Below are 57,209 nucleotides of genomic sequence, written 5' to 3'. Positions count from 1 at the left end.
AGTAATAAAACTTATACACTTTAAGAGATCATGCAACATCTATTTCAGTAAAATATGTTGTTGCTTGAATTCTTAGGCTGGGCAGAACGTTTGAATCAGAAGTCATATGGCTCAGGCATGTTTTATTTAGCCAACATAATGTTTTAAAATTTTTAGAATAAGTTACTAACATTTTAAAATGGGGAGATTTCACAAATAAATCTGGTTTCTGGCATCTTATTTTAATAATCTGGCAATATTGGGCCTCATTCCCACAAGGCAACAATCAGTTGGAGCTGAGTAGAGGCTCTTTTCAACACTTATAATCTTCCTGGCGCCTAAAAGCATCTGAATTTGCACCCAGTGGGACTGTTAAAGTGAGGACTCAAGTTCAGTGACCAACAAACACCAAGTTTTACCATTCACAATCTAACAGCATACTTCAACTTAACCATCTTCCTGGTAAAAATATTCATCTGTGAAAATGTGATTCCTCAAACACTGAATGCAGTTTCTGTAAAGGAAGAACCACAAGACAACTTTTCCAGTCTTCCAGCCTGCTGTATTTAGCAAACACTTCTGAGCATTTGCCAGAAGCTAGGTGGTTTAATCTATTAATATACAACCAAGCTTCCTGTGGCTGATGCTGAATGAAGTTATGGGTTTTAGGTAAAGCATATTCTCATTAGGAAAACAAAGCCGAAAACCCTCATCCAAGGTCCTCTTTTGCACTTACTGTACTGTCATAGCAGAAATGCTATGAAAGGAAGACTCCTTATTTATTTCGTTAGAACTAGACAAAAGAGTGCTTTCCACAGAGGGCAAGTCCTTTGCAAGCTCTCTCTCCTCCACAGCCTGAATGCTGGGAGCCCAGCCTACTTCCAGGTTGTTGGGCAGGGCAGGTGAAAGGGGTGAACTAGAGCCAGGCTGCTGAATGAAGGTGGCCTGTTGTCCTCCCTCACATATTAGAATGCTACCTATTACAGTATAAAAGCAGCGCCGGTCACAGGATACCAAACATATAATTCACAAAACTGCCGTTTGCAAAACACTTTCATCTCAATGTTCATCTTAGGTGCTTTTATTTTTAAATTTTTATGCCAGGATGGTTTCCTAGTTGTTGCTATTTCCTGCTGGGCTTCATTAATTAGCCTCTGTCACCTTTACCTCCGGCTGCAGTCTGGCTATGAGTTCTGTCTCCTTTATTCCTACCTGCAGCTTGAGTTAGTCCATCAAAAACATGTATGTGAGGGAGTTCCCTGGTGGTCCAGTGGTTAGGACTCAACGCTTTTACTGCCGTGGCCCAGGTTCAGTCCCTGGTGGGGGAGCTAAGATCCCACAAGCCGAGTGGCGTGGCCAAAAACAAACAAAAAATGTATGTCAAGGTGAAAATGCTGGGTGTCTGACACCACCATATCCTTGTGCAGAGGCCTCTGAAGGTGAAAATTCTGTCGTGGGCTTCTCATTGCGTCTTGAGCCGTTTCTGGTCACTGCTTCTCTAACACTGCAGACCTTTCCAGCACATCTGCCCTGGAGAGGCACCTGATCAGGTGAGGAGAGTCTTGGCCTAGAAATAAGGAGACCTGAATTCTAGTCCTTGTTTTACTACTGCCTTTCAGAGTGACCTAGGGAAAGTCATGGACCCTCTAAAAATTAGTAATTTGGACTAGATTAAGGCTCTTTGCTGCTGTCAACAGTTCTGATTCTGTCTGGTCAAGTCTGTTTCTGGGCTTTCATCTCCAAAAAGAGGCAACAGATATATATATACCTTCCTACCTTCTGTCAAAGCCTTGTGCCACCAGGCTGCTTACCAGAAGTGATGATAGCCTTCCTCCCAGGACACCCAGAGAGCAAATAATCCTCATCTGGGGAAAAGTCTGAATCCTGTGCCACACAGAGGAACTCAGTTGTTAGGAAGCAGCAACTGTGTAACATGCTCTGAATAGGCTCTTGGCAACAGAAAGGCTACCTCTGCCTCTCACTGGTCCCAGGCCTTGGACTGGCAGGGTAGCTTCCAGCACTGTGCTGGTCCCTATCAGCTCTCCCATATGTTGGCAGGATTCCCTATTCCTTATCTCTCAAGTCAGAACGGGAGTGTTTCCAAGACAGCTGTCGTCATTCACAGCAAAAAAAGCCACGACCTGACAGCAAAGCCAGGACCCTAAAAGGCCAATGCCAACCAAACACTAGGCTGAGGTCCAGGTGGGAGATTCCCAGCAACTGAAGGGAGCATCAGGAGGATTTTAAAAAGCCCCAGCCTGCTGAGTGCTGCAATCATTCGATGAGGGAATAAAATCCAAAGACACTTTTCTCTGGAGTTACTCCCAAGTTTATGTCTTCTAAGATGATAGGGAGTGGACAACAGTCTTCTTCTCTGCTTCAAATTTAAAGCCCAACAGTGTGCCTTTTTAACAGTTTTCTTATGTCTTTAGCACCATCACACTAATTCAGTAATAAGTGAGAGGTGCCTGGATTCTGAAAACCAAGCAGCAAATGGGAACTTCTCACCCTCGCCCTCAGATGCAGCTTTCCAAGGTTGGAAACTGCCTTTCTTCTTGGGTTAGCACAGCTCTGTGGAAATCTGGTACAAAGTTCATCACTGTCCAACAGGGTAAGTCAGTCCACAAACAAGGAGCCTCATTTAGGGACCTGAAAAATCCATTTCAAAGTAAGCAATCTATGAGTTGCTTCTACTGTCTAGTCAGCTCTCAAGTGACAAAATATAATACAGCCCTTACTTTGGTAAGACATGCAATTACAGAAGGTCACTATGGACTTCTAAAAGCTGACGTTCAAGTTTAATCAGACACATCACAGCCAACACCTCACAGATGACTGGATAGGATGGTTTTGTTTTTCTTCATGTCCTGAACAAACACTTCATAACACCAGATACCATATGCCCTCGGTAGAATAATACTAGCTAATATTAAGTGCTATTTACCAGTTGTGATTCTAAGTACTTTACATTTGATGTGGAGCTATTATTGCCATTTTACAGATGGGAAAACTGAGACATAGGTTAAATAACTTGCCTTAAGACCACACAGCTATTATGCATCAGAAGTATTTGAAGTCAGGCAGCTGAACTCTAAAGCTCATGCTTTCCTGAACTGCTGGTCAAGCTTTCAAATTATCAGCTTAAAGTCGGATCTGACTTACATTGACTCTTGGGCCACTGTTAAGTATGGAAAAGGTACTGGCTGGTAACTCAAACACTAGAAATCCCTGGCGTGGAGCACATGGAGCATATGCCTGTGTGGCACGGTTCCCCTGTGGCACTTGGCATCATGAGGTAGGGACAGGGTCTATCTTGGACAAAGGCAACCCTTAAGCAACCATATTGCTCATAAAATCATCAGGATGTTGAAGGAAAAGGCATGATCTAATCCCCAGCTGGATAGGTAGAGTTCCAGTCAGCTACTCCAGAGATGGGTAGTGAACAGATGCAGAGGCTCAGACCTGGACTGAGGCTTGAGTCCAAACCATATGCTAGAAGAGGTTTGGTGTAAGGCAATAAGAGGTAGGAACACTGACAAACTAGGAAGCATACGATGCTGAAGGCACTCTTAGAATTTTAAGTTTAAGCACCTAAGAGTGCTGGCTGGCCAAACATATCACACCTGTGGGTCAAAGTGGTCCATGGGCCAGAAATCTGTCACCCTTGGGCTAAAGGTGACTTTCAGACAACTATCTGTGGAAAAGAGGTGGTGAGCAAATTCATAAGAGAAAAGCCTGATCTACTAAAAATAGCAACTTGAAATTATATTAATTACATGGGATAATAGTGGATAAAGTACAGACTGAATTCAAATTATTCTGCTTTGAGAATCAGTTTACTCTTCTATAAAATGGGGCCAATGCCAACTGCTTCACAGGGCTGCTGAGAATAAAAAGAAATCAACTAAGCAAATAGCCTGGCACAGTCCTTAGTATATTAAGAAGGTAAATGTATTGGCCCACACATACTGTGGGAAGGCAGTGGTGAGTTTGGCCTAGGGGATGACTGAATCAATGGCTCTAGTGCATCCATCAGGCCTTCTCCACCTCTTGGCTTTGCTTTTGTGTTAGATTTATTCTCTTGAACTGACTTCTCTGCGTGGCAGTTCAGACCTTACGTCCTTACAGCTCTGTGACAAGAAAAGGGCTCCTTTTCCTACCTCCAGTATGAAAAATCCCCAGATAAGGACTCTGATTAGTCTGACTTGGCTTGAATGTCCATCCCTTAGGCCAGTGGTTCCCCAGATCAGCATGAGATATCAGGGAATTTGTTGGAAATGCAAATTATCAGTCCCCCCTCCCCCTGATGCAGGGGTGAGGCCGAACCACCTGAACAAGTCCTCCAAGTGCATCTGATGCACCTTGAAGCCTGAGAACCACTGCCTTGGAAAGGGAGTGAGGTACTACAATGGGTCTATCTTGGATTACATGCTCGGTTGGGAGTTATTACTAAAAAAGATGGGGTACTGGGCAGACAAAAACATGTATCCAATATGTCCTTTCTTTCAAAAGTTGACATACAGGAACTATGACCTGCCAACATTCTCAGGTGAAGGGGAGGATGAGGGCAGTACTGGTTAGAGACAAGGCTTATTAGAAAGCTGCCCATTCAGGAAGAGCTTTGCCTTTGTCCTTCTCCTTGCAACCCTCAACGATCTTTATAAGGCCCCGATTTTCCAATGGGAACCTCCTTGATGGTGGCTCCCACTCCATCAGAAATGCTCAGATTCCTTAGGGCTTCTCTTCTTCCCTGCTTTCTCCTTCCCTTCACTTAATAAATATCTGTTGAGCACCTAAATGTCCTGCTCTCATGAAAGTAAACAAATTAGAGCCATGGAGTAAATAAACAGGGGCTCTTGGTCCAGAGGGTAAGAAACCAGCCATCAAACAATCTGGGGAAGTGAACTACAGGATGGAACTACAAAAGATCTGAGACAGGAAAGAGCTTGCCATTTTAGAAAGCACACACAAAAAAGTCTAGAAAGTAGAGTACTATGAAAGGAGAGAGGCAAAAAGTCTGCTGTCTCCATTAAGAAGCTTGGATTTTATTCTCCGCACAATGGAAAGCAATTAAAAGTTCTAAGCAGATGAAAGACATCATCCAGTTTACTCAAAACTATTTTAACTGCTGTGTGAAGAATGTACTATACAGGGTTAAACATGGAAGCTGGGAGGCCAGTGCCATGCCAAAGGCCAACAGCACCAACTGCTTCTGCTTCATGAGAATTGCCATTAAAATACCTCCTCTTCCCTGCACCAGCTACCACACTTACGGGGGAAAAAAACCTTTCAATATGCTGCTAAGTGATAATCAGGCTCTAAGAGTCAATGTGAGTTGGCATTTCTTGTTCTTTACTCTTCATGAGAAATCAGCAACCCAGTTTATCAAAAATCCAAACCCATAAACATGATTTCTTACTTCAAAGGTATCTTCAATGCCATTAACGCAAAGTTTCAGAAATAAATAATCCTGAGAACAAGGCTTGCAAAAATGACCAACCTGACAACGCCATTAGCACCCATCTCACTACTGAAAAGAAGAATGGTTATTATTCCTCATATCAAAATAACATCATGGACAGTGATTGTCAAGGGCCATGAGGACAAATGGTTTGTGAAAAACAACTTCCCTTCACTGCATACCCTAAAATTGTAGCCATTAACTTACCTGTCTGCTTGAGTTCAGCTACCCTCATGGAAAGAAGATCATCATTCTGCACTAGCTCAAAGCCGAAGACTGGCTGTGATCCTGGAATTGGCAGAATGTAGCTTATCCCCATACCTCTGGTATGGATAGTGCTGGAAGCCAATCTGATAGCACAGTCCAGGCTTCCCAATTCACACAACACCTAAGACTTGCTTTTGGATCCTGAATGACTAGATTAACTATTATATGGCCCCCCAGAGAAAAGCTGGGCCCATCACTTGCTTAGCCAACCACATCTTCTCATAAGCATTCATCACTATGACCAGACTCTTGAAGTAAACCCTCAGTTACCTTTTTCAATTTCATTTTCTCAGCATGAAGAAATCTAGTCGATAAGCACTGCTGTTACACACTGATAAGAATGTATTCAAAGTAAACAGGCACTGCTCACCCTTTGATCACAATCAGTTTTAAATGCCTAAAATCTGTACCTTATTGATAATGCTGCTTCATTCATACGCAGAGAAAACCAAATTTGCTGTGGAAAGCATCCAAAGATGACTAAATCTTCCAGTGGACAGTTAGTTTTCTCAAAAAACAAAAATGTAAAAGGAAGTTAGTATCTCTTAAAGTTTCCATAAAAAATTTATGAAATGGTAGATGGTTTCAGTCTATCAGTAACATTAATTAGATGGATCCAGTTATTATCCTGGGCTAATGACCATTGCTTAGCGTGGTAAGGCAAACAAGAACAATGTGAACAATTAAGATGTGCAGATAAATCCAAACCCCTTTTGTAAAATTTTACTGAAGCCTCTAACAAAAATTTTATGGATCAGGAAATGGGTTGTAAAGGGATTCATCTGGATTTTCATCCATGCTAAAGAGCAAGGAAACAGCCAAAGGATAAATGGAAAAGCAAAGTCTGGATACTTGTATCAGGACAATCAATATCTGAATAAATAATCACCCAGCACTGCTGTTTTTAGAACCAGAGGCTCTCAGAAAAAGGATTACAAAGTATATTTAAATTAATATTCCCCAGGTACATGTGCCTCATCCATTTACTAACTTCTATATGTCATTTTAATATAAACGTTAATGTGTTACAATGTAACTCTTAGGAGCTTAAAAAAAAAAGATGTTATTTTTCTCTAGTTAAAAATAGTACTTTATGGGAAGAGAGAACTAACAAATAGTCCAGCTAACTTTCTCTAAATATATAAAATGCTTACTACATCTTTCAAACCACTCAGAAAAAGTACTGTTTTAAAGTGTTTTATATAATGTAATCAAGCATTTAGTTACTCCTCCCATTAAACCCTTATGTTTCACTTGAATTGCTACAAACTAAAGTCCTCTCTAAATCTGAATTATGAGCATTAAACCACTCACTGCCTAGCCATAAGCAAACACCTATTCTGACAATATAGAACTGAGAAAAAATTCTTTCAGAGACCACTTCTTGGTAGCTCTTAGGTAAATCACCTAACAGTGGGTCAATCAGTAATGACATTAAATGCAAAGATGGAAATTTTCATAGTTGGACATTTTTACTCCACACTTTTTAATTTAATAATGGCAAAATACTTAGAAAGTGGGACCAAGGGGGAAGAAATTATAAGGAATTCAGCTATGTCCTCAAAAGGAATAATATAATGCAGTCAGAATAAGACTGCACAGGATGCTGATGGCTCTCATGCCCATGCCTCACATGATGGGGACATCTGAACCAGGCCTGTGTCTTAGGGAAGTCTAGTTGAGTGTAAGACTAGAACAGAGGAGCTAGACAGGGTATAGAAGGAGGGGTTACAAACTATCTTCACTAACTTTTTCCATACCCAGTAAAAGAATAGATGATCTTTAAATTCAGGTGGTAAATTTAGTATTACTTCAGGAGATACTAACCTTTTCTCATGTCCAATTTCAAAATTAAAGGCTTAAAAAATTAGCTGATTAGCTCTGATGCGTTTAACATGCAAGTGTCATCAGCTGACTCTGAGAAACTGATTGCTAGCCAATGCCTTTGTAAGCAAACATGGCCACCAATTGCCTACATTTCCGAACTATGCCAAAGAAACTTACCTTCTTTCCTGTTTGCCATTTTCAGTCTCAGGACCACAGGCAGTTCTGCTTTGAACTCCTTTATTGTTATTCCTTTTTTAAAATGCATGCTTCCTTAAGAAGGAGCTTTGTTCACAGAAAATTTGTTACCTCAATGCTCACTATATTCTGTTTTATATTACATAGACAACCGAAAGTAGCTGGAGTCTTCTAATACCTGAGATGTCTTATAAAGAACACTCATAGCATTTAAAAGGTTTGTGTGAACCAAACTACAAGTATCTGAAAGTATTTCAAATTGTTCGGTTTACATTTAAAAGAGTAAGATTCTTTTATTTTTTCCTGGTCAGGCTTTCCAGACATCTCAAATCCTACAGCCTGAACATATCTTGCCCAAATCCAAATATGTTGTACCTATTATTTGGCTTAAGAAAATTTAGAAGCTATCAAGCTTCTAAATTTATGATTAGATAGTATTAAATGCCAAGCCATAAAAAATACTTCCCCAAAAGTATATATACCTAGAAATTTTTAAGTAATTAAATTTATACATGTGTGTTTTAAAGAAAGGATTAGAATATTCTTATGTAATCAATTCTAACTTTAGCCCTTTACAACTGTATTATAACTTTATTTAACTTGGTAAAAGCCAAAACTGATGGTTCTTAACATGGTATGTGGAGATCAAAATTAAAGAATACAAAATACCTTAAAAAAAAAAAAGCATTCAGCTCAATCCTGGTTCCTTCAATATTACTGCCAAACTTCTGTGAAAGAAGCCTTGTAATAAAGACTAACAGCAACATAGAAGATGATTAAAAAAAAAAAAAGTTCATTTACCAATTTTAACAATCTAGAAAAAAGGAAAGTGACTATAATACTTGATGACAGACATCATGTTTAAGTAGAAAACACAAAGATAAAAAAAGTAATACCGCTGAAAATATTGCACAACTTCAGGTGTTTCCTCCAAATTTGCTTTATGTAATTGGATATAAATTAATGAACAAAAACTTAAGCAAGATACATGTAACAATTTAACAGAACTTGATAATCTAATTTCTTTCAATTTTTCTCGAACTCATCATGGGGCTCATAAGAAAATTAACCAAAATGGATACTGCTACAGTTGAATGTCAAATCTTTAAGTGCTTATGACATACTAAATTCTTCTATAATGCAATTATGAAGAACCCTTCAAGAGACTTGTGTTTTGTATGTAGAAAAGTGTTAAAGTCAAATATTCAACTCAATATAAAATAAAAAGAAACATTTCTGATTTGTTGGGTTGAGATTGCTTCTCCTTTTGCTAATGAATGATTTTTTAGCTGTAATATTACTGAGTTGTACAAATATGTCACCTTCGAGTACATAAAGAAAAATAAACACATGCTAAATGGATAAAACATTACAACTACATCTTTACTAGACCATCTCTACCTCTAACACTTCAGAAGCTTAGAGATTCAGTGTTCTTATATTAACTGCAAGAAAAAGATAAAAGAGAAATTCCTTCTTTTTTGAGATCACAACTATGAAGTCATGTGGTTATACAAATTCTGCATTTGTGTGCAAAACATGAAACACATTTATCTTAATTCTCCCTGCTTAGAATTAATTGTCAGTCAACTAGCAGGACTGTCCTTCCAACAGAAACAGAGATGTGTTTTTATATAACTTCAGTAACCTCAGCACTACAATAAGAAGAGATGCAGTATCCTTTTGCTATGTTCAAGACAACAGGGAAGGAGGTCACAGGAAAGAATAAATCAAAATTGTTGCAACTGAGAAACTTTTCTCAGTTTAACCATGGTGCCACTTTCATTTTTACATAAGCATGGTGGCATAATTCAAGCTCAATAAATCAGAATTCTTAATATTTAAAATTTACCTTGACTTTTAATTATCACCATATTAACAACCAAAATAATTAGGTGAAACACATAAGAAAGGGTAATATTAAACCCCACTTTACTAGAGTTGGTTTCTTGACACATTAACTCATTTTTTTATAGAAAAGGGATAGTGCATCTCAGTTTGCTTACAAGCTAGGAGATCACTTTGAATTCTGCATTTCCTAACTGCAAACAGATATAGCACTTATAACAGGTTATAAATAAACTGGTTTTCAAGCATAGAGCCAGCCCCAACGATAATAATACACTATTTAAAAAGACCTAAGGCAATGAATTCCATTTCCAATGGAAAAAAAGAACTGTGCAAACAAGCTTAAAACTACTTTTTTTGTGCCAGTGTTATAAAATGTAGCTTTTAATAAAACCTTGACCCAAATGCCAGCAACTTGAGAAAAGAATTTGGGTGGGGGGAAGAAGAAAGTTATTTCATTTAGGAAAAACAACCACTATCTTTTTCCTAATCTTCAACAGACACAATTTAAACATATACAGCTGCTGTATAACACTTTACACAATTCCTATGTACTGGAGCAATAACAAGATCTAAATACAATTATATTTTTGAACACTGGGTCAAGGCTTTACATAAAAATACCTTCCTACTTTTCCCCCTAAGTTTCTAAAATATCACATACTTTTTTTCCCCAACATCTGCAGCCATTCAGGAATTCCTGCAGCCATGCAGGAATTTTTAGGAAACTTTTGTGCATGATCTTAATTCCTAATCCCTGGCTCTTTGGGCTCAGTGACAAAAGATCAAAACCACCAAAAATGATGGTTCACTTGAAGTCAGATGAGAGACCCTGGCTCAATTAGTCTCGTAGGATGAAAGCAGTGCTGCATCAACTGGCTCCATGCAGGAGGGGCACGTGAAGGATCTCATCAACCAGTCATCTATACAGTCCAGGTGATAGATGTGCATGCACGGCAGAAATCGAATTGGGTCCCCATAAACAAAGTCCATCATACAGATCACACACCTGTTGAGGGTGAGGGAGAGAAATAAGAAAGCATTTTTAGAGAAGTGATCCAGCTAGAATATTCTTTAAAATCCCCATTACAAAGACAGTGTTAATATGAACAGATGAAAATGGCTTGCCTGTCATCCTACCACCTAAGCATCCAGATTGAATTTTTTCTTAATAAGTGTTATACAGCCACAATCTCTTATTTCAGTCACCTGGGAATTTGAAGAGTTTGAGAGCAATCAACAGGGCAAAGAGAAAGGTATCACAGGGATCAAGTCCACTGCTAGAATTTTACTTGTAAAACAGCTATTACAGAAGAAACCTTAAGAAGAATGTGAAGCTTTAGTACGTAGGAAACCATGTTAGATTAATTTTATTTGAACTGCTTTTTTAGTGTAATCCCATATAGTTTTCACTATAATAAGTGTATGTAAATACAGAACCACTAATTTCAGCCTACTTACTGGGCTGCTACAGGCTAAAGTTCTCTTCAATAACCCCAGTTTCAAGCTCACTGCACTCATCTACAGGTTCAAGAAGCAACCCAATTCGGCAGTCAATATTCTAGATAGGTTACAATCTTAAGTACTAGCCCTAAATGGTGCTACAGCTCAAACAGCCAAACACAACATAGTAAATTACTTTATGTCTGTGTTGGTAACGACCATTCTCAACCTAAAAGGAGAATGGCTGTCCTCATTAGGGATTCTCAGACAATAATGAGCTCTGAGGACAAAATCTCCCTTATATTTAACTCATCAGGCTTAGTACAATTATTCTACAAGTTAAGAAATGGATAAGATTTTCCTCATATCACTAAAACCCTTAGCAAACCATTTTAATGGCTACATAACCTACCAAAGTATTCCTCTACTGTTATTTTTCACTAAATAAAACTATGGTGACTATCTTTATGCATAAAACTCTAGGGATTGAAGTGAGGCACATATTTTAGGATAGATCTCTAGAATTAACTGTTTCAAAGGATTTAGATCTAAAGGTCCTTGACATCCTGCCAAATGGCTTTCCCAACTGATTAGGCCACCAGCAATGCTGGTACTAGTTCACAGTTATTACACAGGTAAATCATTTTTAACTGACATTAACTGTCATCCAAATGGACAGAGGCAACATATAAAATGGTCAGAATTCACACCATCGTTTATTTCTTAGCTATTTTTATATGAAAATTCTTCTTAATTGCTACATCTAAACATTTCCTTTTAAGAAATGATTAAACATCTGACTTCCAAAATGCAGGAGAGTATTTTTAAAAATCAGATCTATGAAGATAGATCTTTGAAATATGTATAAATTAAAACTTACTCCCGGATCTTTTTTTCTGATCCATCTCTTCCAGGGTCATAAACTCCTTTAGGCAGATGCTGTATAAGGCCTATTCTTTGAGCTATCCTAATTTGTTCCTCTTCAGTCAGCTGAGTTGCTAGGCGAGTCTGGCTAGGTGTTGGATGATAGACCGGAACTGGAACTTGTTCCTAAATTTTTTTAAATGGAGAAAAGAATTATTTTTTAAAAATTTGTTTTTTGGGGTAGTGTTTTCCTTTTGTTTCTTCCTTTTTTGGCTGGGGGAGGGGGCCTTGGGGAGAAGGAGACTGGACAAGTATGCAGTAGCATGAGATTCTCTTTTACCCTGCCTTAACTTTAGCATATCTGACCTATGTTTAAAGGATACTGAAACACAGCTTTACAGAAAAACTGGAATGGAATGTTACTTCAAGTATTTCTACAGGAAAACCATATAACACAGACATATTCATTCCTGATACACAAAAAGATAAATCAATGTAACTAATTAATTAACCAAATGGACTGTATTCAATATTCTGTAGGCCACAATGGAGTTCTGTGGTCTCAGTATATCATTATTTACATTTGAATTGGCCATTGTAGATTCCTCTTATTTGCAAACTTATTCTTTCTTTCCTTACAGACAACAATCTTAAAATTAATTTATTATTTATTTGGAAAGACTGGACATTATTGCAATAAACTTCTGTAAAATTTCTTTTAGGCTTTTGGATACATATTTAGATATGATAATCCAGTGAGCCAAATAAGGCCACCTTCCTTCCAAATGGAATACATATCCAAGGATTCAACCAACCATGGACCATGCAGTACTGCAGTATGTATTTGTTGAAAAAAAAAATCTGTATATAAGTGGACCCGTGCAGTCCAAACCTGTGTTGTTCAAGGGTCAACTGTATTGCTTTTTTTTCCTACTCACATTTATGAGATAATTTTATTCACACTCTATACAGTCTTTCAACAGATACTTGAGTATCTATTATGTGCTAGGTGATGGGGAGTGCAGAGTAAACAAAATAAAGTTCCTAGATTGATGGAGAATGCTACTTTAGGTAAGATACTCAGAAAAAATCTCTCTGATGAGACATTTGGGAAGAGACCTCAATGAATACGAGGAAAACAGTGCATCTCTGACCTAATGATTTCATTGTGGCTAAAGCCATTTTTGAGCCACCTAATATGGTGTTTCAGACAACATCTCTACTGTATAAACTGAGCCATAACACTTTCAATCCATGTATGATGTTTTCATGGGAAAATTTACGTTAAATCACAACTACCTATTCACATTACATTACAAAATGTTATTTTCATTCATCCTGTAGGATCACTCATGATTTCTACAATTTAAGCACTCATTTACAATGACAGCCAACATTTGCAAGTATGAGATTATGCCTCCAGGAATAATTGCTAAATTTGTGTTAAGCTTTAAAAAAAAAATTCTGTGAAATAACCTCCATAAGCATTCAGAACTAGCATCAGTTGAAGCTGTTTTGAGCCAATGGCTTCTGGGGTTCAAAATAAAATAATTAAGAATGCACCCATAATTAGAGACTTCATAAGCTCAAGTATAAATATCCTTTTCAAAGAGAAATTTTAGGGGAAAGTCTCAGATACATATAAAGTAGGCTCAAATACTGAAATATCTAATTCAAGGAAAAAGGCACTTCACTACAATGTCTCTTAAAGATACCATTATGTACCTTTAAATTAGCCTTATTCTTATAAAACCCTTTTCTGACAGTAGTTATTATTGAGTTTCTTATCAAAGGCAGTTCAACTTAAGACTTTAAATATTTCTATTCTCTGAGATTCAGAACAAATCTGTAATTAAAGATCTCAAAACACAGTAAATTCTTTATCAAATAATTAAGATTACATTCTCTGGTAAAATGTCAGTAGTTCAAAGTTTCATGTTTTATGAATTTCCACATAAAATCATTAATGGTTACTTTCATACTTCTAGCTCATGACTTAGGAAATAATAACCAAGCATGTGAGTGCTTATCAGAACTATATTCTTCATCCAAATATTTATTTAGTTCATATTACATGCAAAGAAGATTTATTATTAAGTATGGTTCTTGAATCCAGATAACCTTGGGTTAAAGTCACTTCTCTGCCACTTAACAGAGTGACCGTGTTGAAGTGATTTAACCTATCTGGGTTACCCTACCTTATATGGCTGCTATAAGACTTAAATGAGAAAGATGGTGAACCTTGGAATGGCAGGAACTCAATAAATGGTAGCTATTATAACTATTAACACTGCATTCGAAGAGCTATGTTTATTACTGCAGTCCAATTAGCTGTTTCCTATGTTTCATGCTTGTCCATCTTACTGGCTTTGTTCTTGCTATCCCCTCTAGTATCCCCTGCAGGCCCCTTGGTCCAAATCCTACCTCGTCTAGCAGCTTGTTGACCTAAAGCTTTCCCCAATCCTCCTCCCTACCACCCAATATTGACAGACTCTGCCTCTAGCCTCAGCTTAATTACATAGGTGTCCACCTATAAAAGAATTAAGCCGATTATACAGAATACAGTAAAGCTTTCACAAGTGCAGTCATCAAGTGAGAAGAGACTGTCAATTCTTCTAGCTTTCAAAGAGGAAGTGAAGTACAAAACTGACTGCATTTCAGGACTTCCCTGGTGGTGCAGTGGTTAAGAATCCGCCTGCCAATGCAGGGGACATGGGTTCGAGCTCTGGTCTGGGAAGATCCCACATGCTGCGGAGCAACTAAGCCCATGCACCACAACTACTGAGCCTGTGCTCTAGAGCCTGAGAGCCACAACTACTGAGCCCGTGTGCCACAACTACTGAAGCCTGCACACCTAGAGCCCATGCTCCGCAACAAGAGAAGCCACTGCAATTAGAAGCCCGTGCACCGCAACGAAGAGTAGCCCCCGCTCACTGCAACTAGAGATAGCCCGTGCGCAGCGACAAAGACCCAATGCAGCCAAAAATTAATTAACTAATTAAAAACTGCATTTCTTTAGCACAGTATGAAAACTTTCTTTCAGCCCTATATATCTACACCACTGTGACTACAGGCAATTTTTTGCTTTATAAAAAGTTATTTTTTTAACCAATATTTCCTTTTAAACAAGTCTGTATATATACAAAAAATTTCAGTTTGTAGGTCAAACTCAGAGAATCTTTTATACACTAGAAAAATAACTTTGCTGACCAGGCTTTATAGTGCATATAAAAGTTACATGACCCTTCTGTTATTAAAGATCATAAAAATGGCTGTTTCACCTCTGGTTTAGAAATTCACCTCTTTTAAGGTTTTATACCTAGCAGGCTAACTTTCGATGCAGAAAAGTTTCATAGTTCAGAGTCAAAAAGGCTGTCCCTGCTCTGCTACTTATCAGTCATAAGACCTTGACCAAGTTATTTACTTAACCTCTATTAGACTCAGTTTCTCTATGTGTAAAGTACCAGGACTACTGTAAGAATTAAAAGAGACTTGTAACTGCTGTCCCAGTACAGCATGAGACACACATACAAAAGCTCATTAAATAAATGTTAGCTACTACAATATTATTCTGTCTCTACTAGTATGTGACTATAGAAAAGCATTGCAACGTTTAAGAAATGGACTGAATTTTCAATTTTGTATGTCAATTATAACTCAGTAAAGCTGAAAATGAAATAAAACAATTTTTTTTTTAAAAAGAAGAAATGGACTAGACTATGACAGAGGTAAGTAAAACTTGTCAAAAAAGAGTCTTAGAAATTCACTTAAGAACAACTCTCTCATTTTATAGGCCCAAGCTTACCTACAGTCACAAAATTACTGACAATGCTGGAATTAGAATTCTGGTCTCCCTTTTAAGCTGGTAATTTCCACTACATCATGCTTGGTTGCTGGATAGGAAGGAGATTCTCCAAGTTAAATGATTTGGACTTTGTCCATTTATATTACATTGAAATGACATTTTAAGAAAGCCATCAAAATAAAGAATTTCTAATAAAGTTATAAAGATTTTTCATCTGCAATAAAGGTTTCATAATTTCAACAACTTCTAAAATTTAAGAATTTCAAAGAACATCAAATCCATTTTGAAACTGCCCTGTAAAATATACTCTATTGCTGATAGAAAAATAGAATCCCACACCCCCACTCCTAGCTGGGGTACCTTCGCAGAATCCTAGGAATCAATAGAATACCGTTTTTAAAACACTATTTATGAATATGGGATTTTCAGTCTGAAAAATTAAATTATAAGATTTGAGTCTCTGATACTTCCTGTAGTAAGTTATTCTAACCCTCTGCTTTCTCTCAACATCAAATGACTCTGGTTTGCAGACTTGAAGCTAACTACTATTGCCCCTGGCTTTGGTCCTATCTTTGTGGCTTGTCTCTGAATACAAGAAACTCTTCGGCCTCTGTTGTAACCCCTGCCAGCTCAGATTTTCAACCCTTGAATTATGATTTCCAGTCTAGACTACCTTTCATTATTCTCAGTCCCAGACCAACTGACCAGTCTTGATGAGCCGCCATCCACATCAAGATATGACTCATACGGAAGTCGGTGAAACAATTAGTATAAGACTGTGGGTAATGAGGTACTCCTTAATCCCTGAACATACCTACTACAAACAAAAAGACCTATACTACAAACAAAAAGACTTTAACTGTCTCTAAGCATGTGCTTTTTAAGAGGCTAGATTTCTTTGGTCTTGTGGTTCACATAGGGGTACAGAGAACACAGAAAGCAGAACAGAAAAGGAAAGCTCTACCTTACAAAGAAGCATATTAATAGATAGAAAAACAAAACGCCTATCTCTTATTCACATTATGGATGTATTTTCTTCTTTGGTATTTTTGTTAAACGAAATAAACCCTCTAGATATTTTAAGTGATTCACCATTCTAATTTCAGTTTATATGCAACTTTTCAGAAACCCTCTACAGGGAAGAAAATGACTAAGAGCTCCTGATATTTTAAAGATAGCCTCACCCTTCTTACCACACACACCTAGTTTTAAGTCCCATCATACTTATTAAAAATGACCTTAAGTATGAATTGCTATTTAGTAACTAGAGATCCAATGGTATTTTCTAGGTGGCAAAATGTAAACTTGTTTCTCCTGTCAGCTAGAAGACACTGAATCGAAGATTGGATGGGGATATAAAAACAGCACTGTTTAAAAGATCTGAAAAAAAAAAAAAAAAAAAAAAAAAGATCTGGACTCTGGGACAGTTCTCAACATTCCCTAACTAATGGCTCACTGTGCCTAAACTCTTTGTGTGAACAGTGTGATTTATGCTGAACACCTGCTTTCCCTCTGGGAGTCTAGAATTTTGGTATATGTTAGGCAGTGGCTCAGTACTTTGGGCTTCCCTGGTAGATAACACTTCAAACATGTTGGCACAATTCAGTGCTGGAGAATTAAGCACATTCCATGTGACTCCACTAGGAGAGAACTCTTAGAAGCCTGTGTCTTTCCTATGGACCTTTGCATCTTTTCCCTTTACCAATTTTGATCTGCGATCTTTTGCAGTAATAAATCATAGCTGTGATTACAATTATATGCTAAGAACTATGAGTCCTCCAATGGAACTGAAGATCATTCTAGATAATGTTAAGAGTGATAGGGGGAACTCCCTGGCAGTCCAGTGGTTAGGGCTCTGCACTTCCACAGCAGGGGGCTCGGGTTTGGCACTTACCCACCTCCCCCACCCAAAAAAAGAGTGATGGATAGTGCCTGCATTGACTCCTTTGTTTTCAAGCAGTTTATTTGGTGATGTTCATTAGAAATGCTCCTTTGTGGACTTCCTTGGAGGTCCAGTGGTTAAGACTCCGCACTTCCACTGCAGAAGGCACGGGTTTGATCCCTGGTCGGGGAACTAAGATCCCGCATGCTGTGTGGCGTGGCCACAAAAAAAAAAAAAAAAAAAAAAAAAGAAATGCTCCTTTGTGAAAAATGTGTGTTTTGACAATGGCAGTTACACAGTACTTCTGTTTTATTCCTTTTTTCAAAGCAAGTTTGAAGGAACTAACATTTTGAACATTTATTATTTAGCACAGAGAAAAACACCTTTGACATAGAAGGGTTATATGCTGAATTGTGTCCCCCAAAATTCTTATGCTGAAATTCTAATCCCTAGAACCTCATGATGTGACGGTATTTGGAGTGTGTGACTATTTTTGTCCTGGTCTCTTCTCCTGCCCTATACTCTTCACCAAAACTATGTCCATGTTGACAGCTAAAACTACCACCTGGATATAAATGATTCACAAATTTATATTCCAGTCTAGATCTCGCTTTTAAACTCCAGGCTCTACTTTGACAGTTCTAATTTGATGTCCAAAAATGAACTCCCCTCCAAAACCTGGTCCTCTTCCCTATCTCAGTAAGTGACACAACCACCTTTCTAGTTCTGGAAGACAGAAACATCCTTGGTACCTCCCTTCCCTTTACCTTCCCATATTTAATACATCACCGGGTTCTAGTGAATTTATTTTCTATTGAAATGCTGATAGAATCTGTTCATTTCTTTCCATGTCTATTGCCAATACTCCAGTCTAAGTTCCCATTTCTTTCCTGGTGTACAATATTAGCTAGGAAAATCTCAATTTGTTTTCTACCCAGAAGTTACAGCAATCTGTCCAAAACAAATCCAACCCTATGCCCTCCTCAACATACTTTAAAACTCCTTCAATAGCTTCCCACTGCTCTTAGGATGAAGTCCAAAGTCCTTAATAAGACCTCCAAAGCCCTGCATAGTCTGGTTACCTACCTACCTACCACTCACCCTTCTCCTTCCTCATCTAACAACTCACTCACTGCTTTCTAGCCCCACTGGCCTTCTTTCAGATCTTTAAAGTAGCATGATCTCTCTTATGTGAAGTCATAGCACCTGCTGTATTCTCTGCATGAAACACTCTCCTCCACCATCACTCTGCTTAAATACCTTTTTTTTCTTCCTTCTGAGCTCAGTTCAACTTCCATTTTTCAGAAATCTTCCCTAACTAACCATTCTCCTCTATTATAGGCTCTTATATAACAAGTAACTTTCCTTCATAGCATTTGTCATATTTGTAATTTTATATTTAGTTACAGTAATTTAAATGTTGTCTTTCCCACCAGACTGTAAGATCAATGATAAGAATTGTGTCTGGTTTTGCTCCTTACTGAATGGATAGATGAATAAATGACCTACTAAAAATGTTATCTACTAATAGCTAAAAATAGTCACCCATTAACTTACTCCCGTGTTCCTTCTCATTTCAGTGTTTCTATACTTATTAAAGTTAGTATACATGCTATAATACTGGGATTACAGAGCTGTTTTTGCTTTGCTAAGTATATTCTTTAAGAATGACTGATAGGGGCTTCCCTGGTGGCGCAGTGGTTGAGAGTCCGCCTGCCGATGCAGGGGACACGGGTTCGTGCCCCGGTCTGGGAAGATCCCACATGCCGCGGAGCGGCTGGGCCCGTGAGCCATGGCCGCTGAGCCTGCGCATCCGGAGCCTGTGCTCGGCAACGGGAGAGGCCACAACAGTGAGAGGCCCGCGTACCACAAAAAGAAAAAAGAATGACTGATAATAATAGTATCTCCACCAATCCCTCCAAAAGTGAATCCTAAATACGATTTTGAAGACCTGTGGAAAATAACATTTACAAATTAATCATTTACAATGTACAAGGGCACTTCGTACAAAATGAATGGGTTTATGAAAATCTAAATCACCAATACAGTAAATTGCTAATTAATATAAATGCTGGCAACCTTCAAGGGTGGTTCAGTTGGCTGCCCTCACCTCTATCTACGTCTATGAATACGATTCACGAAGTATTTTGTCTCTGGGCTAAAAAGGTGATTGCGTGACTATTTTATTAGTGTATTCCTTCACCACTAGACTGTAAGCTTGATAAAGGTAGGGATTATGTCTGTTTTGCCCACCAATATATACTATTTACCTAGCACAGTATCTTTCACATAGTAGGGATTCAAACATTACTGGATAACTGAATGATTTAAATCAAAGCACTCATGTTCCTATAATCCATGTCATATATTCTTATCAGGATTTTATAAACATGCTATGAAAATTTTGCTAAGGATTTGGATTATGCCACAATAAAACCAAAAAGGAAAACCTGATATAAATTACAACCAACATTCCTTCTCCAAGTGATAACCTGGTTTGTTGCCTCTCTGAAATTTCAACCTATCTTTCTATCCCACAGTAACTTCAATTTGTCCAAAATCAAACTAATTATCTCCTTCTACTTCCACAATCCTTCTCAAGCTCAGAATTTCTATGCCCACTATCTAGGTTAATAATAGAAAAGTATAGTGGAAGGAACACAGACATATCATAGAATTTCATCCTCTGGCACTTATCAGGTATGTGACCATAGACAAGTTACTTAATACCTCTAAGCCTAAGGTTCCTCATCAGAAAAATGAATAGAATACCCATCTTAAAAGAACGTTGTAAGGAATAACTAAGAAAATGTACCAACCACGATAGGGGCTCAAATATCTGGGCCTTCCTATAATGACATCATTAGTCATCTGAAGTACACATCTCTTCCCCCTTTCCCTTTATCCCCAGCATCTACTTAAATGTCATATCTAACTACCATTTTCTCAATGTTGATAGGAGACATACATGTACCTGCCCTGTGAGTTTAAATTTTGAGAAAGAGGGAATTCACAGTAAGAGAAGCAGATATATTTCAAGTAAATTTAAACATTTTTTTCCTCTTTAATTCTCTACATCTTCATGCAAAAAACAACAAAAAACCCCAAAGAGAATCCAAGCAAAAGCATTTGCCTTAAAGAAAGGGAAAAATTTGAATTAAAATGTGCTAGGAAAAGAAATGCAGCATCACAGAAAGGGGTAGAATAGACAAGGAACAAAGGTTTACAAAATGTGCTGAGGCAGAGCAAAGAGCAAAGACAGGGTCAGTCACACAAAAAAGCAAGGTCTGACCTGATGAGGAAAATCTCTGAAGTGTTCCAATTGTTTGTTAATAAATAATGTATCATCTATAAAATGATGAATGTTGTGAAAAATAAAATGGGCCCGAATCTCAGAGTTTACAAGTCAAGAAAGAAACAGATCAAAGTGTGAACTTGTCTATCTGAAAGGCACTGCATTAAAAGTTGGACCCAGGTTAGGGAATATGATATAATTTCAGAAACTAAATAAAACAATGCAGTGGGGAAGTGCCTAAATAATGTGCTGAGGCTGGAAATAGTACAAGTCTGGTTTGTGGTGAAGGAAAAATAAAGTCACTGCCAAAGAATGCAGCTTGTCACCAAAAGCTGTATCCTTTCCTCCAGAAGAGTCAGCTCTTCTGATTTTCTCCTTACAGCCTTACAAACTGCTGCTGGCACCACCCCCTCCCCAGCTGCAGTTTCCTACTGGGAATGTTTTTTTCTGAATTTTGCCAGACTGAACCGTAAGGCCATAAAATGGAGGATTTGGAATAAATGATCTCAATGCATATTCTAACTCTGATGTTCAATGAATATTGAACAAAAACCCCCAAACCAAACAAACAAAACCCCAAAGATTAGCATTAATGAAATTCCTGAACCATAAAGGATAACAATTATACATATAGGGGAAAAAAGCCAGCATCCCATCAATGATACTGACAAATGCTATGTTTTATTTAATGAGATCAAACCGAAGTGATCTGCATGGAAAAAGAGCATTGCTTCCAGGGAGGCGTTCTGGCATTTATTTGTTTGCTTATTTTTTAAAGAAATGAAAAAGTTGGCTTCTTTTATTCATTACATAAATATTCACTGAGCACTTGTCATACAGGGTTATATACAGTATCCTAATTGGTGGAGACCTGGTAGGCATCATCACCATAGGCACTCAGAATTAGCAAGTCATAAACCCATCTAAAGGTCAAGACAACTGAAATCAAGGTCACATTTTTAGCCTAGGCACAAATTACAATATTTCTTGAATACTCAACCATATTTCAGATGCTGCTTTAGGCAAAGGAGATACAGTGGTGACCAAGACTGTCCTTACAAAGCCTAAATCCCCTACAGTAGGGGGATACAGAGATATAGCAAACAAGAGAAGATGATTACCTCACCCATGGCTCCCACTATCCCTAAATTGCCCATGACCTGGCAACTCCTGGGACAGGCATACATTCCAGTGGATCCATAGGCTAGTCAACATTTGATGACTTGCAACCTCCTGACTGGTTAAGAGAGGATGAATCAACAGACTGTCTTCTCTTAGAATTAGAATTGGAAAACTGAATTAACTGACCTGAAAGGTCATTGAGCAGCAAATACAAGATGTGTAAACTGAGGTTTGAGGAAATTGTTTGTATTAAAGACAGATTAGAAATGCTGAGTGAAGCAGACATTAGGAAAGCCCACAAATGAAAAATCCTGAAGCCTCTGGGTAAGAAAAATGGGAGAAAGTGGCTGCCTTGGTTCCTTGACAGCTGTCTGATTCTAATCCATGTGTATATCATTAAAATAAAGCATGTTTCCTCTGAGTTAATTTTGTCTAAAATAAGAGTCTCCTAAGCACCACCACTATTTTCTTTACTGAATGAGACCTAAATTAGACCACCTTTTCCTTCTCATCAAGCAAACTGGTTTCCAGAGGGGAAATGGTACCCACTTACTAACAAAGAATTGCTTACCAGTGGGTCAGATCTCCAGGGTAGTTGTGGGCCTAGAGATATCCCATCTGACTTAGTGCATGAGTTATTATTGGAACTACTTCTTTGCTACAGCCAAAACATACTGGAATTTTTCTCATTTAAGCATCCTATCTTTGAATTTTACCAGTTCAAAGAATAAGAATATACATTTCAATAACTATCTTTCATCCTTAAATGGAAGATTCAAATATATGACTACTTGAAAGCTAACAGTAATAAGCCCAAGGATTCTTTGCAAAACCAGAGTCAGAATATACACAGCCTTTAAGGAGTTAAAAGATGAAAGCTTAAAAAGGTGTTAATTCCAAAAAGAATATGTTTGTAGCAGCCAAGCTTTGTCTTTGGAGCTCAGGAAGTCTGTTATTGCATTTACTGTACTAAGTTCTCTAACAGATACCTTCCCCCCTCTTTCTAAGGGTTATTTTTTGAAGGGCTAACATCATCAAAAAAAAATTAATTCCCTCTGAAAACTGGTGAACTTCAGTTGTAAGAATTCTGCAAAACTTATTTTTTTAATTTTATTTTATTTTTGGCTGCATTGGGTCTTTGTTGCTATGTGTGGGTTTTCTCTAGTTGCGGCGAGCAAGGGCTACTCTTCGTTGTAGTGTGTGGGTCTCTCATTGTGGTGGCTTCTCTTGTTGGAGAAGAGAAGCTCTTCTCTTCTTGTGGAGCACGGGCTCTAGGCGCACAGGCTTCAGTCGTTGTGGCTCATGAGCTCTAGAGTGCAGGCTCAGTAGTTGTGGCACACGGGCTTAGTTGCTCTGCAGCATGTGGGATCCTTCTGGACCAGGGCTCGAACCCGTGTCCCCTGCATTTGCAGGCGGATTCTTTTTTTTTTTTTGCAGTACGCGGGCCTCTCACTGTTGTGGCCTCTCCCGTTGCGGAGCACAGGCTCCGGACGCGCAGGCTCAGCGGCCATGGCTCACGGGCCCAGCCGCTCCGCGGCATGTGGGATCTTCCCGGACCGGGGCACAAACCCGTGTCCCCTGCATCAGCAGGTGGACTCTCAACCACTGCGCCACCAGGGAAGCCCTGTCACTCCTTTTTAAAACTGGGATTTTTATCTTCACTGAGTTGTAAAGAGTTCTGTATATATCCTGAACATAAGTTCCTTATCAGATAGATGATTTGCAAATACTTTCTTGCATTCTATGGATTGTCTTTTCACTTTGCTGGTGTCCTTTGAAGCACAAGTTTTTAATTTCATGATGTCCACCTAATTTATTTTTTGGTCAGTTGTGCTTTTTGTATCATATCTAAGAAGGCTTTACCTAATCCAAGGTCAAGAAGACATCTATATTTAAGAGTTTCATAGTTTTAGCTCTTACTAAAACTATAGTATATGAACCATTGAGTTTATTTTTGTATATGGTGTGAAGAAGGGGTCCAACCTCATTCTTTGTGAATATGCAGGTGTCCCAGCACCAACTGTTGAAAATTGTTTTGAAAAGGCCTACATTTTAATGTGAGTTTTCCCAGAAGCCTAGTGAAATATTTCAGGGAGGAGGTTAAAGGAGTAAGGATTTTATAAGACTGCTTATTTTAAGCAAATGGTATCTCTTCAGGAGGTGTAAAAAAAAAAATTAGTCTGACCAATTATGTTTTCTATGTCCTCTAGTCAAATCAGCTGCTGAAGCTTCTACATAGCTGGTTCTTATTTTCTAATGGACTATGCATTCAATACCATATCCCTGGGACTTCGCTGGTGGTCCAGTGAGTAAAACTCCACGCTCCCAGTGCAGAGGACCTGGGTTCGATCCCTGGCCAGGGAACTAGATCCTACATGCATGCCGCAACTAAGAGTCCACACGCCGCAACTAAAGATCCTGCATGCCACAACTAAGACCTGGCACAGACTAAATAAGTAAATAAATAAATAAATATTTTTTTTAAAAAAAGCATGATCCATAAAAAAATACTGTTCAACCAGTCTTAATGAAAATTAAAAAAAATACCATATCCCTAATACTTGCCTTCTAATTGTTCATGTTGTTTCATGTAACATACCCAAACATAAAAAACAAAGAAAAATTATAATTGTCTTACAGTGATCCTCTTTAAGACACACACCTCAGATCTCAACATTGAGACTGTACTAAATAAATACTGAGATGCTGATACTTGTCCACTAGACTGCTCAGATTATGCTGAGTATCAGCACCTACAAGTCTTAAACTAGAAAATCAGGTTTAGTCTTTAGATTCTTCCTCAAGCTCAATTCCAGGGGTCAGGTCATCAGGATATCTCTAACTAGTAAGCAGAATATGGAATACAGAGTGCTTAAGTCCTTTTGCTAATGAACCTCAAAAAAAAAAAAAAAGGCTTCCCAATACAAATATAAGTAAAATGAAAGTTAAGATTACTAGAGAGATACTAATGTTCCCAAATGTAAAGTTGCCCTAAGCAAGGCTATCTACCCATCAGCCAGCTATTTATAACTTATTTTCAAACTGAAACTGTCAACACACTACTTTTTCATAAAAGCTCACCTGGTTCAATTTCTAGATGAGAAACACATCTCAACATCTCCTCTACCCCTACTACCATCAAGAATCAAGAAACTTATCCTGGAATATCAAGAAATAACCTGAATGTATAGGAGAGTAATATGGACTTAATAGATTTATAGATTTAATGGTTTTTAAAAATTGGAGCTTTCAAAACTACAGTAACATGAGAAAATGCTTGTAAAATGACACTGAGTAAAAACTAAAAGTATGCAAAAAATATTAGAGAGTAATATTATATATATTTTTAAATATTTGCATTTGGGAAAAAAGCATAAAACTCAGTACCCTTTAGGTAGTTATCACCCATTCCTCCTTTTCCCCAGCCTGTTTCTATGGACTTACCTATTCTAGATATTTCATATAAATAGAATCACAGACTACATTACATGACTTTTTTTGGTGTCTAGCTTCTTTCACTGAGCATTATATATTTGAGCTTCGTCCATGCTGTAGTATGTGTTAAGTCCAATTTTAAGATATAGTGAACCAGTCATACATAATTCTTTTGAGTTTCTTGCATGTAGGGTACTATCAGCTAAACAATATTTGGTTTCAACAATGCAACTTGGAGTGCAAAGGTATACAAATCAGTGGAAATTAACTTTTTTATACTTAAAATTGTAAAACTACAAAGAAAAAGGATTGTTAAATTTCACAATATCTTTTTAAAGTATACAAACCACTTCTAGTTTAGAATTATGTAATGAAATCCAATGATACACACTGTGTACCATAAGTCAGGAAAATATGGCTCAGTATGGTGTTACAAAATAGCTGTGTGACCCTGTCACACCCATTCAGTCAAATATCCAAGAGTATAGGACATCAAATGTTCTTAAATTTTTGTTCTTTATATTAAATAGCTGGCACTGAGGGATCACTGTTTAATAGGAGACCTGCCAGCAGTAGACAAGATATAATGAAGAAGGCAATGAAAGAAAGTAAGAACAGAAGTTTGAGACGATAGACGAGAGGTTGTTAATTGAGATCTGGGCTTAAGGGGGGTATATAAATTCCTTGAAATTGCATGCAAAATTCTGTGCATCTTCCCAGGAAGAGGACTTATGGTTTTCAGCTTCCTAAGAGTTATTAAATAACGAAAGGGTTAAGAGACACTTCTGTGAACTTGGACGGCTGCCACAGAAACAGAAAAACCAGTTGAAGGAATACAAGGAAACATTTCAAACAAAGAGATAAAAGAAATCTTGGTTTTTGACACCTGAACACCCAGTCCTTCAAGAAGCCATCTCACAAAACTGTAACCAAAAGTTAGCTGTCTCACTTCAAGCCTCCTCTAGCACCTGTCACCCGTATGACTTTGTACTGTTTCATGTTTGATCTTATACTTGGCCCATGGTACCTAACAGTGAGAGTGACCTCCCAGAAAGTTAACCCACGAAAGTTAACTGAAAAACTTATAACCACTTTCAGGTGCCTTAAGTCAGTGCAAACAAATTTATAATTTAGACTTAATGCATTTTTCTATTTTACGTTAAAATTACACATTCTATAACTAAAAAACAACAGTAGAAAACTGAAATTCTTTGGAAATTAGGCAGTAATGCCTTCTCATAGAGCTTCTGAACCCAAAACGCAGTATTTGCCCTAAAAAGGACTTCACTTCAGAAGGGCTTGCCCTTCACTTCAGATGGGCTAGATCTATTTAACCTTGAATGGAGGGTCCTAATTTGAGGCTACCAAAAAATAGTCTTAATTCTTCACTATCAAAAGATGATTTCTGAAAGTGACTTTTGACTGACAAACATGTAGTTTAAAGAGTTTTCCTGGCTATTGTCTCCAACTTTGGTCTAGTGACTCCCTTACCTGCATCTAGTTTATTGACCTGGCAAGAGTTCCCTAGATGTGGTATTTTAATTCCTGCTTATTTGAGCAAGTGAGTCTCCACACATCAGCTCTTTAACCTGAATATTAAAGTTCAGTCTGCTGGCCCAAAAATGGACCACCTAGCTCTCTGTATCCAGATCATTTGGACCACTTAACTTTTAGAGTCAAACATACAGTCCTGCTCACATGTGCACCTATCTCCAGTTAGTGTTTTCATCTTGTTAAAATAGAGGTACTATCAAAAAAATGGTAATGACCTAAATGTCCATCAAACAGGGAACTGATTAAATAACAGTACACACAATTAATACTATGCAGCCCTAGAGAAGAAAGAAGCTTTTTATGTACTGATAGGGAAACAGCTTCAAGATACAGTGTGGAAAAAAAAGCAACATGCAGAATTGTTCTGTACAGCGGGCTACTTTTTGTGTAAAGGGGTCAAGGAGGACTACTTGTATTTGTTTGCATGTGTATAAAATCTCTTGAAGGATATACAAAAAACATTAACTTTAGTTGCCTATTGGATGTGGAACTGAGTGGCTACAGAACAAATAAGATGTCTCATCCATACATTTCTAGAATTCGACCATATGAATATATTATTTAAAATCATTAAAAAATAAATTTAAAGATTGTTTTCTTTTGTGTAGGCCAACCCTACTACCTCTGTTTGGATTTCATGTGCTTCCACCTTCTCAGAAACCTTATACTACAGATTTTTGCTGCTCTCCATATTCAACTTCTTTTCACTGCATCCCTCCCATCAGCTTATAAACATAAGTCTTTCTCATTAAAACAAACTAATCCACCATCGATTCCACATCTAATTATTGCCCTATTCCTATACCCCTCCCCTGCTTCACAGCCGATCTTCTCCCAAAATAATCTGTTCTTGATGTTTCTATATCTCAATCTCCTGGAAAAATTCTTACCATACAATCCATTACTAAGTTCTGCTGTTTTTGTCTCTCAAATATCAATAGAATTCATCTATAACTCTTCATCTCTATTGCCAACACCCTAGCTAACAATATCTGCTAATGCAGTGGCTTCCTAAATAGTATATATACTCTTTGTTCTCAGAGTCCTTCTTTAAAAATACAAATCTAATTTAATTTACATAATACCCCCCTCCCAACCCCACCTAAAATCCTTCACTGGCTAGCTTTCCTCTGTTCTAGGATAAAGTCCAAAATCCTTAATAAAGATAATAAATGTAAAGAACCTGGCACAAGCATCTTAATGACTATTCCCAGGGTACAAACATGTACCCACTTCTCTAAAATGCTCTTTTTAGAGAGGCAAGTTTGAATTCCTAAGAGATTTTGTTTGAAATGTCAGACATAAAAAATATTTTAAATGTATTTCATAATCTTATCTTTTTGGTACAATTATCTTGGAGTCTTTTTCTGGACTGCAGGTCATGACCATTGTGGATTGTAAAATAAGTTTTAGAGGGTCAAAGCTAGGACTTTTTAGAAAATGAAATAGAATATACAGAATATATAATAGTAAGGGTCAACACTGTTTTATGAAACTTGTTTCCGTTTTTACAAACTGAAACATGGTATAAAATGTATTTTTTCTATTTTGAGTTGCCAAAAATATATCTGAACCCATGGTCTAAGCTATTTGAGATTATGATACTACTGTTTTCCTATGATTCAATTTTTTTCATCTATGACTAAGAAATTATACTTCAAGTTAACTTTCAATAGGTTTCAGAATTTCAGCCATTTTTAAATGGCTCTATTTCACACTACCTAATCTTAAATGAGGTCTGATAATTTACCTAACAGTGTTGCAACAGCAAAATTTAACTGAATACCTATACCACACACCTATCAGAACTCTGTGGCTCAAACCCCAAAGGCTTTGCGGTTTCTGGCAGCAGAGATATGAGCTCATTACCTGCAACTCAGAGACTGCCTCTCAGGGATTCTTAACCTTCTTTGCGGCATGGAAACCTTTACCAATCTGATGAAAAGTCATGGATTCTGTCTCAGATAGTGCTTTTGAATGGATACATAAGATTACCAAGGAAATTAGTTACACTGAAATACAGTTCTATTCTTGACCCTATAAGGATCTGTGGACCTAAGGGTAAGTATTTATCAATCTAAAGATTACACCGAGTTTAAAAATTTATATGTAAGAAGTCCTAGGTAACTAAAGCACATTTTAAGAAATACAAAGCATTTTGAGAAACAATATCTAGGAACATGAGAAAATTCCAGATAATGAAACACAGTGCAGGATGGGAGGTGTATGTGAAAAATGGAATATTGATAAGCTTACCTCAATATTAAGGAAGGTTTCTTCCCTTTCTCTATTTCTCTACACTCATGTATATATGGACTTCTGCTAAAATCAACTTTATTTACTTAAGCAAATTTCTGCAATGGAAACTCTAAAACTAATTTTTTGAACCTTAAAAAAAGTACAAGGTGCCCATATATACAAATCCCCAAACAGTTTATTCACAAACAAAAATGCTGCTCTACTCATAGGTACTACCTCTGGGCTCTCTTCTACTGGCAGCTGCTAGGAAATATGACAAGCCTAATTATCTGATTTTCCAATATGCAGAATACTAGAAGAGTTACTATAAGGGGAGCTGCATTAACAGCAGATGAAGAACCATCAGACAGTGGGAAGACAATGAGAAAAAAAATTATAAAATGCTGGTACAAGAATTAAAAGCAGAAGGACTTCCCTGGTGGTGCAGTGGATAAAACTCCACGCTCCCAATGCAGGGGCCCCAGGTTCGATCCCTGGGCAGGGAACTAGATCCTACATGCATGCCTCAACTAAGAGTTCACATGACACAACTAAGGAGCTTGAGTGCCACAACTAAGCAGCTGCTGAGCCACAACTATGGAACCTGAGAGCCAAAACTAAGGATCCGGCAAGCTGCAACTAAGACCTGGTGCAACCAAATAAATTAAAAAAAAAAAAAAAGAAAAGAAAAGAAAAAAGAATTAAAAGCAGAACAGATTTCATTCAGTAACACAAATATTCCTACATAATAAGACTCTGGGGCACCATTCTATTACCTACAGAGAATAATAAACTAATCCTTCTAATATGTTTTGAATCAGTAAAATGAGATGAAAATCTGCTTATAAGTCAGTATTTCAGTGATTTATGGGGGAAGGAGTGAGAATGAAAAGGGAGCATTGTGAAGTTTGAAAAGACCCAGCTGCGAATCAGTCTTAGTAAGACACTGTTACCAAAGACAGTGTTCTGGAATAAAAAAAAAAGTTAAAAATGTAAAACATATTTTAGAAGGTCTCTATCCAAAACTTATCTATCCAAAATAAACTGTTTGAATTAGAAAATTTCACTTAAATTTAATTGCAGTTATACTTTCTACAACTGGATCCATTCAATTCTCCTGTGTGACTTCAATACCCCATCTTTTTAAGTCTTGTTTTTTAAGTCTCCTTGCTCCTTCATTACCCTGAACAGACTACTTATCAGTACCTATGGCTTCAGGGCCCTCTTAAGCTTCAAATCTACTTCTATTACTTCTACGTTTAAAAAAATATCACAGGGCTTCCCTGGTGGGGAATCCGCCTGCCAATGCAGGGGACACAGGTTCGAGCCCTGGTCTGGGAAGATCCCACATGCTGTGGAGCAACTAAGCCCTGTGTGCCACAACTACAGAGCCTGCGCTCTAGAGCCTACAAGCCACAACTACTGAAGCCTTGTGCCTAGAGCCCATGCTCCGCAACAAGAGAAGCCACCGCGATGAGAAGCCAGCACACCGCAACGAAGAGTAGCCCCTGCTGGACACAGCTAAAGAAAGCCTGCGTGCAGCAATGAAGACCCAATGCAGCCAAAAAAATATAAATTAAAAAAAAAATCACAGTGAAAGGCAAGAAACTAGGATAAAAATGACTAGTGGAGATAATGCTAAATAAAACACATTCACACTATACTATAAATTAGCCTCAATCAGGAATTGGTGCCTTAATATCAATTAATGGCAAATGTACAATGTTTGATTTGAGAGAAAGGTTAGACAGGGAGCCCTGATGATCACCTAAGGGAGAAAAGAAAGATGAAAGGGGAATCACCAATTGAGGATAGAAAAGAGGACACTGGAACACCAAAAACACACTTTGTTAATTTTAGCATTTTACTGAGTGACAGTGGTGTGTATTTTCAAATGACAAAATAGATGTGATGCACAGGGACGTTTCTGTCAATTTAGCAGAACACTGCTGTGCTATATGAAACTTACCTTTATATGATTTAGGAGATATTTTTAGAAGACCCACTTTATTATAAAGGAGTCTCATTACCTCAATTATTACATATAAACCACTTCATTCCAATATTCCATTCTTCTGACAGATTCACTCTACTGGAAAAGGATTCCCAGGTCCCCATGACTGCCTTTGAGTCAAATCCAGTGTTACCATATCTATTTTGATTCTTCTACTATTCCTCTGCCACACTGTGCAATTACCTCTACCATCTAAAACTCAATTCTCATAGCTGACTAGCTCTACTGCTAAACCTATTTCTTCATCTATAAGATGAGAATAACATTCACTTTCATATAATTATTATGAAAATTAAGAACTTCCAGTTTCTGATCTAGCATGTAAGCTTATAAGTCACTACACCACCCTAACAAAAAAATCAACAACTCTTCTTAGATCGGTCAGAGATGTGAGGTCAGAGAGCAAACTGCTGACCCTAAAACTTGAGAGACAGACGGATACAGAAAATCACAACTTACCAGAGCAGAAACCTGTCAGCAGAACCAGTGCTGGGGTAGGAAAACCTGAACTGTAATTCTGCTGGGGACTGTATGATTACTAGGGGTTCAGTGTGAACAAGTTTGAGTTAAAAACTCCAGGGGGACCCCACAGTCAATTCGTAAGTTTTATTTCCATGAGCTTTGCCAGGTCCTCCCAGTGAGTATCAGAGAAAAATTCCCCTCATGCTCCCAAGAGGAGTGGGAAAGGAACCATTTTGATATATGCCAGAGCATTCTATTCTTCTTCACCTAAGGGGGTAGAGGCGGACACTGAGAAGCACTGGGAATTGCAAATTAAAACAAGCAAACAAAAACACCACTTACACCTATTAGAACGGTGAAAATTGAAAACACTTGACAGTATCAAATGCTGGTGAGGATGTGGATTGGAGCAACAGGAGCTCTCCCTTACTGCTGGTGGGAATGCAAATGGCACAGCCACTTTGAAAGACAGTTTGGCGGTTTTTTACAAAACCAAACGTACTCTTACCATATACAATCCAGCAATTATGCTCCTTGGTATTTACCTAAAGGAGCTGAAAACTTATATCCACCCAAAAACCTGCACATGGATGTTAATAGCAGCTTCAATCATAATTCCCAAAACTTGGAAGCAACCAAGATATGCTTTAGTAGGTAAATGGATAAACTTGTGGTGCATCAAGACAATGGAATACTATTCAGTGCTAAAAAGAAATGAGCTATTAAGCCATGGATAAACATGGAAGAAACTTCATTGCACGTTACTAAGTGAAAGAAGCCAATGTGAAAAGGCTACATGCTGTTTACTTCTAAATATATGACATTCTGGAAAAGAAAAACTGTGGAGACAGTAAAAGATCAGTGGTTGCCAGGGGTTAGGAGGAAGGGATGAACATGTGGAGCACAGAGGATTTTTTTAGGCAGGCAAAATATTCTGTATGATACTATACATAACGGAGAATCCATGTCATTGTACATCCATCCAAACTCACAGAGTATACAACACCAAGCTATGGATTTTGGATAATAATATTTTAGTGTAGATTCATTAAAAAAAAAATTAAATGTGGCCCTATCAAAATCCCAGCTGATTTATTTTCAGAAATTGACAATTGATCCCAAAATTCATATGGAATTATAAGGGACTAAGGATAGCCAAAATAATGTAGAATAATACGAACAAAGTCTTAAGATTCACACCTCCTGATTTCAAAACTTACTGTAAAACTAGTGTAGGACTAGCATTAAGAATAGACATGTAGGGCTTCCCGGGTGGTGCAGTGGTTGAGAGTCCGCCTGCCGATGCAGGGGACACGGGTTTGTGCCCCGGTCCGGGAAGATCCCACATGCCGCGGAGCGGCTGGGTCCATGAGCCACGGCCACTGAGCCTGCGCGTCTGGAGCCTGTGCTCCGCAACGGGAGAGGCCACAACAGTGAGAGGCCCGCGTACCGCAAAAAAAAAAAAAGACATGTAGGGACTTCCCTGCTGGTACAGTGGTTAAGAATCCACCTGCCAATGCAGGGGACACGGGTTCGATCCCTTCTCCGGGAAGATCCCACATGCTGCAGAGCAACTAAGCCCATGTGCCACAGCTACTGAGCCTGTGTGCCACAACTACTGAAGCCCAGGTGTCTAGAGCACATGCTCCACAACAAGAGAAGCCACTGCAATGAGAAGCCCATGCACTGCAACAAAGAGTAGCCCCCGCTCACCGCAAATAGAGAAAGCCCACACACAGCAAGGAAGACCCAACACAGACAAAAATAAATAAAATTTAAATTAAAAAAAAAAGAATAGACATGTAGGGACTTCCCTGGTGGCATGGTGGTTAGGAATCTGCCTTCCAATGCAGGGGACACGGGTTTGATCCCTGGTCTGGGAAGATCCCACATGCCGCGGAGCAACTAAGCCCGTGTGCCACAACTATTGAGCCTGCACTCTAAAGCTCGCACACCACAACTACTGAAGCCTACATGCCTATAGCCAGTGCTCCACAACAAGAGAAGCCAAGAGTAGACATGTAGATCAATGGAACATAACTGAAGAGTCCAGAAATAACCCCTTAACACTTAATGGACAATTGATTTGGGGCACAACAATGGGGAAATATTGAACAAATGGTGCTCTGACAGGATAGTCACATTCAAAATAATAAATTTGGGGCCTTCCTTACACTACACACAAAAATTAACTCTTAAAAGAAAACACAGGAGTAAATCTTTGTGAATGTGGGTTAGGCAAAATTTTCTTAGACACAACACCAAAAGCTCAAGTGACAAAAGAAAAAATAAACTGGATCCACCAGAATTAGCAATTTTTGTGCTCAAGTAACACCATCAAGAAAGTGAAAAGACCATAGCAAAGGAAACCATAAACAAAACAAAAAGACAACCCACAGAACGGGAGAAAATATTTGTAAAGAAAGTGACCAACAGGGATTAACCTCCAAAATATACAAACAGCTCATGCAGCTCAATATCAAAAAAAAAGCAACCCAATCGAAAAATGGTTGTTGGAAGATCTAAATAGACATTTCTCTGAAGAAGATATACAGATGGCCAAAAAGCACACGAAAAGATGCTCAACAGGGCTTCCTTGGTGGCGCAGTGGTTAAGAATCCGCCTGCCAATGCAGGGGACGTGGGTTCGAGCCCTGGTCCAGGAAGATCCCACATGCCACAGAGCAACTAAGCCCATTCACCACTTCACCACAACTACTGAGCCTGCGCTCTAGAGCCTGCAAGCCACAATTACTGAAGCCAGCATGCCTAGAGGCCGTGCTCCGAAACAAGAGAAGCCACCACAATGAGAAGCCTACACACTGCAATGAAGACCACAACTAGAGAAAGCCCATGCGCAACAAAAACCCAATGCAGCCAAAAATAAATTAATTAATTAATTAAAAAAAAATAAGATGCTCAACATCACTAATTATTAGAGAGATGAAAATCAAAACTACAATGAGGTATCACCTCACACCGGTCAGAATGGCCACCACCAAAAAATCTACAAACAATAAATGCTGGAGAGGGTGTGGAGAAAAGGGAATCCTCCTACACTGTTGGTGGGAATGTAAATTGGTACAGCCACTATGGAGAACATATGGCGGTTCCTTTTTTTTTTTTTTTTAAATCTTTATTGGAGTATAATGGCTTTACAATGTTGTGTTAGTTTCTGCTGCATAATAAAGTGAATCAGCTATACGTATACATGTATCCCCATATGCCCTCCCTCTTGCATCTCCCTCCCACCCTCCCCATCCGACTCCTCTAGGTGGTCACAAAACACTGAGCTGATTTCCCTGTGCTATGCAGCTGCTTCCCACTAGCTACCTATTTTACATGTGGTAGTGTATATATGTCAATGCTACTCTCTCACTTCGTCCCAGCTTACCCTTCCCCCTCCCCATGTCCTCAAGTCCATTCTCTACATCCGTGTCTTTATTCCTGTACTGCCCCTAGGTTTGTTAGAGCCTTTTTTTTTTTTTTTGGTTCAGTATGGCGGTTCCTTAAAAAACTAAAAATAGAGCTACCATATGATAAGCAATCCCACTCCTGGGCATATATCCGGAGAAAACCATAACTGGAAAAGATACATGCACCCCAATGTTCACTGCAGCACTATTTACAACTGCCAAGACATGGAAGCAACCTAAATGTCCATGAACAGAGGAATGGATAAAGAAAATGTGGTACATATATACAATGGAATATTACTCAGGCATAAAAAAGAATGAAATAATGCCATTTGCAACATGGATGGACCTAGAGATTGTCACACTGAGTGATGTAAGTCAGACAGAGAACGACAAATATCATATGATAGCGTTTATACGTGGAAACTAAAAATATGTTACAAATGAACTTATTTACAAACAGAAACAGAGTCACAGATATAAAAAACAAATTTATGGTTACCAGGGGGGGAAAGGGGGGAGGGATAAATTGGGAGATTGGGATTGACATATACACATATATATAAAATAGATAACTAATAGGGACCTACTGTATAGCAAATGGAACTCTACTCAATACTCTGTAATGACCTATATGGAAAAAGAATTTTAAAAAGAGTGGATATATGTATAACTGATACACTTTGCTCTACAGCAGAAACTAACACAACATTGTAAATCAACTATACTCCCATAAAAATTAAACCACCTCCCCCAAACTAGTCTATCTGTAGGAACAAGCAGGAGAGATCACTCACAAAGATCTAATAATGATATTTGAAGTTTTTTTTGCAGAAATGATGGAAAAGTACAAATAAAACATGAAATTGAACAGGGTATGTTTGTTAGGGTCTCTAGAAGCAGAAAACAGCTTTATAGGGTATAATTACAAAATCTACTGGCTTTTTGTTTGCATTCGCTTCCAAAGATTCTGACAACAGTCTTAAAACAGTCTCAGAGTAGATGACTATCACTGTCTTCATTCGTCCAAAATTCTGAAATTCTCATCACCAAAACAGCTGTCAGTCTGCTCCCAGTAATGTTATGTTCTTCTGAAAAATACCACTTCATACCCTTTCTCTGAGCACTTTCAATGGAAGGATTATTCATGTCATATATGTTCTCTGTCTGTAATTAACTAAGAGGAAGGGACATAAAGATTTAAAGGAAGGTAAACTCATGGTTACCAAGGAGGAACGGGGGAGGGGATAAATTAGGAGATTGGGATTGACAACAGATAACTAATAAGGACCTACTGTATAACACAGGGAACTCTACTCAACACTCTGTAATGACCTATATGGGAAAAGAATTTTAAGAAGAGTGGATATATGTATAACTGATTCACTTTGCTGTACAGCAGGAACTAACACAACATTGTTAATCAACTATACCCCAATAAAAATTAATTTTTAAAAAGTGAAAAGACAGTCCACAAAACAGGAGAAAACTTGCAAATCTCATATCTCACAAGGGATCAGAATATATAATGAACTCTTACAACTCAATAAGGATCTGAACAGACATTTCTCCAAAGATGTACAAATGGCCAAGAAGCACGTGAAAAGATGCTCAACATGAGCCTTTACAGAAATGCAATCAAAACCACAATGAGGACTTCCCTGGTGGCGCGGTGTTAAGAATCTGCCTGCCAATGCAGGGGATTCGAGAAGGGGATTCTGGGAAGATTCTGGGAAGATCCCACATGCCACGGAGCAACTAAGCCTGTGCGCTGAGCCCGCACTCTAGAGCCTGCAAGCCACAACTACTGAGCCTGCGTGCCACAACTACTGAAGCCCACTCGCCTAGAGGCCGTGCTCTGCAACGAGAAGCCACCGCAATGAGAAGCCCATGCACTGCAATGAAGAATAGCCCCCACTCGCCACAACTAGAGAGAGCCCGCGTGCAGCAACGAAGACCCAACGCAGCCAAAAATAAATAAACAAATAAGCTAATTAATTTAAAAAAAAACACCCAAACCGCAATGAGATACCACTTCATAGGCACTAGAATGGCTATAATTTTAAAAAAAAAGATAATAAGTTTTGGTGATGATGTGCAGAAATTGGAACCCTTGTGCACTGCTAGTGGGAATGTAAAACCATACTACAAGTGTTTTGGAAAACAGTTTGGCAGTCCCTCAAAAGGTTAAACATGGAATTATGTGACACAGCAATTCTACTAGGAAGTGTATAACCAAGAGATATGAAAACATATCTGTACAAAAACTTGCACACAAATGTTTATAAAAGCATTCATAAGAGCCAAAAAATGGAAGCCCAAATGTTCATCAATGAAGAATGGCTAAAAAAATGTGGTTGATCCACACAATGAAATACTTCACAATAAAAGAAATGAAGTCCTGATACACGCTACAACATAGATGAATCTTGAAAACAGTAAGAGACCAGCGACAAAAGACCACATATTAGTATGCATACTGGTATGCACTTCTCATTGGGGAAATGCAAATTAAAACCACAATGAAGGGACCTTGAAGATGGCGGAAGAGTAAGACGCGGAGATCGCCTTCCTCCCCACGGATACACCAGAAATACATCTACACGTGAAACAACTCCAACAGAACACCTACTGAAGGCTGGCAGAAGACCTCAGACCTCCCAAAAGGCAAGAAACTCCCCAAGTACCTGGGTAGGGCAAAAGAAAAAACAGAGACAAAAGAATAAGGAAGGCACCTGCACCAGTGGGAGGGAGCTGTGAAGGAGGAAAAGTTTCCACACACTAGGAAGCCCCTCCGCGGGCGGAGACTGCGGGAGGCGGAGGGGGGAGCTTTGGGACCGCGGAGTAGTGCACAGCGACGGGTGCGGAGGGCAAAGCGGGGAGATTCCCGCACAGAGGATCGGTGCCGACCGACACTCACCAGCCCGAAAGGCTTGTCTGCTCACCCACAGGGGCGGGCGGGGCTGCGAGCTGAGGCTCGGGTTTCGGTTTTGGACGGAGCACAGGGAGAGGACTGGGGTTGGCGGCTTGAACATTGCCTGAAGGGGTTAGTGCACCACGACTAGCCGGGAGGGAGTTTGGGGAAAAGCCTGCACCTACCGAAGAGGCAAGAGACTTTTTCTTCCCTCTTTGTTTCCTGGTGCGCGAGGAGAGGGGTTTAAGAGCGCTGCTTAAAGGAACTCCAGAGACGGGCGCGAGCCGCGGCTAAAAGCGCGAACCCCAGAGACGGCCGCGAGCCACGGCTAAAAGCGCGAACCCCAGAGACGGGCGGGAGACGCTAAGGCTGCTGCTGCCGCCACCAAGGGGCCTGTGTGCGAGCACAGGTCACTCTCCACACCCCTCTTCTGTGGAGCCTGTGCAGCCCGCCACTGCCAGGTTCCCGGGATCCAGGGACAACTTCCCCGGGAGAACGCACGGCGGGCCTCAGGCTGGTGCAACGTCACGCCGCCTTTGACGCCGCAGGCCCGCCCCGCACGCAGTGCCCCTCCTTCCCCCCGCCCCTGGCCTGAGTGAGCCGGAGCCCCCGAATCAGCGGCTCCTTTAACCCCGTCCTGTCTGAGCAAAAAACAGACGCCCCCCAGCGACCTACACGCAGAGGCAGGGCCAAATCCAAAGCTGAGCTCCTGTGAGCTGTGAGAACAAAGAAGAGAAAGGGAAATCTCTCCCAGCATCCTCAAAAGCAGCGGATTAAAGCTCCACAATCAACTTGATATACCCTGCACCTGTAGAATACCTGAATAGACAAGGAATGATCCCAAATTGAAGAGATGGAATTTAGGAGATCTATGGTTTTTTTCCCTTTTCCTCTTTTTGTGAATGTGTACATGCATGCTTCTGTGTGAGATCTTGTCTGTATACTCTTGCTTCCACCATTTGTCCTAGGGCTCTATCCGTCCATGGTTTTTAAAAAAAATTTTTTTTCTTAATAATTAATTTTAACTGTAATAAGTTTATTATACTTTACCTTCGTTCTTTCCTTCTTTCTTTCCTTCCTTCCTTCCCTCCTTTAGACAACGAATCACCCCAAATTGAGGAGGTGGTCTCTGAGAGCAAGATTTATCCCCCATTACCTCTTTTTGTGAAGGTGTATGTGTATGCTTCTGTGTAAGATTTTCTCTGTATAGCTTTGCTTCCAACATTTGTCCTAAGGTTCTATCAGTTCCTTTTTATTTTTTCTAAATATTCTTAATTCAATAACTACATTATACTTTATTTTATTTTTACTGTATCTTCTTTCTTTCTCTTTTCCTTCTTTCCCTCCTTCCTTCCTTCCTCCCTCCCTCCCTCCTTTCTTTCCTTCTTTGCTTCTTTCTTCCTTCCTTCCTTTCCTCCTTTCCTTCTTTCTTTCCTCATACTTCTACTAATTCTCTACTTTTTCTCCCTTTTATTCTGAGCCGTGTGGATGAAAGGCTCTTGGTACTCCAGCCAGGAGTCAGGGCTTTGCCTCTGAGGTAGGAGAGCCAACTTCAGGACACTGGTCAACAAGAGACCTCCCAGCTCCACATAATATTAAACGGCGGAAATCTCCCAGAGACCTCCATCTTAATACCAGCACCCAGCTTCACTCAACGACCAGCAAGCCACAGTGCTGGACAACCTATGCCAAACACCTAGCAAAACAGAAACACAACCCCACCCATTAGCAGAGAGGCTGCCTAAAATCATAATAAGGCCACAGACACCCCAAAACACACCACCAGACGTGAACCTGCCCACTAGAGAGAGAGACAAAATCCAGCCTCATCCACCACAACACAGGCACTAGTCCCCTCTACCAGAAAGCCTACACAACCCGCTGAAACAACCTTAGCCACTGGAGATAGACAACAAAAACAATGGGAACTACGAACGTGCAGCCTGCAAAAAGGAGACCCCAAACACAGTAAGATAAGCAAAATGAGAAGACAGAAAAACACACAGCAGATGAAGGAGCAAGATAAAAATGCACCAGACCTAACAAATGAAGAGGAAATAGGCAGTCTACCTGAAAAAGAATTCAGAACGGTAGTAAGGATGATCCGAAATCTTGGAAGTAGAATGGACAAAATGCAAGAAACAGTTAACAAGGACCTAGAATAAATAAAGATGAAACAAGCAACGATGAACAACGCAATAAATGAAATTAAAAGTACTGTAGATGGGATCAATAGCAGAATAACTGAGGCAGAAGAACGGATAAGTGACCTGGAAGATAAAATAGTGGAAATAACTACTGCAGAGCAGAATAAAGAAAAAAGAATGAAAAGAACTGAGGACAGTCTCAGAGACCTCTGGGACAACATTAAACGCACCAACATTCGAATTATAGGGGTTCCAGAAGAAGAAGAGAAAAAGAAAGGGACTGAGAAAATATTTGAAGAGATTATAGTTGAAAACTTCCCTAATATGGGAAAGGAAATAGTTAATCAAGTCCAGGAAGCACAGAGAGTCCCATACAGGATAAATCCAAGGAGAAATACGCCAAGACACATATTAATCACACTGTCAAAAATTAAATACAAAGAAGGCATATTAAAAGCAGCAAGGGAAAAATAACACACAAGGGAATCCCCATAAGGTTAACAGCTGATCTCTCAGCAGAAACCCTACAAGCCAGAAGGGAGTGGCAGGACATACTGAAAGTGATGAAGGAGAAAAACCTGCAACCAACACTACTCTACCCAGCAAGGATCTCATTCAGATTTGATGGAGAAATTAAAACCTTTACAGACAAGCAAAAGCTGAGAGAGTTCAGCACCACCAAACCAGCTTTACAACAAATGCTAAAGGAACTTCTCTAGACAAGAAACACAAGAGAAGGAAAAGACCTATAATAACGAACCCAAAACAATATAGAAAATGGGAATAGGAACATACATATCGATAATTACCTTAAATGTAAATGGACTAAATGCTCCCACCAAAAGACACAGATTGGCTGAATGGATACAAAAACAAGACCCTTATATAAGCTGTCTACAAGAGACCCACTTCAGACCTAGAGACACATACAGACTGAAAGTAAGGGGATGGAAAAAGATATTCCATGCAAATGGAAACCAAAAGAAAGCTGGAGTAGCAATTCTCATGTCAGACAAAATAGACTTTAAAATAAGGACTATTAAAAGAGACAAAGAAGGACACTACATAATGATCAAGGGATTGATCCAAGAAGAAGATATAACAATTGTAAATATTTATGCACCCAACATAGGAGCACCTCAATACATAAGGCAAATACTAACAGCCATAAAAGGGGAGATCGACAGTAACACATTCATAGTAGGGGACTTTAACACCCCACTTTCACCCATGGACAGGTCATCCAAAATGAAAATAAATAAGGAAACACAATCTTTAAATGATACATTAAACAAGATGGACTTAATTGATATTTATAGGACACTCCATCCAAAAACAACAGAATACACATTTTCCTCAAGTGCTCATGGAACATTCTCCAGGATAGATCATATCTTGGGTCACAAATCAAGCTTTGGTAAATTTAAGAAAATTGAAATTGTATCAAGTATCTTTTCTGACCACAATGCCATGAGACTAGATTATCAATTACAGGAAAAGATCTGTAAAAAATACAAACACATGGAGGCTAAACAATACACTACTTAATAATGAAGTGATCACTGAAGAAATCAAAGAGGAAATAAAAAAATACCTAGAAACAAATGACAATGGAGACACAACAACCCAAAACCTATGGGATGCAGCAAAAGCAGTTCTAAGGGGGAAGTTTATAGCAATACAAGCCCATCTTAAAAAGCAGGAAACATCTCAAATAAACAACCTAACCTTGCACCTCAAGCAATTAAAGAAAGAAGAACAAAAAAACCCCAAAGCTAGCAGAAGGAAAGAAATCATAAAAATCAGATCAGAAATAAATGAAAAAGAAATGAAGGAAACGATAGCAAAGATCAATAAAACTAAAAGCTGGTTCTTTGAGAAGATAAACAAACTAGATAAACCACTAGCCAGACTCATCAAGAAAAAAAGGGAGAAGACTCAAATCAATAGAATTAGAAATGAAAAAGGAGAAGTAACAACTGACACTGCAGAAATAAAAAAAATCATGAGAGATTACTAAAAGCAACTCTATGCCAATAAAATGGACAATCTGGAAGAAATGGACAAATTCTTAGAAAGGCACAACCTGCCAGGACTGAATCAGGAAGAAATAGAAAATATGAACAGACCAGTCACAAGCACTGAAATTGAAACTGTGATTAAAAATCTTCCAACAAACAAAAGCCCAGGACCAGATGGCTTCACAGGTGAATTCTATCAAACGTTTAGAGAAGAGCTAGCACCTATCCTTCTCGAACTCTTCCAAAATATAGCAGAGGGAGGAACACTCCCAAATTCCTTCTACGAGGCCACCATCACCTTGATACCAAAACCAGACAAGGATGTCACAAAGAAAGAAAACTACAGACCAATATCACTGATGAACATACATGCAAAAATCCTCAACAAAATACTAGCAAACAGAATCCAACAGCACATTAAAAGGATCATACACCATGATCAAGTGGGGTTTATTCCAGGAATGCAAGGATTCTTCAATATACGCAAATCTATCAATGTGATAAACCATATTAACAAATTGAAGGAGAAAAACCATATGATCATCTCAATAGATGCAGAGAAAGCTTTCGACAAAATTCAACACCCATTTATGATAAAAACCCTGCAGGAACTAGGCACAGAGGGAACTTTCCTCAACATAATAAAGGCCATATATGACAAGCCCACAGCAAACATCATTCTCAATGGTGAAAAACTGAAAGCATTTCCACTAAGATCAGGAACAAGACAAGGTTGCCCACTCTCACCACTATTATTCAACATAGTTTTGGAAGTTTTAGCCACAGCAATCAGAGAAGAAAAGGAAATAAAAGGAATCCAAATCGGAAAAGAAGAAGTAAAGCTGTCACTGTTTGCAGATGACATGATACTATACATAGAGAATCCTAACGATGCTACCAGAAAACTACTAGAGCTAATCAATGAATTTGGTAAAGTAGCAGGATACAAAATTAATGCACAGAAATCTCTGGCATTCCTATATACTAATGATGAAAAATCTGAAAGTGAAATCAAGAAAACACTCCCATTTACCATTGCAACAAAAAGAATAAAATATCTAGGAATAAACCTACCTAAGGAGACGAAAGACCTGTATGCAGAAAATTATAAGACACTGATGAAAGTAATTAAAGATGATACAAATAGATGGAGAGATATACCATGTTCTTGGATGGGAAGAATCAACATTGTGAAAATGACTCTACTACCCAAAGCAATCTACAGATTCAATGCAATCCCTATCAAACTACCACTGGCATTTTCCACAGGACTAGAACAAAAAATTTCACAATTTGTATGGAAACACAAAAGACCCTGAATAGCAAAAGCAATCTTGAGAACGAAAAAAGGAGCTGGAGGAATCAGGCTCCCTGACTTCAGACTATACTACAAAGCTACAGTAATCAAGACAGTATGGTACTGGCACAAAAACAGAAATATAGATCTATGGAACAGGATAGAAAGCCCAGAGATAAACCCACGCACATATGGACACCTTATCTTTGATAAAGGTGGCAGGAATGTACAGTGGAGAAAGGACAGCCTCTTCAATAAATGGTGCTGGGAAAACTGGACAGGTACATGTAAAAGTATGAGATTAGATCACTCCCTAACACCATACACAAAAATAAGCTCAAAATGGATTAAAGACCTAAATGTAAGGCCAGAAACTATCAAACTCTTAGAGGAAAACATAGGCAGAACACTCTATGACATATATCACAGCAAGATCCTTTCTGACCCACCTCCTAGAGTAATGGAAATAAAAACAAAAATAAACAAATGGGACCTAATGAAACTTCAAAGCTTTTGCACAGCAAAGGAAACCATAATCAAGACCAAAAGACAACCCTCAGTAAGGGAGAAAATATTTGCAAATGAAGCAACTGACAAAGGATTAATCTCCAAAATTTACAAGCAGCTTATGCAGCTCAATAACAAAAAGACAAACAACCCAACCCAAAAATGGGCAGAAGACCTAAATAGACATTTCTCCAAAGAAGATATACAGACTGCCAACAAACACATGAAAGAATGCTCAACATCATTAATCATTAGAGAAATGCAAATCAAAACTACAATGAGATATCATCTCACACCAGTCAGAGTGGCCATCATCAAAAAATCTAGAAACAATAAATGCTGGAGGGCTTCCCTGGTGGCGCAGTGGTTAAGAGTCCGCCTGCCGATGCAGGGGACGCAGGTTCATGCCCCAGTCCGGGATGATCCTACATGCCGCGGAGCGGCTGGGCCCATGAGCCATGGCCGCTGAGACTGGGCTTCTGGAGCCTGCGCGTCTGGAGCCTGCGCGTCTGGAGCCTGTGCTCCGCAGGGGGAGAGGCCGCAACAGTGAGAGGCCCAGTACCGCAAAAAACTAAAAAATAAATGCTGGAGAGGGTGTGGAGAAAAGGGAACACTCTTGCACTGCTGGTGGGAATGTGAATTGGTTCAGCCACTATGGAGAACAGTATGGAGGTTCCTTAAAAAACTACAAATAGAATTACCATATGACCCAGCAATCCCACTACTGGGCATATACCCTGAGAAAACCAAAATTCAAGAAGAGTCATGTACCAAAATGTTCATTGCAGCTCTATTTACAATAGCCAGGACATGGAAACAACCTAAGCGCCCATCATCGGATGAATGGATAAAGAAGATGTGGCACATATATACAATGGAATATTACTCAGCCTTAAAAAGAAATGAAATTGAGCTATTTGTAATGAGATGGATAGACCTAGAGTCTGTCATACAGAGTGAAGTAAGTCAGAAAGAAAAAGACAAATACCGTATGCTAACACATATATATATGGAATTTAAGGGAAAAAATTGTCATGAAGAACCTAGGGGTAAGACAGGAATAAAGACGCAGACCTACTGGAGAACGGACTTGAGGATATGGGGAGGGGGAAGGGTGAGCTTTGACAGGGCAAGAGAGAGTCATGGACATATACACACTAACAAATGTAGTAAGGTAGATAGCTAGGGGGAAGCAGCCGCAAGGCACAGGGATATTAGCTCGGTGCTTTGTGACAGCCTGGAGGATGGGATAGGGAGAGTGGGAGGGAGGGAGACGCAAGAGGGAAGACATATGGGAACATATGTATATGTATAACTGATTCACTTTGTTATAAAGCAGAAACTAACACACCATTGTAAAGCAATTATACCCCAATAAAGATGTTTAAAAAAAAAAAAAGATACATATGTAGTAGTGCCAATTCCATGAGTACGTTAAAACTTGTTTTATGGACTCATATGAAGTCAATTTCCATAAATATTCCAGGTGCATTTGAGAAGAAAGTATAACCAATAATTATTGGTTGCAGAGTTCTCTCTCTATATATGTATCTATTAAATCAAGCTTGTTAACTGTGTTTATATGCTTTTATTTCCCTTCTGCTTGACCTATCAAATGCTGAGAGAAGTATGTTGAATTTTCCCACTGTGGTGATGGATTTGTCAATATTCCTCTTGGTATAATAATTCTTGCTTTTATATTTTAATGCTATTTTAATAGATACATATGTGTTCAGAATTATTATATGTTCATCGTGAGTTTAATCTTTTATTAGCATATGGTGACCATCTTCATCCCTAGTAAGGCATTATTTCTTAAACTTTATTTTGTCTGATATTATTGATATATAGCTATATACCAACTACCAACTTTCTTTTCGTTAGAATATTCCTGACATATCTTTAGCAATTCTTTTACATTCAGTCTTTCTGTTTATGTTTTAATGTCATTCTTCTAAACGAAATAAAATGTATTTTAAAAATACAAAAAAAACCCCACAATGAAACACTTCTACACACTTATCAGAGTGCCTAAAATAAAAGACTGACAATACCAGGTGCTGGTAAGGATGTAGAGAAAACAGAACTCTCGTATATAGCTGATAGGAGTGTAAACTGGTGAAACCACTTTGGCAACTTATTTTGAAATGCATCCAAAAATAGGATGGATTGATAAAGGGACTGGGTATGTGTTAAAACAAATATAGCAAAATGTTAACTACAGTCTAAGTGGTAGGAATATGGATATTCAAACAATTCTGTCAACTTCTTTGTTTTTGAAATTTCCATAATAAAATATTGTGGGAAAAACTAAATATATACCTGTTCCATTACCCAGCATTTCCACTCCTGAATATAAACCAAATAGGTATTTACGTATATTTTTTAAAATGTTCACAGCACATTCATACAGTCAAAAACTAACACAACCCAAATATGTATTAATAGTAAAATGGCTTTTAAAAGTATATTTATACAACTGAATCCTCTACAGCAATGCAAAATAATATGAGCTACTGCCACAATACGGAACATCATAACCGAATTTCACAAACAATGCTGAACAAATTATTTAAATTCAAAACTGGGCAAAACAAACAGAAGGTGGTAAGAGGTCAGAACAGTAGTTACCTTTGGGGAAGGGGTATTGACTGTTAGAGGAGATATGAGGGAGCCTTTTGGGGGGTTGGATATTGGCTATATCTCGATGGTGGTTATAATATGTAAAAGGTCACTGGACTATATAGTTAAGATATTATTTATACTATTAAAGATATACTCTTTATTGTATATAAGCAATAAAAAGGTTTTACACACACACGCACATATTATACCTTAACTGTACAACATTATACAACTCCCTCTAAATTCATGCTCACCACCTACTGATTATTCTCCCAGCTCCAAGCTCCCCAACTCATAGTTTAATCAGGGCAGCTCTTTTGCTTTTATTATTTTTTACATTTACATTCATCATTTGATGTCTTCAGAAGCTAAAGAGTTATTTTGTGATCCACTGCCCTATCATAAATTGATCCTCCAACTTAAAGTCTTAAGTTTAATACTTGATTACACTGTTTCACACTGAATAAATGCTTCATGTATATACATTAATCTTGCCTCCTTAAAGTGGTAGATCCTTAAGGGTAAAGGACTCATTTCTCCTTTCACCTTGGTGCCCAACACATACCTGCTGACCGAGAGAAGAAATGAAGTATCAAGTGTCCTGGTTTTTATCCTTAAAGCCTTGCCATTCAGTTTATGGTAAACTGCTTTTTTTTGCCACATATGTAAGAATTAAATTGTTATACAAAATTACATGTAATTTTAACTAATTGGATCAATTATAAAAGTCTCTTAAAGCCATTCAGCTTCATAAGAATTCATAAAGTTTTAATAAATTTAGGAACTAATATATCTGGAGGATTGCTTTCTTCACTCCCACACCTTCATATCCCTTACTTACCTTACTGTATGCTCTCTGGATTAAGTAACAAGATAATTACTCAACTGCCCCTGGGAGCACACTCCATGTTGGCTATTTAATTAAAAGATAGGTATATGTGCATTCATATTAAAATGAACTCAAAGTATTTTTAATTGGTTACAATAAGGAACTCTTCTAAGACTTGAAAAGCAACATACCATAAAGTCAAATTGAATATCAAAACCAAAAGGTCAGGCAGATTCTCCAAGAGCAGAAAATATATTTAGTTCTCCCTTATCACTTTACTTTTCAACAGCATGTAGCAATTTCTTCTGCCATTAAAAACACACACACTTTGGCTATCTATATGCTAGCTTTTCCTCACATCTTTCACTCACATTTCCACTGAGTCTTTAGTATCTTTACCACCTCACTCTTGATTTCATTTACATCACAACTGCAAAAATCCTAAACAGGTTAACAATATCATAAATATTTGTTAAATTCAATATTAAAAGTTACTGACAAGGAATCAACTTCTGGAAATTTGTTACAGCCTATTTTTTAATAATCTGTTGATACAGGACAGAAACACATAATCCCTAACTCTTTGCTTGAAAAAAGGTAATACAGAGAAGATAACTACATGCAGAAATGGCTTGAGGCAAGATGACAAAGAAATACAACATCTAATTCCAACTGTATTTACAATCATCCTCTTTTCACTTCCTCATTTCTAGAAATTTTGAACTTGGCTGAGACAGTAAAGACAGAAAGAAGTGGTACACGTTGAAGAAAAAAAAGTCAGGGAAAACCTATAGTAGCCATTCTGTGACAATTCTTCTATGTAGAAGGAAGCAAATAAAATTAAGATCTTTATAAAAAAATCCCCTCCTACCTAAAGTATTATATTATGATTTTTAAAAGATCTAAATTTTACAAAAATATATCCTAGAAAGTGCTAACTAAAAAATATTTTAAGAAAGTCAAGTTCTCAGACCTTATGTACCAAGTACTCATTACCCCTATCTTCTCAAGTTACCCTATAATTGGCTCTAGAATTAAACTGACACACAGACTGTCCTACTCTTAAAGGTGCTCATACATTCTTAATGGCAAAGAATCAGCCTTAATTAAAGGACATCCAGAGGGGTAGATCATGCATAAACAAACAAAACCCTTGTAACAATGGTTACAAATAAATAAGCAAAGATATTTGCTTAGTTATTAAAAAAAAGAAGAGGCAAGCTGAGCTACACAGAACACAGACCAAACTCAAATGAAAACAAGGTAAACAGATTAACTTTCCCAAAGCTTATGCACATTATAAATTAGAAGTGACAGGACAAAACTGAATATAGTCAGATAAAATAGTTAATGTGGGAGAGAAAAATAGCAGAACCCTTTAAAGTACAAAAGCCAAACACTAAAGCACAGGATTCTGGGAACAATTTATAAAGAATCGAACAACCATAAGACTTCACACTCACAGAAAAACACAATAACTGATTTTCACATTTACTCAAGTATTTGAGTGCCTGCTATGTGAAAAGCACAGTTCTAGCAATGCAAAGATGAATCATCAAACTTGGATTCTAGTAGGGTACAGGCAACATTGTTATAAAGAATTAAAATCAAATAGGAAGGGTAAAGAAGTGTATAAAGAGGAGTAATTAAAATCAAATAGGAAGGGTAAAGAAGTATATAAAGAGGAGTATTCTGGGCAACAGGAATAGAATGAGCAAAGGCAGAGGCTGGAAAGCAGAAGGCATATACAGAACATAGCAAACTTCAGTCTGACTAGAGTATAAGTTTTATATAAGACTACGAAAAGCTGGAAAAGTATAAAAGAAGCCAGATCATAACTCTGAATGCTAGGACAGATCTTCAGTGATGAGTTGGTAAGAATCATTAAGGATTAAGAAGCAAAGGAATCTGATTTGGATAGAATTTACTGAACAATAAATGGTTGGGGATGAAATGCATGGAAGAGGAGACATCACATAGGTAATTGTGAGAGGTCATGAAGACCTCAGTTCCAGTGGTGACAGTGTAAGAGGGAGAAGGCAGAGTTCTAAGTTAGACACCGGGTGTCTACAATGTGTAAGGTACCATTCCACTCCACTGAGAAACTTTTAAAATCTTAACACATCATTCTCACTTTTAAGGAAACGGTAATCTGGAAAAATAATAAATGTTAAAGCACGAGAGCTAATAAGATAATACATGATTTCCAGATAAATATTACAAACAGAAAATACTGCACTTGAAGAAATCAGGAGAGGGGAAAAAAATGGTCAGTGGAGGATTTATTAAAGAGGTTGGAGTTGATCTGCACCTCAATGAAAAGGTAAAATTTCAACAGGGGAGGGATAAAATTTCACACAAAGGGAATTTTTTTAAGTTAAATAATTTGTTTAATAAGAGCAAGATAGGTGAGATACACTGAGGTAATTTCCAACAAAATAGTAAACAAAACACTAATACATAAAAAAAAAAATTCAACTACCTGAACTTAACTTCATAAAGATACCAGAAAAACAAGGTATTATTACTATTACAGCTCTGAATGCTTAAAAATGAGTATTTTCTTATATTCTAGATCTTTAAATGAGAGGGGTTACTTTTAATGAGTCCTATAGGAGAGACCAAGCCTTAAAAAAAAAAAGTAACCTTCAGTCAGTTTGAAATATCCAAAATGTTATGTTTTGTTATTTGTGAAAGAAGTTCCTCAAGACACAACATAATCTGATAAACTCTCTTCATATTTTACACGTGATATGAACCAGGATATGAACTCAGACCCATCTGACTCCAAAACCAGAGCTATACTTGCACTCAGCGCTGTATTACCAATAATTTTTCTTCTGATTTTAAAATCTCAAATGTATTAATCACAAAGTGCACAGAAGGAAGAGATGAGTAAATCTCAAACTATGTAACTACTGCATAAGTGAGAGATACCACTTTATTTATATATGTATATATATATTCAGATTAAAGTACTGTAAAGTGCTTTTTTGTTGTCAATGAATATTAATTTACCAGAGTGCCACTCCCAAATTAGTCATGAGAAATGGGGGTTTTAGAGTGACTAGTTAGTGGTTTCTCAATCTGTTCACTTACACCTTTCAAAGCTGGGCTACCTACCTGGCCCTTTCCTCTTATCAACCTTCATTCCTCAGCCTTTCATAACTTATCCTCCCTCTCACAACCCTTCTAAGACTGCCCTTGATGGGCAGATTTCCTCTGTATTCTTTTTAAACATTCAGGAAGGAAAGAGTAGACGACGTGCCAAATTTGTTTTTTACCTTCTAATTCAAGAAAAGCTCTAACCTCTTCCCTCCAATTTCTTTAAGGACAAAGATTTAAGTTCTTTCTCACAAAATAAACATTTTGTTATAGAATATAAACAAGGTGGAAAAAACCTATTTTATCAATAATTATTATAAACCAATTCCTATATTTAATATTATTGGGATTTGATTTTTAGGATTGATTCCTTAAAAATGATCCATTATAAAGGAAAAAGGCACTAGGAATGTGCATAATTCTTACAAAACATTCTACTGCACTTGCCTCAAAATAAATATATTAAATCATTTAAAAGAAATCCAGTCATTCAACCAACAACTGAGTGCCCAATGTGTGCCAGGCACTATTTAGGCACTTGGGAAACAACAATTTTTTTAAAACTCCCCTTTCCTCAGGGAGTTTACCACCTAGCAGGGGGAGACAGATAATAAACAATAAATATAATAAGAAAAGACAATGTGTTAGAAAGTGATAAATGCTATGGGAAAAAAACAGAACAAGGTAAGTGAGAATTCCAGGGTGCCAAGGCAAGTGCACTTTTAAATAGGGTGGTCAGAGAAGGTGTAAGAAGGTGTCATTTGACTAAAAACTTGAAGGTAAGGGAGTCAGCCATGATGATACCTGGGGGAAGAGTACTCAAGGCACAGAAAAAAACAGAGTAAAGGTCCTGGAGTATCCTAGAAACAAGGAGGCCAGAGGAAGCCAGCAAAGGGCAGAGTAGTAAGAGGTGTCATAAGAGCTATGTATGGGAGCAGAGGGTATAGATCATGTAGGGTTTATGGGACACTAAGGAATTTGGCTTTTACTTTGAACGAAATGAGGATCCACAGAAAGTTGAGTAGAGTGTCATGATCTGTTTTACCATAATCACTCTGGATGATGGGTTAAGCATAGACTAAAGGGAGGGTAAGGGTGAAAGCAGAGAGACCAGTTAGGAGGCTACAAAAGAAACCCAGGAGAGAAATATGTACTTCCCATCAACTTTGACCACAGTAGTGCAGTGCTTACATTTAAGCATAAATAGATAAAACAAATCTCAGATCCTGTTAATAAGAAATAACTGGATGTTACAGAAGTTTTTTATATAGAGCTCTTGGCATATAGATACATTGTACATCTTTTCTTTTAACCATTCACTACAGAGAAATACCAAGCATGTTCCTTTATAATCAGTTATTCCCTCCATGAATTTTTTAAAAATCCTACTGTAACTGAGACTATGCTTTAAGGAAATAAGCCCATATTTCTGTAGCTCTGTCAATTATACACTATTTTTGAAGAAAAAAATAAGTCACTTCTATCCACTGAAAATATAAATCATTTACCTTGGATTAGTGTTTCTCAGATCACCTGATTTACATTCCTAAAAACTTCAATTCCTTCAGGTAAGACAAATTTCTACAAAAGTTCCTCTTTTTATGCTTCTATCTTTAAAGAAATTACTTCTTTCAAATTGATGCCAAATTTGCGTATCAGTATCTGGGTCGTTCATTTCAGGAAATGGCAACCACAAAAAACTCCCGCTGTCACAAACATGTTTCAAAAAACGTTCCTTCATGACACCAAAAAAACTCTTATCATCTTATCCTCCTGGAAAAGGCAAATACAATTCCCATAAATTCTAAAGAAGTTATTCTTTTTTTTTTTGCGATACGCGGGCCTCTTACTGTTGTGGCCTCTCCTGTTGCGGAGCACAGGCTCCGGACGCGCAGGCTCAGCGGCCATGGCTCACGGGCCCAGCCGCTCCGCGGCATATGGGATCTTCCCAGACCGGGGCACGAACCCGTGTCCCCTGCATCGGCAGGCGGACCCTCAACCACTGCGCCACCAGGGAAGCCCTAAAGAAGTTATTCTTAACACTGTATTTATCATAAGGATATAAGAGAAAGAGTGTAGAAAGTCAAAGATATTTGACTTGCCTAGAAGGGGGCTAGGGAACATGGAAGGAGATTTTGAAATAAAAACTCATACTTCTAAAAGAATTTGCTTATGAAACTGAAATAAGCACACTGTCCTATAGCATTTATGAAGGAAACCAAGAGTGAAATATAAACTATTTACTTGCTTCAAAGACTCAGAAAAACATCTAGACTTAGCTTGGATTTTTTAAGAGACTTCCTTGTGACAATTCTTTGGAAGAAATGGGTGTGTAAATTTACAAAACTGAATTCAAATTCATTAATTCACTCAACATTTAAGTGCTTATGTGCCAGAAATTGCACTAAGCAAGGAGGACATAGTCCCTGTTCTCAAGGGCTTACAGTCTTCACTCACTCCAGTTACTAAGCATCTACTATGAGCCAGATGCTGTGTATACAACAAACAGGAAACACAGGGTCCCTACCTGCATACAGCTTACACTGGAGAAGGAGGGAAATGCCTCGAGAATGAGACACACATCTAACTAAACAAGGATAACATTCAAGTGTTAAATGGGCTGCTTATGAAAGTGCGGACACTTCCTTCAAGGGGGACACAAAGAAGGAAGTAATGGATTCAGGGTGAGAGGGAGGGGAATGTAGGGACTTCAGATACAGTTGAGTCCTCAAAGAGGATTACGCTGTTCACCTGCTGACCTTGGGGGAAGGGCTCCAGAGGGGACAAATGGAGCTAAGGCAGAGATGTGTGAACAGGCTGTTGTACTTGATAGGCCTGGAATATGAATGTGAAAGAGAAATCATGGAGACGTCTCTACGCCACAATTAAAAGACTGGACTTTATTGGCATATATGAAAGGCCCCTGAAGGGTTTTATCCAGAAAACCAGCATATGTGATCAGGTTTTTCTGGTGTGGTGAGACACTGATTTACATAGGAATGAGAAAAGAATAACACTAGATAATGATGTCACCACATGAAACAACAAAGGAGACTGCCCAGTTTGAAAATTAAACCCCATTCATGAAAAAAATTAAGCCACAACTATCCAAGCCCTTCTGGGGAAAAAGTTTTTAATCAGCATCATTTAAAATTGAAAAAGTAGAGGAAAGGTTTATATATATTACGGATTATAACATCTGCATATCTATTTTGAGTTTTCTAAAGCAGTCTTTAGCTCTTTATTAATTGTGTAAAGATATCTGGAGCTGCTGATTGCTGTACAAAAAGCAGTGAAGCTATTTAGAAGACGAGTCTTTGATACAAAGGGAGAACCACAAGTAACATAAGCTATTTCTCAAGTAAGGTTTGAAGGTTTCCAAAGTTCAAGATAAGCAAGTTCTCTTAAGTCAGCGTGTTTAAAAGGTGTGTCATAGGGGTGGAGCAAAAGGAGGGATTAAAAATTAATATAAACATATATAAAAACAAGTAATTCGATGTTGCTAGAACCAAAATCACTACTTGGAAATCTCCCAAGCAGAGGGAGAAATGAACGCCTACCAGATCCAATGAATACAGACAGACAGGAGGGAGGAGAGGATGATCACACTTGAAAGTATAAACGGGGGGGAGGGGGTAACCACCTATCCAGAACCCAAAATCCAGCTGGCGATGCGATGAGGAAATCACCTCCAAACCTCACAGTTCAGGCATAAAGGCAGGAAAATATCACTTCCAAACTCCACCATCTAACTACCAGCCATAGGCCAAGGGGATATCACACATACTCGAATCCCAGAACTCAAGGACAAGTACCATCCCCACGCAGTGCTTGAGGGGGAGGTGAAGGATTCCCCCTATCCTGAGGGTGGGGAGTAATCACCCTCACATCCAGCCCTAAGGGGGTCAGTGCCCCTCAGGCCAGGGGCAGTGACAGCCCCGAAGATCCCACAATCTCAGCCAGAGCTGCCTCTACTCCTCGCACCCCCGTTGCCCAACACACACCCTCCCCTACCTGATATGGCGGCGGCGGCTCCTGATCCGGCTCTGTCCCCTCGCCAAAGCTAGCCCGGTCGGACTGAGACTCGTGAAGCAGGGAGATGTCATCCGAAGTGGGGGACTTCAGGCAGTTCCCCATCTTCCGGGGCTGGGGTGTGTGATCTGGGGGAGGAAGAAAGCAGTAGCGGGGTCGTTCGCACGCTCCGCGGTCAGCCTCGGTCAGCGAGGTGGGGTCGGGCGGCAGGCCGGGGCTCAGGCGGCGACGGCTAACCCGCCCCCCGGCGCCGCCGAAGAGCCGCTCATGCCAGCCCCCGGGGTTGGGGGCTTAAGGCTGGGCCGCGGGTTCCCTGGGGTCGCGGCGGTAGCCTCCTACGAGGCGGCGGCGGCGGCGGCGGCGATGGGGGGGGGGGGCGGGGAGACGAAGCACTTCCCCACCCCGCCCCCCCGCGGGGCGGCGGCGGCCACGGAGCTGCTGGGCCTAATCCAGGTCAGGAGGGGGGGGCGCGGCCGTCGAGGCTCCCTCAGCTGCTGCCTCAGCTGCTGCTGCCCCCGCCGACGCCGGAGCTGCAGCCGCGGGCCTCATCCTACTCCGCCTGAAAGCGGCGGCGACGGCCAGAACGAGGCCAGCTGCGGCCCTGCGTCACGCCGCCGTGCGTGCTCTGGTCCCGCCCCCGGCGCTGGGAGGCGTGGGCGGCTCTCAGCTGCCCGTCCCCCCCCCCCCCACCCCGCCTCTCTCGCCTTCTCCAGTCCTAAGCAGCTGTTCTTGGGCCTGCGTCAGTTTCTGCTTCTCTAACAGTCTGAGACGTGACTCCGAAACCAGTCCTGCGTCTCCCGTGCCTCCCTAGACGCACTGCGCCCACCTCGCTTGTCTCAGCTCTTACCTGTGCGCTGTTTTGACAGTCTTCTCACCACCTTCAGCCAAGTGATCTATTTTTAAACCCGTGTCTGAATGGATCACTCCCATGATTAAAATGTTAAAAGGTTTACCATTTATCCCTTCAGAATAGAGTCCAAACTCACTAATGAACCTTCCCTACTTCCCCAGTCACTTCCTAAACCTCCTACACCACAGCCAGAAAGATTCTTCTACCAATTGTTCTATTTCTTTCCATTCCCACCACCATAGTACAAGTTACCATCACTTCTCCACTGTAATACTTTGAACTCTTGCCCCTGCATTCACCATTGCTCCCATTCAATCCACTATTTGTACAGTTGAGTTACCTTTTTTAAATGTAAATATGATCATGTCATTCCCCTAGGGGGAATTTAAGCCTTTTAAAACCTTCAATGGCTTCCCAATGCTGTTATGACTAAGTATTAATCGTTAAATTGTTTACAAATCTGGCTACCTCTCCTATCTCATTAGCGGCATTGTTCCCTGCATATTCTAAATTCTAGGATGTCTAAATAAAGTAGTTTCAGTTATCTAGAGGACTATTCCCTCTGGCTGAGGCCTTTACCCATATTTTTTTCTCTGACAGAAACTCGCTTCTTCCCACTCCTGACCTCCCATTAAGCTAAACTTTATCCCCACTTGTCTTCCTGGACTCAACTTTGGTGCCACTGGGAAGCCTCTCCTAACCCTCCAGTCTGGATTAGTTGCCTCCTCTGTCTCTCAGTCCCTGAGCTTCTCTCTGTCACAGGCTGATCAAGCTGAATCATCTGTACCTCCTCTGTGCAAGGCCTGGCACATTGCCTAAGGCAGTGTAGGCTTTATTCTTGGTTGAATGAACAAAGAGCTCAAGAAGCAATGTATGTAAAGGAAGGAAATAAGAAAGATGAGAATGCTCCTAATAGTCATTCATTCAACAAGAGACTAAAATTGGGTCTTGACTCCATTTCTTTCATTCATCATTTACTGATTTTTTTTTCTTTTTCTCTAGACCCTAATGCTAGGCACTAGGGAAACCTGGCTAGTTCCTGATGGAGCCCAGAATCCAGCTGGGAAGACAAGTAAACAGATGAGTTCTTCTGTCACCCACCACCAAAGGTTTTTAGAGGGCACAGAAGGGAGTGATTAGACCATTGGGTTAGGATCAGAAAGGATTCTTGGAAGCAGAACTGTGTCAAACTGGCATGGGCCTAAGTGCTCTAACTTTGGAGTCCCTATTCTATAAAATCACATATTTTATTTAAATGCACTCATATCTCATATTAAATATAACCATTTTGCTATTTACCCTCTTTTCCAAGACTTGCCTTACTTCCTATTAATGGCTCCCACCTAAATAGGTGTATCCCTAATGCCATGTTTTTTATCAGAATCTTTCACACATCCCCAAGAATCATTACTTAATTCTCTGGCTTGGACAAATAAAATTATTGGATCATTTGGGAGGAAATTTTCAGGCATTTGCCTCTTTTCTCCTATTGCCATTTTCCTTGTCCCCTCTGAACTATTGCGACAACTTCTTAATGAAGCCCTTGCCTCTGCACCGTCAATCCATTCTCCACACTACTACCATGAAAAATGTAATCAGAGAGCATTCATAGACTTGTGGTTCAGAAATTTAGCATGGCACTAAGGCCTTGAACCATTTGGTCCCATCCTAATCTCCCATATGACTCTGACTCCAACCAGGCATCCTATATTCCAGCCATATCACACTACTTACCATGCCCTCAGTTTTCACTGTGCTTTTCCACTTCTGATCTTT

At 39.0% G+C, this 57,209-nt stretch overlaps 1 protein-coding gene across 1 annotated transcript; it reads right to left on the bottom strand.

Moving 5' to 3' along the window:
* Positions 1-10,414: 10,414 nt before the first annotated feature.
* Positions 10,415-54,688, bottom strand: RNF11 (ring finger protein 11). The gene is made up of 3 exons (XM_065893709.1): positions 54,566-54,688; positions 11,901-12,070; positions 10,415-10,586 (listed from the first exon to the last, which is right to left on the bottom strand). The coding sequence occupies exons 1-3, from the start codon at positions 54,686-54,688 to the stop codon at positions 10,415-10,417; spliced, it is 465 nt and encodes a 154-aa protein (XP_065749781.1).
* Positions 54,689-57,209: the final 2,521 nt, after the last annotated feature.

The sequence above is a fragment of the Phocoena phocoena genome, chromosome 1 (genome assembly GCF_963924675.1).
Source record: "Phocoena phocoena chromosome 1, mPhoPho1.1, whole genome shotgun sequence".
Classification (NCBI taxonomy): Eukaryota; Metazoa; Chordata; class Mammalia; order Artiodactyla; family Phocoenidae; genus Phocoena; species Phocoena phocoena.
This window is presented reverse-complemented; position numbering and strand designations above follow the sequence as displayed.

Excerpts from the sequence above, each read along its gene's own strand:
- RNF11 (XM_065893709.1), bottom strand. The coding sequence starts at position 54,688 with ATGGGGAACTGCCTGAAGTCCCCCACTTCGGATGACATCTCCCTGCTT. Across the intron at positions 12,071-54,565 it reads AGCCGCCGCCGCCATATCAG|GAACAAGTTCCAGTTCCGGT; the intron begins GTAGGGGAGGGT and ends AAAAAAATTTAG. Across the intron at positions 10,587-11,900 it reads TCAGAAAAAAAGATCCGGGA|GTGTGTGATCTGTATGATGG; the intron begins GTAAGTTTTAAT and ends CACCCTCAACAG.